Consider the following 72,089-nt stretch of genomic DNA (forward strand, 5'->3'; position numbering starts at 1 on the left):
GGATGGAAATGTTATCTGGAATCTGATAGTTATCTCTATATGTTTTGAAGTGCTTTTCTTTGATAATAGACGTGAAGTAATTCACCGTCCACTCTGGTAGCATGACAAACTCCCTGATCCCATTAGCACCGACGACGGATCTAACTATCTATTCCTCACTGTCATCGAAGCCCTCTCCTTGTTCAACCACCTCCGTGTCCTCATATGTTGAGGACGAAGAGGAGGAAGACGGACTCCTATCATCACCTGGACTCTTTTGTTCTTTGTGACCGGACGGATATACTTCCTCGTAATCCAGCCCGTCACGGACAATCGATTGATTACTGGACGCACTAGACATTTCCTACACGAAACGACAAAAACCTAAGACTCTGACGGATCTATGTATTCATGACAGGTGTGTATAGTTAGGTAAATTAAAACAAAATTGGTCTTTGGAAAAAGAGCACTTACCAAATTTGTGGGTGAAAGTAGAGAAGTACGACGCTGACGATCGAAGCAACTAGATGGTTCAGCCTCTGATAAGTATGACGGGTGAGCTCTGACAAGAATAACGGGTGAGCTCTGACAAGTGAGTTTTAGCTGAACATGGAGAAATGAGAAGGAAGACTCTCTTATTTATAAGGAAGATGCACGGAAGCCGAAGCGATGTTTTGATCCGAGATAAAACCCAATCAAATTACGACGCGTGTCATCATCATTAATGACTTTCTTACAGCCTGTTGGTAGTTGGTGTGGTCGACGGTTTCCTCGTCTGCACCGTCATCTTAACTGGCGTAAATCCGTCAATCTGTTACAGCGGTAACCTTAAAATCCTTCGCTTTAATACTCCTTGGTCTCATCCCGTCATCAAAAACTATCCGTCACGCCTTTATCCTAGGATCGTCACCCCATGGTTCCTTTGTTCTAAGATGACGGACCCATGGGGTGAAGGGGACAACTGAAGAGGATAAAATATAGCCTGACGGGCCTGTTGTAATGGGCCTGACGGATCCGATTCTTTAGGCCGATATGGAGCTGGTCCAACACTCATTAAAGCCCATCGCTGGTGGATACAGTAAGGGCCCTTGATCTAAGGTCTCTGCTGCTTGCTTCAGAATCACCCTAGAATCTAATAATGGAAATCCTAGCATAAGGGGGATTCTAGAAGATACGCACACTAAAAGAAGGTCTCCTCCACAAGGAAAGACCTTGCTCACCACGCTCGGAAATATTCAAGTAGAGTTCTATAAGGAAAAGACTTCCACAGAAAGGACGAGTAGTCGATCATCTACTACTATAAAAACCCCAAAACCCTCGCAAGAAAAGGTACGCATAATTTACTCTCTTTAGAACTCTAGAGTTGTGAGAATAATTCTAACTTGACCTTCGGAGGGTATTTGGCCAGCACCACACCGGTGCACTCTAAGGTCTTTTATTATTTTGTTGTGCAGGTTCGCTTTGAGTCACGAGTGCTGTGTGACCTATTGGTGATATTTTCGGCATCATCAAAATCCATATCTCAACTTTCCAAACGATCAAGTGGTCTTAGCCACTGAGAATCAATGGCAATGCCAAAACTACGCCGCTACTTGAAGAATGCAAAATTAAAGGCTCTCAAGTCTGAACGCCATTTTGATATGGAGGGAATTTTTTACCAAAAACATCAAAGATTTCTCATTGTCTTTGACCCAAAGGGTTGTAAAACATCTTGGCTTCTCTTCAATGTTCTATTCCAAAAGAATCTGATCTATTTTCCTGGATGACGAGTTAGACCAAAAAAAAAAAAATTTGAAATGTTGAAATTCTGATTTCTTTAAAAATTTAGAAGTTCAAGAGTATAAAAAGCTAGATAGGTTAGGGTCTGGGTTTTCTCATGGGTCTTTAGCCTTCTAAATGGGTTTGTTTTTAGTTACAAAGAGATATAAAAAAAAGAACAAAAGAAAGAAACAGAGAAATAAATAGTATTAACGGCATTAGCGAGAATTATTGAATTAGACAGGTGCCTAAGTTTTAAAAGGAGTACTTAAGAAACTGTATGTAAAGTATTGTATCTAAGTTTTGTTTATGCAATTTATCCTCTTATTTTCAACACCCTCAATGTTCTATTAAAATTCAGGATAGAGTATGAAAATCTTTCCTGAGATTTGAGCCAGGTCCAAATACTAATCAAACTTTTTTAAATATTCGATTGGCCCTTTAGGAACAAAATAGTGTTTATAAATTTTTTGAAATTTTTCATGCTCTTCCATGTCCATTTTTGTTAGATATTCATTTATTATTTATTACTGAAGCACTTCTTGTGCATATAAGTGCCGCAATACAATCGTCGTGGGAAAAAAAAATATAAATAATATTAAGTGCGGTTATTCTTTACTCTTTAGAAGGCAAATTGGATATTTGGAAAAATTTTAGTGTCTAGTATTAGTCCAAACCTATGGCCTTCGTATTTTATTCTAAAATTTATTTAAGTCTTGATAACTCTTTGATTTAGAACAAAGTTCAACTCTGAAAATCAAATGATCCTCATCCAATCAGTACGAATTTATTGAATGGTACGTAAAATATGGTTGAAAAGTCTCAGGCAGCTTTTATGCTTGAGAGAAATTGAAGGCATATAGACGTGTAGTAATTGCATATCGCAAATGGATACAAGAACTTTTTATTTGTATCTATTCCTAGTTGGAGTGCAAGTAATCATAATCTTACTTCCGATGCAAACGAACACATCTACACATCTTAATCCTTGTATTGCATGTATTAGGAGTTTAGAACGCTGAGTAAGTTTAGGATTTAACATACTATAAAACCTTCAATGAGCTTATTATAAAACACAACTTAATAGTAGTGATGTTAGCCACCAAGAAATTTAAGCTGTGGATTTAGGTCTCCATGGTCTATAGTCAAACAACATTAATTTGGCCAAAACAGCCAAATACTACTGTTTTTTAAAATGTTTTGTAATCTACCACTATTTCTGAAATATTTAGCAATCTACTACCTTTTTGAAATACTTTGCAAACAGTGGTAAATCTATACATATTTTCTTAAATAATGGTATATAACCAAAATGGCCACATTAATTCCCTATATTCTCTACCTCTATTTCTGTACCTTTTTTTTATTTTTTATTTTTTATTTTTTGTTTTTTTCATTTATTCTCGTATACTTTGTCATGATGTAAAAGATATGTTCACATTTTTACATGGTGCTTAAGTGATATTTTATCTTAATCTATTTCTTGACAAAATTAAATGGTTACATTTTAATATATTTTTAGGCGAAATAATGTTAGAAATTACAATAGGAAGAACATAGAAAAGTAGTTGATAGATTATTTTATGATTTTTATATATAATTTTACAATAAGTTTAATGACACAATGTTTTTCACAATTTTTTATTTATTTATTATTATAGCTACTAAAATCGTAGGTTGTAATTGTCATACAATAAATGAAAGCAATAATGCCCAATTATTTACATCAACCGTGTAGGCTAAGTAATGTACATATATATTATAAGAATGATCTCAAGCATATATAGGTGCGGTTTGGATTGGGTGTTTGCGTTTATAGGTTTGCGTTTTCTGGTTTTTTTTTTTTTTTTTTTTTTTTTTTTTTCACGCGTTTTAGGGAGACAAAATTTACTGTTCACAACTATAACAGCACTGTTCACGCATTGTAACAGCATTGTTCATGTACTGTTCATGGGACCACATCCATTTTAGTTAGAAAAAAAATATTAAAAATGGGTCACACGGTACTATTCACATATTTAAAAATTATTTTGTTACAATATTTTCAGTTTTCAGTTTTCAATTTCAGTAAAAATAAGTTAAATTCAAACGAACCCATAGTAATGCAATTCTAATTAGTAACGACTAATGAGAGAATAATCATGACTTCTAAAGTTGTTTTTAACGTATTTTATATATATATATACACACACTGCTTTTCAAAGTTTGAGGCATTCCACTTGATTTTAGAAGATTACTCTTTAATAGAAAAGAAGAATAAAATCTTATTTACCAGATTCTTTTGTTTTTTTCAGCAGACACATATATACTTATAGTGCATTCCACTAGTTTATTAGTGGTGATCAATTACTTTTTATTCTACTTTATGTTTTGCTAGACTAGTCATCAGGTATCGAACTCTTCCTGAATCCTTGGGTAGGATATTCTCATCTCTGCACTGATAATTATACTATATAATAATTAGTAAAAAACTGAAGATATTACACATTTGCTACTGCGTAATTAATTACCGTATACACACTGCCATATAAATGGATTGAAATCATGTTCTCAAAACATGATTTGATAGGAAGTGTAAACAGTAGCGAATGTATAATACAATAGCAAATGTGTAATATGTATATAGTTGAAGAACAAAAATCAATGTATAAATATAGGGTCCTTTTTCTATGTCCTAACTTGCAACTCTCACTCTTTGTTCGTTGCTTCCATTACTTAATAAATTCGTTTAATTGGTTATCTGCATTGCTAAGCCAAACTTAATTAATTCGTTACTAGTAGTGATGCTGAATGGTTAGTGAGGAAATAGTGGCCTAAATCAAATGCATAAACAAGGCCGTTAAGTAGACATGGAAGAGGAGCTAATAGCGTTTTCTGTTCTTGCTATAATTGATATCTGCTTTGAGGGAAGAATCTTGTCTTTTACCTTGCCTTGTATTGGTTCCTAAGTTACATATACATGCTCAGTTTATTTAGCCAAAAAAGACATTGAAGATGGGATCTTTTATTCTTTATCCTTCAGATGGCAAGGCATCTATTTCCTTTAGTATCATGATTTTGTGGCAAAAGGTGAAATAACATATACTATAACATTATGATTTCTGGTTAAGCATGGATCATTGTTTATAAAATTATTGAAAACTTTATATGCTATCCATCTATAATTAATTTATATATTACAGTCACATGGTTATGTCTCCCAGATCGTCTTTTGACGAAATAAATGCTAAGAGTAAAGGATGGAATGAATATGACACATTTGATGAAGGAAAAATGTTAAAGTTATTACAATTTTTACTATAACAAACTTACAAATTGATATGTAACAATTATTTTGTGATTGGTGCTATATTAATAAGAGATAATATTAGATTTTTTTTTTTTTTTTGAGAAAACAATAATATAATATTAGATGAATGTTTGAATGACCTTTTGTGATTGGTGATATATTTGGAGATGAACTAATACTAGTCTCCCATTATATTCTTTCCTATCATATGAAATTATTAAAAAATTCAAAGATTCAGTCGAGTGAGTCCCCCAAATATACGAATTAAAACAATGGGACTTTTTAAATAAATTATTAAAAAAAAATTTGTATGCTAGCTATAAAATCTGACTAGATTCATCATTCATCAGACACATTCTTATATCGCATTCAACTAGCTTTTCAAATTTTTTTTTTCTTTGTCCCATCTCATATAAAACTAGTTTATTAGTGGTGGTGATCAATTACTTTTTATTCTATTCAATGTTTTGCTAGACTAATAATAATAGGGTATTGAATTCTTTTTAACCCTTGGTAGGAAACTCTCATCTGTACTTCTAATTATATCTTATATTAATTAAGTAAAAACCTGAAAATATAAAAGTTTGGACAAAATTTAACTACAAACTTAGTTGTATCTTAAGGCTACAACCTTACTTAATATATTTTTATTAGATTGTAATTTTGACAAATTCAACATTGGATTACATTTTCTTCTTATATTCTCTATACTCTTGCAAAATTTCAAAAAAAAAAAACTAAAAATTAATAGGTATGTCATCAATCAATTGTTTAAATTGTAAATTTTTATAGTTTAAAATTATGCATAAAAATAATTTTATTGGTCACAGAGTAAATAACATTTGATTGACAGAACAAAATTTGACATGTGTATTAAGAGTGTAAAGAACATATAATCTAACGATTAAATTTTCAAATATGTAGCAATGCTAATTTTATTTAAAGAAGACTACAACGAAATTTGTAGACAATTTATATTCTCTATACTCTTGCAAAATTTCAAAAAAAAAAAACTAAAAATTAATAGGTATGTCATCAATCAATTGTTTAAACTGTAAATTTTTATAGTTTAAAATTATGCATAAAAATAATTTTATTGGTCATAGAGTAAATAACATTTGATTGACGGAACAAAATTTGACATGTGTATTAAGAGTGTAAAGAACATGTAATCTAACGATTAAATTTTCAAATATGTAGCAATGCTAATTTTATTTAAAGAAGACTACAACGAAATTTGTAGACAAACTTTATCCTAAAATTTATTTTTTAATTAAAAAGAGCATGGTTGGATGGGGTGTAGAAAAAAAATTCGGATTTCTACAGCTATTTGGTAGAATCATATAAACTTTCTTTAGTTGAGCAAATAATTGTTGCATATAAAAAGCTGTTCATACTATATAATTATAATTTTGTTGAACCACATTATACATGTAGCTTGAAGAAAAAAAATAAACTTATAAATAGGGGTGTTCACCAAACCACAAAAATTGCACCAAAACCGCCCGCAAGATACTATAATCACACCGCACCGCAAGTAATAGTGCACCGCATGGTGCAATGTGGTTTGTGGTTTTATAATAAGAAAACTGCATAAACCGCACCGCACCGCACCCTCTCTATATATTAATATATTTATTTATTTTTAATATATAATATATTATTAATAGTTTAATAACCCAAATGTTGACTAAAAAAGCCAACCCAAAATAAAGAAAAACTATCTCAACAATTTACAACTTGGGTCAAAAAAAGGGAAAAGTTAGTTTTGGGCTGAGTAAGAAAAGCCCAAAATTTGAAAAATATACTGACTTCAAACCGCATTTTATACATAGCATCGCACATGTGACCGCAAAAATGTGGTGCGGTGCAGTTATGGTTTTGGCTAAACTCTAAATCGCAGCACACCGCACCGCACTGCACATGTGACCGCAAAAATAAGGTGCGGTGCAATTATGATTTTAGCTAAACCACACCACAAAGTGCGGTGCTAAAAATGGCCCAAAACCATACCACAGCATACTGTGAACACCCCTACTTATAAATATATAGGCTCCTTTTCTATGTTGTATTTTTTTTTTTTTTTTTTGGGTAGAATCTGTGTTAAGTTGCATTAACTCTGACGACTTTGTTCCTTGATTCCATTACTTAACTGGCAAATTGTGTTTTCATTAATGCTTTCAGTATATATCTATTTGGAAGACAATATATATATATATATATATATATATATATATAATATTTGAGAAGCAATCGATGCAAAATAATTAGTTATTGAAAAAGGAGCTATTAAATTGAAAATTTTTCTTATTTTCAATTTCTAAAAGATAGCATTATTTTATGACCGCCTTATGGAGTTCCCACAGCTTTATCTAATTTTTCCCAGTTATGAAACTATTACAATAAGGTAGCACTGAGTTCCTGTGAAAGTTATGATTTTAAAATTATGAAACTTTTAGTTTTGATTTTATGTAAAAGATTTGATGGTTCAACAGAGATATGCTCTGGTTCATAATTTTTGACTGGGGTGTCACTACCGAATCTATTATAGATGTACGTAGAATAGTATCAGAATTTTTGAAAGACAAACCTCGCAAAGCGTGGGATGTGATGATATAATTATATACATACTATATCATTATGATTCCAGGTTAAGCATGGATCATTGTTTATTATATACCAATTGCTTACGTTATGTTATCCATCTACAATAATATATATGTTATGCTCACATGGTTACGTCTTCCATACCATAATTTGAAAAAAAAAATTTGATAAAAATTAAAGACATGTATTTAAAAAAAAAATGTGGGTTTGAGTTAGCTTAATTGGCAAAAAAATTTATAGTTAAATTTGAGTTTAAACCCTACCTATACTAAAAATAGATTGATATATTGATCCAATGATAAAGAACTATCACTATTCATAAGTTGAAATTTTCTAAAAAAAATTAAAAAAATATGACACATTTAATAAAGAAAAAGAATTCTACGTACATAATATTTTTACCATAATTTCTAAATGAGAAGATTATGCGTGCATGGTGTTACTATAAAGTATAAAAAACATACATAGGAACTTTATGTGCTCATGGTGCACAAAGCTGACCACGTGTGGACGCTACTATAAAATGAGAAATTTTGGCATTTAAAAACGTAGTGCGGTTCGCACATTGTATGGCTCCTTAAAGTCCTTTGTCTTGACTCTCGAACATAGAATGCATTATACGTAAACTGTGACGAAACCACCTTTGAGACTAAGATGATCATAATTGATAATACCCCCGAACCCACAACTCCCTTGGCTCCGTTAGAGAGGTAGAAATGTAGGAGAATAAAAAATTATGGAGAATAGAAAAGTAAGAGGATAGAAAAAATTTTAGTTTTCTTTCTTTTTGTTTGGTTGGAAGTGGAAAAGTGGAAGGATAGAAAATATGAGTTTGTATAAGTTTACACATATACCCTTATTAAAAAAATAATTGCCAATTAAACCTAAAAAAGTGATAAACAACCAAAAAAAATTAATCACCTAATTTTACTAAAAGATAAAAATTATGTCCAGAAAAAAAAAAAAAAAATCACATCTAAACAAAAAAAAAACAAACAAAAGAAACCAAAAGAATATATATATATATATGAGCACTCCGCGAAGAAGAGGCAAATCAAAAGAGGAAAAAAAAAAAAAAAAAAGAACAACGTGGGAAAAGCAAGCACTTGTGCAATTGCACATGGGCATTTTTGTCCAAAAATAATGTCCAATTTCTCCCTTAGTTTTTCTCTATTATGGAGAGAACTTTTTGGTGGGCTTAAAGAGAAAATACTTAAGCTCTATTATTTATTTTCTTTCCTTCCCATTCAGCCAAATACACTCCAAAAAAGTTTTCCTTCCCGTTTTCTCTCCAAAATTTTCCATCTACCCAATTTCACCTCCAAACAAACACACTTTTAAGAAAGTATATATATAGTTAAAAACTAGTTTCTAATATATCTAATGTAATAAAAAAACTTGATTTAAAAAATGTAGTTAATATTTAAAATTAAAAAAATACTATTTTAATCGCTAACCTTTACCAAAAGTTTTTTTTTTTTTTTGTCCTTAGATTTTAAAAAGTTTTGTTTTCATCCTTAAACTTTGTAAACAGTTTTTTTAATTGTTTAGACACAAAAAAAAAAAGGGATGGAAATAAAAAGAAAATTCATTAGTTTAAAAAAGAAAAACAAACTTTTGGTAAATTTGAAGGACAAAAAGAAAACATTTTAAATATTTTATGAACAAAAAATGAACTTTTTAAAGTTCAAAGATTAAAAAAAAAATTTGGTAAAATTCAGTAACTAAAATAGTATTTAACCCTTTAAAATTTAAACCTCAAGAAATTGCAACTAAGTGCCTGTTTGTTTCCACGTTTTGAGCCCAAAAAGGGCTTTTTGAAAAAAGCTAGGCCTAAAATTGTGTTTGGTTAAGCCCAAAATGCAACTTTTTGATAAAAGTTGCGTTTTGGGCATAGGCCAAAAATGCGGATTAAACGTGAAAATTTTATGGACCTCTGAGAGTCCATAAATGAAAACGCGCACTGCGCGTTTGATAGATTACCGTTGCTGATGATGGAATTACGAAAATACCCATAAAATTAATCAATTCTCTCAACGCCTGACTTCATGCCCCTCATCTCATCTCTCTGCTCTCCCTTTGCACGACGCCTCCCATCTCTTCTCTCTGCTCTGCTCTGCCCCCTCCGTAAGTCTCTCTGCTCTGTCTTTCTTCGTCTTCCTTTTCTTCTTCCTCTTCTTCTTCTTTCTTTCTGTCTTTCTGCGTGTTTATGCTATTTCTGCGTGTTTTGGGTATTCAAAACTCGTGGGTTTGGGTATCGCTATTTCTGTAGTTTTGGATTGTGATTTGTGTTATGGGTAATGATTTTTCTGTGTGTTCTTTGGGTTGATTTCTCATGGGTATGGGTTGGTTATGATTTTTTTGTTCATTGGGTTGATTTCTCATGGGTATGGGTTGTTAATGCCAAATACGTTTTGAAGGTAGAGATTTGATCAACAAAATACCAAGCAACACTGATCTGCTACCAAAAACCACCAGGTACCAACACTGATCTGTTTTTTTTTTTTTTTTTTTTTTTTTTTTTTTTTACCGAGTGTGGGAAATCTTTTTTCAGATCTTGCTATGAATGGGTATTGTTCCTTTACTTGTTTAGTTATTTGTTTTTGTTGATTGGAATTTACAGTGGTTTGAATTTTGCTATGAATGGTTTGTAGACTTATAGCTCATAATTCTAATAGAAAAAAGAAAAAAGTTTGGGTTTGAGGTCTGAAAATTAGAGGAGAAAATTATCATTGAAAGCTTCAGTTTTTCCATCATCATTGTGAAAATTATCTTAGCTATTATAGTATAATTTATGTATAAGCCTATCTGTTTAGGAAACTAGATACTTTTGATGTAAAAAACTAAGGTTGTGATTGTTTAGTTTAGAGCTAGAATTGTGAACCTCGTTTGATATGTTGCATCCTTGCACAGACTTAAGTGATTCACTCTTAAGAAATGTTTTGAAAGTTATGCTTGGATTTGTTTTATGTGTTATAGTAAAGCAGCACTGCTTTGAACTGTATGATATGGATGCGTGCTTGGATGACTCTTAGGCTAATTGTTGTATTGCAAGGGTTGCTTTTGTTGCAGTTGAAGTTCCAGTGGTTTTTGTTATTAAGGTTTAGAATGTGCACCATGACCCTTTTTTACTGGGGGCAGTATCATGAATGAAGCTGCCTAAAATTATTTAATACTCAGTGGATCTTTTTGGATATTTTTGGGTGTTATAAGTAAGGAATGGCAATCATGTAACTTTATTTTGTTACTAACATGCACCATGACCCTTTTTTACCAGGGGTAGTATCATGAATAAAGCTGCCTATACTTATTTAATAATAGGTGGATCTATTTGGACAATGTTGGGTGTTATATGCAAGGAAAGGAAATCATGTAACTTTATTTTGTTACTAACATGAATAAATAGTGAAGCCAGCCATTTAGGATTGAGCTCTTTACAGTCTTTTCATATCTTTTTTCTCCTTATCTTGTCAACAATTTATGTTTGGAATTTGCATTTTGTATGAGCCCTGAAGTTTATAAGATCTATTAATTTATATTTTCTAGTTTGTCATAACCTGAATTTCCATAGTTTTCTTATTTTTCAAGTTTTATGGCTCTCTAAGTGTGCTGCTATTTGTCATGGTGCTTGAGTACAAGAGTTCATCATGTATGTGGCTGCTTTTGCTAGTTTCGCAATTCTAGGTTCACAATTCTAGCTCTAAACTAGATACTTTTGCTAAAAAAATGTGTCCTTGGCCCTGTTCTAGTGTTTCTCAGCAACCAAACAATGGCTGTGATTGGTTAGGATTGTAGAGACAAAGTTTAATAATGATTAGTTTTTTTGTTTGCTTGATTTTGTTCAATATTGGCTTTGTTTCGAGTCTCATTTTGTTTGGTTTATTTTTTTGGCATCTGTCTGATTGCTGAAAAAATGGAAAGAAAATGATTGTTAAGTCAGAGTTAATATTAGTTTCTGCACTACTAGTTAATCAAATTATAACATCAGTAGGGACTAGAGAGAAGGTGGAGGTTTCAAATATTAATAGTATTGTAGTGTTTTTGTACTGTATATAGGCAGGAGGATTGTTTAGTTGTTTTTGCCTGTGGATGACAATGTGTATTGAGAGATTTGGGGAAATTATTGAGTACCGTCTACTTATTTTTGTTTAGATTTTGTTATCATTTCCAGGAATGTTTAGTTATTTCTGAAAAGCCTTTTTCTATTGTAACTACTCATTGGCTTGTTTTTATGGTTTTGCTAATATGCTTCAACCTCACTGGTTAACTTTATAGATGGGTAAAAACACAACTTCCAACCCCGAGGCAAAAAAGGCTAGAGCATTATGGGATAATAATTCAAGCTAGACAACTACTTTTTGTAACCTTTGTGTGGAACAGATTCAACTCGGGAATAGAAATAGAGGTGCTGCCTTTAGTATCGAAGGTTGGACCAATCTAGTGACCAAATTTTATGATGAGACCGGTCAAAATTATGATAGGGACCAATTAAAAAGTAGGTGGGATGTATTAAAAGGTGATTGGAGAGTGTGGGAACAATTGAGGAATCTTGACACAGGTTTAGGTTGGGATGCGGTGAAGGGAACGATTTGTGCTACTGATGATTGGTGGGACCGAAAGTTGAAGGTGAGTTGAGTATTTTATTAATATGTAGTTAGTTGGAGATAGTTTTTTTATATTATTGTTATATGAGTGAAATTACAATTACATTTTGTAGGAATTACCCAAAGCTAAAAAATTTCAAGAGAAAGGTCTACAGAATCTAGAACAACTTGATATAATGTTTAGGGATGTTGCAGCAACTGGAGTAGCTGCATGGACCCCTTCTTCAAATACACTCCCTCCAACAATGCCACAAGAGGGTGCTGGTGATTCAGATGGTAGCTCCGAATTTAAGGATAATCAATGTGACATGAGTTTAGACATTGATAGTTTGCAGCAAGGACATACTAGTCAATCACGTAGTTCAGGACAAAAGCGAACTAGTGAATCAATACCCTCACAGAAGAAAAAGAAGAAGATAGGAGGAGCTGCAATGTTGGACAATCTTATTAGTCAATTAATAACTGTATGTCAGAATAAGTCTGAAGGTACTTCTCGAGAGTTACCAAGTTCAATTGATAATGTCATGACAACTATGAGAGCACTTCCTGGAGTGGATAGTAAGTTCGTGGTTCAAGCTTCCTTTATCTTACTAAAAAGGTCATGTAGGGAGATGTTCCTAACTTTCAAGGAGCTAGAGTCACAGCTGGAGTGGCTACAAGGAATGATTTGTTTGAACCAAAAGAAGTGACCAACTTTATGTGGTACTCTGTATTAGCTTAGGACTAATATTAACTCTATGTTGTATTAGCTTACGACTAATATTAGCTTTATGTTGTATTAGCTATGTTGTATTAATTTTAAACTAAGTTATGTAATATTTAGTATTAGCTTTGGACTAATATATGTGTAATGTAAACACATTTGAAGCAACTGTTACAGTGTTATATACTTGGTGTTCTGAATTGTGTTGGTATGCAACGTGTTTCTAGTCAACTGTTACACCTTTGTTACTTTGTTGATTATTATGTTGATTTATATTAAGTATTAGCAATGGTTGATTATTTGTTACTTTGTTGTGTAGCCTAAACCAATATGGATGATTATAATGGTACTCATGAGAGTGGCAATTTTATGGAACTATTAATGGATGGGGATTATAGAAATTATTGTGATTATCATGATGGTGGTGATTATAATAATGCTGACAATAATAATGATGGTGATAACAATGATGATGACGATGGTGATAACAATGATGATGATGATGATGATGATGGTGAGAGTAGTGACAGTGATGATGACAGTGACAGTGATTCTGATGATGATGATAGTAACGACGATCTAATGAGGAGTTTTACCAGCTTGTGGCAGTTACCTGTGAAACAGTTGTGACATAGTTCAATAAGTACATTAATAAGACTACTTGTTATGATTCTGAACAAATAGGGTGGATTTGGGTGAGACGTTGTATAGAAGGTAATGAGAAATTGTGTTACAACATGTTTAGAATGAAAAAGGAGGAGTTTCTTAATTTGTGTCAAGTTTTACAACATGACTTTGGATTTCAACATTCAAGGAATATAAGGTTAGAAGAGTCAGTGGCAATCTGTTTACTGATACTTGGTCATGGAACATGTAACCGAATGGTTCAAGAAATATTTTAGCATTCGGGTGAAACCATAAGTAGACATTTTGAGAAGATGATCACTCTGTTGGATGCTCGCTTTGTAGCTGCATATGTAAAGCCTTTGGATCTAACTTTTAGTGAAGTTCCAACCAAAATACAAGACCATCCAATTTATTGGCCACATTTCAAAGTATGTGTACTATTGTATATTTGAATAAATGTTATTGTCTATAAGATAATACAATGCATGTGGAACTGAAAACTATTAATGTTTTTATTAGGATTACATCGGTGCGATTGATGACACACATGTGATAGCGGTTGTACCTACTAAGAAGTCCATTCCATACTTTGGAAGAAAGGGATATCCAACCTAAAATGTGATCGCTGTATGTGACTTTGATATGTTATTCACATTTGTTTTGCCTGGATGGGAAGGTGCAGCACACGACACTCACATTTTTCTTGATACTATTCGTAAACAGAGTAACAACTTTCCGCACCCACCACCAAGTTTGTAATTGGTTAATCAATTGTTCATTATAATGACATATTGTATGAGTGTGTTAATACAATTGAATTTTTTTTCTAGGGAAATATTATGTGGTTGATTTCGGATACCCAATGATGAAAGGCTATTTGGCACCATACAAGGGGATATCATACCATCTTCAAGACTTTCAAAGGAGAGGTGGAAGCCCTAGAACTAGACATGAAAAATTTAATCATGCTCACTCATCTCTTCGATGTACGATTGAGAGTACTTTTGGTGTGTGGAAGAATAAATGAAGAATTATCAGAAACATGCCATCTTTTCCATTCCATATCCAAATACTTATTGTATCTGCTACTATAACTCTTCATAATTTTGTTAGACTAAATGATAGGGATGATAGGGGCTTCATAAACGTCAATCAAGATTCAATTTCTAGAAGAGAACATAATAGTGAAGCAGATAGCAGTTATTAGCAAAACTCGGGATCTTTAACAGACCCTGCGATGGTGGTTCTTCATGATTCCATTGCTAATTCCATTTGGGGGGATAATAATTAGTAGTTGTCTTTTTTCTTTTTTTTATTTTTTTTATTTTTATAATATCATGTAGTACAATTTAAACTAGGGTTATTGGTATGTATTTTATCATCTTTTTTACATTTTTGTGTTGTACAATTTAAACTTGGGTTATTGATATGTATTTTATATGTTTTTACATTTTTATGTAGTACAATTTAAACTTAGATTATTGGTGTATATTTTATCATCTTTTTACATTTTTATATTGTGCTTCATGATGATGGAAATTATTTAGATTTAATTAATATTAATAAGAAGTCATTAATAGTAATAACAAATAATTATGACACTAAAAAAGAAAAATTGCCCAAACATTATTAAAATAATACCAATAATATATTATTATTATTATTATTATTATTATTTAGTAAGTATATGAAATAGATGATTTAATAAGTATGAAATAAACTCACATCCAAAAAAAAAAAAAGTATGAAATAAATTCCCTTATATATACATTGTCTTTTTTAGTAATTTATCCCTCAAACTACCACTTTTATAAGTGCTAGCCAAACACTCAGCTTTTTCATTATGCACTTTTTAACAGCTTTTAGCAAACACTCATCTTTTTTAAACTCCACTTTTTCATTATGCACTTTTAACAAAACTCCACATTTTCATTATGCACTTTTACAAAAAGCTGAACCAAACTCACCCTAATTCACACTCGAGAATTAAGTTAGCTTAAAGAGAACCCAAAATGGAAATGGCCAATTGGTTAATTTACGCCTATGGTCACCTTATAAAACATAAAATAAAAGACTTATTATATGTTTGGCAACTGTTGTTTTTTTTTTCCCCCAATTTTTAGTTCTCAAAAACTAATTTCTATTTTGTATTAAAAAAAAAAAAAAAAAAAAAAAACCTTGTTTGGTAACTTAAAATAGACACAAATCAAAAAGGGTTTCTTAATCTCAATTTTCAAATGAAATTGAGAGTAGCTAGTGACCTATTTTCAATTTTGAAAACACAGAGAAGCCAAGTGCACTTAATGACGTATAGGCTTAGAATCCCCTGGCTGAAACAAAAGCCACAATAACAAAGGAATTAAATGGGTTAGACTTTTTTTTTTTTTTTGAGAGAGTTTCAACCTATGGTGTCCACTTCTGATGATAACTCTTTATTATCAAATCAAGACACCAATCGGTTTTTGATGTAGTCGGAGATTGAATCTCAGATATCTTATTTAACCATCAGAGATTTTACCAGTTGACTTAACTGGAACCCACAAATGGGTTAGACTTTGTTAATGTATTTGGTTAAAAACCTAGAGTTAAATGAGATTTCATGTTCAGCTTGTGGTCTTTTGTTTTTAAAAGATACGATGCTTATGTGTTTAGTGAGCTTGTTTTAGCAGGTCTGGCAACAAATGCATGTACCTTAAAAGCTATTATGCTGGCATGGGATTTATTAGACACATCTATTTGCTTTTAATTAATTAATAAATAAAAATTTTAAATTAGCCTAAAATCTATAATAAATTGGTTCATCACTTACTAGGCTCACTCTCCTCTAAAACCTTTTATATATATATATATATATATATATATATAATTGCTGTATTTGTGTTTCACGAAACGTTTGAGAGGCATTATTTTGTAAAACCTCAAAGGACACTGATGTAAGTTATCCTTTTTATCTATATAAAGAGAATTTACGTAGCCTTTGGCTTTAGAGTCTAGGGAAATTGTTTTGAATTTTAGTACACCTTGATAGATGATTAACATCAAATATATTAGAATAAGTTATTATGATTTCTTAATTTTATATTGTGTCAATCCTGGATTGATGCAGGATTTATTTTTCATATATTTTTATTTTTCATATAATTCTCATTATTACATGGTGATTTCTGTCTTTTTCATACTCTGACCCCTTAAAGATGAAATCCTAATTTTGTTCCTTCATTTAAATAATTATTTATTATAAATAAAAAAAATTTATGGAAAATACACAATTTTTATAATCAACATATAAAACAAGTATTAAAAATTTTCTATTTTTCTAAAAAATGATCCAATTTGCCTAAAGTATAGTAATTTTATGGCGAAAATACCATTTTAGTCCCTATATTTTGAGGTTATAGTCAATTTGGTCTATATTATTTTCAAGTGGTAGTTAATTTAGTTCCTACCATCAACTCATTGATGGAAAATACTCACATTGCTAACAGATTGCACAATTAGCACCCTTGAAGTTGATGTAACTAATAATAATAATAATAATAATAATAATAATAGTTATATTTTATTTTAAAATGCCACATTAGCATTTAAATTGGAAAAAAAAAATTAAACCAAAAAAATATTAATTTTTTAATTTAAAATATTGAAGAAAAAAAAAATTGTAGTAACCCAGATTTTCTTGCACATTTTCATGGCAGACAAACACAAATACGCAAAGAAAATCTCTCTACATTTTTCTCGATCTAACCCAATATCTAGTTTTTTTTTTGTGTTCTCTCTCTCTCTCTCTCTCTCTCTCTCTCTCTCAACAACTATGGCCATCGCTCATACCCACCATCACTTAAGGCAGTTGTTCTCTCGTTTCTCAAGGCAAAACCCTAGTCTCTCTAAAACATGATTTATCCCCTTTCTCACTCACTTTTCAATCTAGACATGGAAAAGCCTCCATGCTCCACCTAGACACTTGCGGACTACCACCATCACAGTGGTGGTCTTTGCCTCTCTACCTAAATCTCTTCACCTCAGTGAAGATGATGATGAATCCTTAGGAGGATGGAGGGCTTTGATGGTTTATGGGTTGGTTAGGTGAAAAAGTTTTAAATGTTTACGTACTCTGTTTCATAAAATTGAATTAGACCTGATGATGCTTAAAATCGTCAGTAGGTCTATTCCTCAAACCCGTAGTCTTCCGTAAAATAAAGAGTCAAAAACCTAAAGAATGAAAATACCTTCAGAGTGCATCAATGTGGTGCCAACCTAAAAATCTCCAAAGATTAAGTCAGAAACTTACAGTAATCTCAATGAACTCAAAAAAAAGAGCTTAAAAATTTTGTTTTTCACCTACATTGAAATTGGGGTGTCTTGGTGTTTATATAGGGGGTCTGTGGATGACCAACTTAGCTAAATTTTAGGGACTTGGGTTATCAGTTGACTAGTAGGAGGCAGGAGTTATCCCACAACTGATTTGTAGGAGATGTGAGTTATCCCTTTTCCAGCTGTTGCGTGAATGTAAGAGAGCCTTAGGTGATAGCTTCTATGCAAATGTTGTAGTGTAGGCTTCGTATGCCTATCTTCACTTGTTTATGGGGGTGATGGATGGATGTCAAGCTGAGGCTCACAAGTGCTTGCTTGTCCGCTCTTGTATGTGATGAATGACTTATTAGAGTAGACATGATAAGTTGCATTTGTTGCATTGAGTCTTCCAATTCTGACAAGTCAAAATTTTCAAAAGATGTAGCTTACATTCAGAAGGTTGACTGTGGAGTTAGCTAAAAAGTTCCCCATCAAGACCCATGATAATTTTAGATTTGGTCTGATTTGTGAAAGTCTAGAAGTTTTTTGTAAATTTGGTCACTATTTTGGGAACTTAGCCGACCCATATAACTTTTTGGCTTGAAATTGAGGATTTTGGTATTTTTTTTTTTAACTTTATCAAGCCCATGATAGTTCTTAGAAGAAAGTTGTTGAATTTTTTATCCATTTTGTTGAACGAGATCAGACACAAAAAAACTTTTGAAGTTTGAAGGTTAAAAAGTTGCTGAGTTTAGGATGACTGATTTAGATAACAAGTTAGGACAATCAAAAGAGATTGCAAACGTGACCAGAATCACTAGAGAAAATGCAATCACAAGCCCATTTGGTAGCCAAGCAAGTGCAATAAAATTTGGGTTTTTTTTTTCCTTTTTTTTTTTTTTAAATTGAAAAAAAAAATCCAATTTAAATGCTGGCGTGGCATTTTTTCATAGCAATTAATTTTTTATTATTAGCTATGTTAGCTTCAAATGTGGTAATTGTGTAATCCATTAGCCATGTAGATCTTTTTTTGTTAGTAAGTTGAAGGAGACCAAAACAAGTTCAACTTGAAAATAACATGGACCAAATTGACCGTGACCCCAAAATATATGGACCAAAATAATATTTTCACATACTTTTTTTGACAGTATAATTGTGTATTATGACAATGAATGTTAATTCCAATAACAATAAAATTATTAAAATCAATCTTTTTATTCCATTTAATTATATGCTTTACTATTAATATTAGCAAACACACCTTATCCCCGATCTCACACACAATAGATATTCCATATGGGACAAAAATGATCACACACACCCTTTTACAAACACAATGTTACACACATTTTTTGAACTAAATCGCGAGTTAAATTTGAAATCACATTTTCAACTCATGATTTTAGTTCATGATTTTAGTTTGAGGTATTTCTGTTATTTTTTTAAGTTCTAAGGTATTTGGGTCAATTTTTTTAGCTTTCAAGGGCATTTCAATTACTTTTTAGGTGCTAAGCATATATGGGTCTTTTTTTTTTTTTTTAGCTATCGAGGGTATTTCAATCACTTTTGAGGTTATAAAGATATTTTGATCAACTTCTAGGCTTCAAGGTCATTTCGTTCAAATTTTAGGTTAATAGGTATTTTGGAGGCCTCGGGTGTATTTCGGTCATTTTTTAGCTTTTGGTAGTATTTTGGTCATTTTTAGGTTTTAGGGTATCAGACACTTTTTAGGTTCTAAGGGAATTTCAATCAATTTTTTAGGTTTCAGGGGCATTTTGGTCATTTTATAGGTTTCAGGGATATTTTGGTAATTTTTTTTAGGTTTAGGGGTATTTTGGTTATTTTTGAGGTCCTAAGGGTATTTCAGTTATTTTTTAGGTTTTCAGTGATATTTTGGTCATTTTTTTCTGTTTATGGGTATTTTGGTTTTATTTTGGAGGACTCAGGGGTAATTCAATCATTTTAATTTTTAGGTTTCAAGGGTATTTTTGTCATTTTTTAGGTTCTAAGGGTATATCGGTCAATTTTATAGATTTAAGTCATTTTTTAGATTTAGGGGTTGGTGATTTTGGAGGTCTCAAGGGTATTTCGATAATTTTTATATTTTGGAGGTATTTTGGTCATTTTCTAGGTTGAGGTCATTTGATCACTTTTTTAAGTTTTAAAGGTATTTTAATTATTTTTTAGGTTCTATAGGTATTTGGTAATTTTAAAGGATTTTGGAGGGCATTTTGGTCATTTTGAACATTTATGTGCATTTTAATAATTTTTAGATTTGAGTATTTTGGCCATTTTAGAGGCTTTAGTGGTATTTTTGTTATATATAATCATTGATTATTGGGTAATTGGGTAGGTTGGGATTTACCTATAATAATTGGGTTGAGTTGGGTTGGATTGGGTTTAGATTATAATTAATTAGTTCAATGTTATAATGGATAAATGGGTTTTATACTTTTATGTAGCAATCAATTTATGCATTAATAGCCCAAACTCACCCACCAGACAACCTAGTTTTAGCGCCCAAGTTTTGTAAATCTCATCTTGGCAGAGGCTTCCCAGGCTGCATTGTAATCCTTGATAAGCAAAAAATATAAGAGGAATAATAGATAATTTTCCAACATCGACAAGAGTTGGTGAAGACTAAAGAATCTTACACCATCAGTCATCAGAAGAGAAAATTGTGGGTCATTCAAATGAAATAAAATTTCCAACTAATTTAATTTTAACAGGTCAAATAACGGCTGCTAAACTTTTGTAGACATCGATATGGACTTCCCTCTTCTATGGGATTTCCAAGAATGATCATAAAAAGTGAGGGCTTGGCCTTGCTATTTCACACTGACATTCATCAGAGAGAGGTCTGTGAGAGAGAGTGAGAGAAATCAGAAATGGCAGTGAGAATGGTGGTGTTTCAAATAATTGTCTTATTGGGATCAATGAATGCATTTGTAAAAGCAGTGGGTTTGGTGAACAGTTCAAAATGTAGTGAAGCAACCTGTGGGAACGTTAGCATTCCATACACTTTTAGAATAGATACCGATTGCAACATGACCAACTTGTATTGGATAAATTGCAGTCACAGTTTCAGTCCTCCCAAGCCTTTCTTGGCGTCCATAAACCTGGAGGTTTTGGACATTTCATTAGACGACGGCACACTTCGCGTCAACTATCCAATGTTTTGGGGTTGTTCTAATGCTACAAGGATAAAATTTGACAGCTATTATTCAAGAAGTCTTGTCTTCTCCCAATCAAGAAACAAATTCATTGCCATAGGTTGCAACAATTTTGCTTCATTGATAGATGCAGAAAGTGCTATTCTTTGTGGGTGCATGTCCGTTTGTGATAACAAAAACAGAGAGATGAATATCAGCAATAGTTGCAATGGCATCAACTGCTTCCAAACTACGATCCCTTCAGTTCTCCAGGACTTCTCTGTATCTCTGAAGTCAATAGACACCGAATCTGACAGAATTAACCCATCTTGCAAGTATGCATTCATTGTAGAACAGAAGTGGTTTGAGACCAATTTAACAAACCCGTTTGAAGTCCAAAATATGTCCCACGTTCCTGTGGTATTGGAATGGCTCATCGATCCAACATTATTTCCTCTTGTAACTGGAAATAGACTGTCATCTGAAGAAACCTCAACCTATGTTTGTGCTAATCGTTCTTCAACTCTTACATGTTCTTGCAAACGAGGCTTTAAAGGGTATCCCTATCTGCCTCATCCTGAACGATGTGCAGGTAAACTACTTCTCACCTCCGTCTATTAATTTTACCCCTGTAAATTAAATATTCATCACATCACATGTTATTGTTTTCTTAGATAACTTTCATGCCCTGCCCAAATTAGTTTTAGAGCTGGATCGACCACAACAACAGTGTGGGGGAGAAAAAATACATTTCATGTTGTCATCTGATTCAAATTCCTTTCCCCTAGCTATATTAATTATCTAAAAATAAATAGAATAAGGTGGCTAAAGCATATATTTTGATTTGGGAGTATCATTTTAAAATGAAAAAAAAATATATTTATTTTTCTACAAATATTTTACGTTGAAACAAACGGAGCATTATGTGAATATATTTATTTTTTCTTTCTTTTTACTTCATTTTTTCCATTCTCTTGGCTTTCACACTTATAGTATCCTTTTGAGTCCTAAATTTATCCTTGAATTTCAACTCCATTAATATTCTCCCCTAAAATTTTCTCTATTCTATAGTATTATGTCCGTCAATAATTACTTCTTTAAATTTAAGTGAAGGGGAGTATATCCTTCTCAAAAAAAAAAAAAAAAAAGAAGTGAAAGGAAGTATATGTAAGACTTAGGTGAGAGACATGAACGGTGCACTTGACTACTATAAGAAAATTAAATTGTTAAGGGTAATTTTCAATAACAAACCTTGAGATTTGAAATAATACTAATCAGGTTGAAGACTTTCAAAACTGACCAATTTTGTCCATAAAGCTAACTTAGTCCCTAAACACTATTAGGCCAATTAGTCAATTTTCTCAACTATCTTTGGGACTAACTTGGCTTTAGGGAACAAATTGATTAGTTTAGAAAATTTTTGGACATAGTTGGCATTAGCCCAAACCTCATAATATTTTAATTAATGGAATTTACCTAATTATTTAATACATACCACCAAATCAAAATATGAATTTTATTCTTGATACTCTAGGTTGTAAAGGTTGAAAATTTCAAAGGATTGTAAAGATTGGCCAAAGAGTGTTAGCTCCGATGGTAATGAACTAGGAATGATATTCTTCAATTAGATACTTTAAAATTATTCATCTTAACAATTTAGAAAACGATATCTCTCTCACAAGCTTATATCCAATCTAAGGGGACTTTTGGTTCACATGATGTTAGATAGATTTCTAAAATCTTAATCTATGGAATTACATTTTAAGTTTTTAACAATATAAGATAATAGTGTTTGAGTCATTATTAACATTCCCATCATATTTCAAGGATTTAACATTCCTATAATTGGAGAGTTCCAGTTAACTTAACTTGTAATATCTTTTATAGTCAAATAATAGATCTGGGATTTGATCCCCACCTACATAGAAAAACCAATTGCTATTTTGGTCTGTGGATAAAGAGTTATCATCAAAAGTGGACACTATAGATTAAAACTAAAGTTATTAAACCCAAGCCAACTTGGCCAATCACACCAAAAACCTGATTACCTGGCACCTAGATCGATTCAGGTGTTAAAATGGACCGTTTATGCATAAAACCTTGTCAAACCCAGTCAATCCCTGCAGGTTTCTGCCGACATGAGTAACCTGGATGGGGTTTATTGCTCGATTGGGTTTGTGAAATTTGTAAAATTACATTAATAGGTCCACTTTATTGACTTCTTTACTATTTAATATGTAATAATATGGTAATTTAAAGAGGAAAAAACCTAAATAATTTTTTTTTTAAATGCACTTATCTATCTATCTACCTATCTCCAAGACTCTCATCCTATTAAGTCTACTCTGTTATTGTGAAATCTTGATTTTGAATTATGATTACCAGTATAATTTAGGATATGGCTATTTTTTTAATTTACATGTTTATGTTAAGATTTCTCAAACTTTTATACATATATATATATATATATATATATATTAAAAAGAAGGATAAATTTCACTAACTACCCCTGAGGTTTGGACAAATACCAAGAAAGTCTAGAAGATTAAAAAACTGACCATTTCAGTCCTTAAGTCCAAACAGACTCTAAAATTGTTAACCTCAATCCTCTAATTCCTTTCTCTTTGCTCTCTCTTCTTCACTCCAGAAGCTCTCTCTGTGTCAAGCTGAAGCCCGCCATAAGGTTTCAAACTCAACAAATGACCAATAAGACAATCAAAGACAAATCAACCCAAACAAACAACCATCCAACATCAAACCTCATTCATACCTAGATCAAAACATTTCAAAACAAAACCAAGACCCATAACAAAACCAAACCCAAACAAACCCAAATCAACAAATTTTTTTAAAAACTTATACCCATGACAGCAAGCCCTGGCAAATTGGGATCTTACAACCGCTGGCCACCACTCATCGTGACCCACAAATCCTTTGCTCAAACCAAAGCAAACCCACCTCCCCGATCCAAACCAAAATCCACCGCCAACCCACCACTAATCAAAACCAAAATCACAAACCACCACCGCCAACCCATAACCGATCCAAACCAAAATCACAAACCTCCACCACCGAGCCACACCAAAACCCACGACATTGCCACCCAAAGACCACAAGAACCAACACCGATCCACACTAAAACCCACCAACACTGATCCACACCGATCCACACCAAAAGTCACCAAAACTGCTTACCCATACCACCACACTGTCACAAAGACCACAATAGAGAGAAGAAAGGAACGTGAGAGTCAAAGAGAGGTTTGAGAGTGGAAAGGATGAGGGAGCCAGAGAGAGTGATGAGAAGAAAATGTGAGAAGAAAAGGTGAGAAGAAAGAGAGTCAGAAGAAAGAAGGACCCGTGTGAGGGTGAGAGAGAGAAACCAAAAATAAATAATGGCGATAGAGTCCGTTTGGACTTAAGGACTGAAAATGGTCAGTTTTTTAATCTTCTGGACCTCCTTGGTATTTGTTCAAACCTCAGGGGTAGTTAGTGAAATTTACCCAAAAAAAAAAATTTATTTGACCCTACAATTTGATCGATAACCTACTAGTTGAATCGATGACCCAATGACCCGACTCAGACTAGGTCAATATCCAAGTTGGATTTGATAAATAAAGTTGAAAGTTGAAATTGTCTCTCAAGAAAATCCTATAATTGGTTAATAACATTTTCATGAATGGTTTCAATTTTTAAGGGTGGTTTGGTGATTTTAGAGGTTTTGTGATTTTTTTTTATTTTTTATTTTTTGTCATTCTAGGCTTCTAGCACTTTAGGGATATTTTGGTTATATTAGACATTTTTCTGCAATTATTTTAAAGATTTGGAGTATAGCTTGGTCATTTGGGTGGTTTTAATGGTATTTTGATTATTTTAGAGGTTTTTTTTGGTTATTTAAGTCATTCCATTAGTAAAAAATATAAGATTTTCATCATCTAATAATATAATCCATTACAATGATATATACATAATCCATATTACTATAATATTGAATTGTAATGTTTGTCACGTTACAATGAATCAAACACCCTGTAATATTAACATGAGCTTGGGCTGGACTGCCATTATAAATAATTAACCAATTTTTGTTTCAAATTCTTTGTTACACAATATCCACACTTTCATACCAAATGTCCGCATTTTACACATAATGTGAAAGAGTGTGAAGACCATTACTATTACAATACATAGAAAATCATTGTTTTTGGATGATTGTCAGCGTGGCTTTGAGTTTTATTTCTCAATGTTCTAATGCGCTATGTTTCATGTTTGTCATTACAATTTACATGATAGATATTAACGAATGCATAGATAATTCCACACCGTGTTTGGATTTCTGGAATAGCTCTTCGAGGGACTGGAATAAGAATAACTATTCGAACCTCCGCTGCGTAAATACTTATGGGTCATACTATTTTGTAGAAGATGATCCAATCATCGAGCCTTCTCCTCCTTCGACCAAAGCAATCACAATAGGTATGTATTTTTAGTTTTTACACTAAGAGATCTACAATAATAACTACAAGAAAGATTTTTGCCTTTAAAATTATATATAAAAAAAAAAAAAGGCTTTCTAAAATATCTTAAACGTGACTCACTGCTTCATTTATACTATTTTGGACTACTACTTCTTATTGGATTTTTGTCTTGAGAGGATTCATGTCTGAATTAAGGGAACTTTACCAAATTGCACTTGATAAAACAAATAAACACAAGTCTAAAAATAAAAAAGATCATGAGAAAATTACTAGTTTAAATGTTCCAATAAGTGCAATGGGAATCCATGGTTGTCCTCAATTGAACTACAAACAGATAATAATAAAGAGACAACTACTGAATAAAACTACTGTCACGTTATGCCCACTCTAAATCCTATCATTTATTCCCACGTTTGGGAGATTATGAAAGAATGAAACAAAATGTAATAGAGAGAATGAGAGACCATAATGGAATAAAATATGATGTATTTTTTCTTAGTGCATTTGAGAGTTTTTAAAAGAAGAAATAAAATAGAAAGAAATATACGATTTTATCTCCTTAAAGCAGATCAAGTCTTGTGTTTGACATAATCTTCTTAAAGCAAATTTCGCCCCTCACACAATTTATGGTGCTTTGAGACTCACGGACATCTGCCTCCCAGGATAAAATGATATACAACACGGAGAAGAAGTACACAAAGTCTGTGCTCTGTGAACTACACTATGTCTCTTTCTCTCTCTTTGACTCAAATGAATGCAAAATATATATATATATATATATATATATATATTCTAGAAGAGATTCTAAAAAAGTTGTTTTTCATGAATGAGGAACTATGAAAATATACGTTATTGAATAGACTCACTGTTTCAGAAAAAACTGTTGTATACAAACTTACTAACTCAAAAAATAAAATATTATTATTAATTGGATAAGTGGGCACAATCCACACATGCCTAAAGCCCAACCCAATATCCAACCCAAAACTCATATTCTCTATCATTTCTTATGTGGGACTCAAGGATTTTCGCCATTTTAATATTATGTTCAAACGGACACATTAGGACTCAATTTCTTATTCACTCCATACTATTATTCCAACAATTCCCCACATGAATAGAAATTGATAAAACACAATGCAAATAATAATGCAGACATAGAGAGAGTAAAAGAAAAGTTACTATATCAAGAGAGGTGGCTTTTGGCTTTGAACCTTCCTTTGTGAAAAACTATCGGTGAACACAATATTTTTGAACTGTCAGTCGTTTGTGTATACCAAGACAATAGAATTCACACAGCTCCTTTTCGAACATATTTTGTTCTTATAGTTGTGTTCATTTCGGCCCTGAACATATCTTGGTAAATTCATGAAGTGCTTTAGAGAATTTAGCCTTAAAACTCTTATTAAGAATATCCTGCTATACCCCACTTGGTTTTCCAAAATATAAGAATCATTAAAAGCAAATCTTACCCTAAACATCGCTTACAGGCATCACTATTTCATTATAGGAATAGGTGAGAGATGCTATCTCCATAGTGATAAAACTAGTCTCCACGATTCAATTATCCCTTTGAACTTAGATTTTGGGATCTCCAGTTAGTTAGGTTGGGTTGCCATCCCAGAGACTTTTAGGTCATAGGCTTTAACCCCATTCCCCTTGATGACCCTCGATGAACGCACAATTTATTTGCTCTCCACTCAAAAAATTGATTATGGATCCGTTTTATAAGCTGTAAGTAATTCCATTTGAGAGCAACTACCTCAAGGTATTTTCTCCAACAAATATGTAGAGACCTACTATAACTCTATGCCTTACCATTATATATAAATAGGAGGCACAAGTATCCAACAATGCATGTTTGTTTAGATTTTTAAAGACTTCCCCAAAAATACATATCCTCTTCGCATAAGGTGTTCTCATTAGACCGTCTTCACATCTCTCATGTGATTGAGACAAGACAAGTCCATCAAATGTATTAGAAAATTTTATTTCTAGTATCATATCTACAACACCTACATCATCTTTCGAGTTGAAATCATTGGTTAACATCATCTTTGTAGCTTTTATTATTGCTACATACACGAGCATGTCCCACAATGACATAGCCTCTTGTGATATATTTCACATCACACACTAGTCACATTAAATCTAAACTCATTTGACATCATCTTATTGTCAAATTTCTCATGTGGAGGAGAAAAAATACATTTCATGTTGTCATCTTTGATTCAAATTCCTTCACTATATTAAATTATCCAAAAATAAATAAAATAAGGTGGCTAAAACATACATTTTCATTTGGGTGTATTATTTATATGAATATATTTATTTGGGTAAATTACGGTAAACTACCTAGAGGTTTGAGGAAATATCAAACACATCCATAACTTGTTAAAAATGTCAATTTAGTCATTCAATACAAACGATGTTAACATCTGTTGTTAATAAGAAAGATTTTTATAAAATAAAAAAATTAAAAAAAAAATTAAAACTCAAATCTGACTCTCTCTCCCTCTCTTCTTTTCTATTTCCAAATATCACTATCTCTTTCACAAGTCACAATTTTTTTTTTCTTTGCTTATCCAAATCTTAAAATTTTGAATGGTCCGTTTATGGACCAAAGAATCATTCTCTGAAATTTCCTTCATTTTTCTTCTTAAAATCAACAACAAAGTAGTGCCTTTTTTTTTTTTTTGGGTTCTTTTTTCTTAAAAAAATAATTAACAAAAAAGGTAATTATTTTGCTACTTTGTGTTTGGTAGCCGAGAAAATCAAATAGAAAAGTTGAAAAAATCAAAAGGAAAAGCCACAGAAAAAGACTCATCTCCTCCCATATAGTGTTTGGAAGCCAAGAAAATCAAAAGAAAAAGAAAAAGCTCCTTAAAAAACAAGCCCTTTTCTCCTCCACAAAGAAACTCAGGAAAACCCATTCACACTAGCCAAGGTCCTAACTCCACCACAAAATTGTCATTAACTACCAAGCAAATATCAAAACTGCTGATACCCATGTCAGTCAAACCCAAATTCAATCCCACCACCGCAAGATCTCCACACCAAAATAGAGAGATGAGAGAGAAAGTGGATCCATCATCCATCATCAACAGGATTTAGACAACCAAAGGCAAAGAAAATTGAGAGAGAGAGAGAGAGAGAGTGTGTGTTAGATGAGATTGTGAAAAAGAAGAGAGAGAGAGAGAGAGAGAGAGAGAGTCAGATTTGGAAAGAACAAAAATTGAGAGAGAAAGAGAGAGTATGGTGAAATTAAGAAAAAGAAAAGAGGAGAGAGAGAGAGTCAGAGTTTGTTATTAACGGCAGATGCTAACACTATTCGTGTTAAAGGATTAAATTGGCCATTTTTAACAAGTTGTGGATGTATCTGGTATTTTCTCAAACCTCAGGGTAGTTTACTGTAACTTACCCTATTTATTTCTTCTTTCTTTTTTCTTCATTTTTTTCCATTCTCTTGGCTTTCACACTTATGGTATCCTTTTGAGTCCTAAATTTCTCCTTGAATTTTCAACTTTATTAATATTCTCCCTAAAACTTTCTCTATTCTATAGTACTCCGTCCGTCAATAATTACTTTAAATTTAAGTGAAGTGAAGTATATGTTAGACTTAAGTGAGAGTCATGAATAGTGCACTTGACTACTATAAGAAAATTAAATTGTTAAGGGTAATTTTCAATAACAAACCTTGAGGTTTGGGCTAATATTAATCAGGTCCAAGACTTTTCAAAGCTGACCAATTTTGTCTGTAAAGCTAACTTAGTCCCCAAACACTATTAGGCTAATTAGTCAATTTTCTCAACTGTTTTTGGGACTAAGTTGGTTTTAGGGACCAAATTGATTAGTTTTCAAAAATTTTTGACATGGTTGACATTAGCCCAAACCTCAGAGTGTGTTAATGGAATTTACCTAATAAATATATGAATTTTATTCTTGATACTCAGTTGGTTATAAACGTTGAAACTTTCAAAGGATTGTTAAGACTGGCCAAAGAGTGTTAGCTTCGATGGTAATGAACTTTCAAATTCATTAATTAGATATTTTTAAAATATTCATGTTAAGTTATGATTTTTCTCATAACATTAGTGTTGGCTTATTCCATGACAAAAAGTGTTGTAATTGCTTAAATTTGTTTCCTTGTATTTTTGTGAGATTTTATTGAATTGGGCTTAGTATTAAGTTGGTAAAGACTCAAGCTTAATTGAAGATCAAGTGGATTTTGTGAGAAGCTTGCAAGAAGCTAACCCGCAAAAGAGCCATGTGAGAAGCACATACTAGAAGCTACAGAGTCATGCCAGGCTGTCAGTTTCACGAGTGTCTCGCAGGTAAGGCCTTCCCGCGAGGTACTCGTGAAACACTATGTCTGGAGGATTTTTAAATGTGACTTTCTTACCCTTCACCCATATTATATATATCCTCATTACTCACAGAAATTATAAGGAGGCCATTCAGAGAGAAAAACCCTAGATAGGTTTACCTACACACCCATCTTTTTGAGAGAGAGTTACTCATCCTTAGTGAGAAATCATTCTAACATCTTCTCCATCCCTCTCCCATTGTCATACTTTGAGAGGAGATTTGTAACCAAATACAACCCACACCTATTCAGAGTGTAGAGAATGTTTTGGAGCTTGGGAAGTTTTAGGGATTTGCCACAAGAAGCCGGTAAGGCTATGCAATCTAGCGTATTGCGGGATCTAGAAAGCTAGAGAAGACATGAATCCGAGAAGTTCATTGGTAGCAGGAGCTTGGAGGGCTCAAGTACATTGGGTAGGAGGGTCTTTTGTTATTCGTGTACTTCAACTTTATTCTCTAGTGGATCGATTTACCGCTTGGAGGATAGCGGAGAGGTTTTTCGCCGAGTTCTTCGTTTTCCTCTTCGATAACACGTCTTGGTGTTATCTGTGTTTGCATCCTTCTTCCCTACTCTTTTAGCTTTCATTTTATCGTTGATATTTGATGAATATGACTTAGAGTAGTTTATTGTTTGTTCGCTTGCATTTACTCTATTCCGCACTTAATCTAAGTTAGAGTAAAATCAACTGAGCCATAATCTTAATTTGGGGGTTTAAACAACTCTTGTGCTTTCACACAAGTCCGAGCTTTTAATTCATCTTAACAATTTTGAAAATGATATCTCTCTCACAAGTGTACGTCCATTCTAAGGGGACTTTTGGTTCAAGTGATGTTAGATTTCTAGAATCTTAATCTATGGAATTACATTTTAAGTTTTTAACAATATAAGATTATAGTGTTTGAGTCATTAGTAACATTCCCATCATATTTCAAGGATTTAACATTACTATAATAGGTGAGTTCCAGTTAGCTCAACTGGTAAAATCTCTTGTAGTCAAATAAGAGATCTGGAATTTGATCCCCGCCTATATGAAAAAACAAATTGATGTCTTAGCCTGTTGATAAAAAGTTATCTATTTATATTTAAAAAAAAAAAAAACGCACTTAGCTGTCTATCAACCTACGTCCAAGACTCATCCTATTAAAAAATCTACTCTGTTATTGTGGAATCTTGATTTTGAATTATAATTTCCAGTTTAAAGGATATGCCTATTTTTTTAATTTACATATTTATGTTATGATTTTCAAACTTATATATATATATATATATATATATATATAAAATTAATTATTTGACACTATGATTTGATTGATAACCCACTAGTTGAACTAATGACCCAGTGACCTAACTCATAGGCTAGGTCAATGTCCGAACTAGGTTTAATAAATAAGGTTGAAACTGTCTCTCAAAAAAAAAAAAAAAAAAATCCTATAATTGGTTAATAACATTTTCATGAATAATTTCAAATTTTAAGGGTGGTTTGGTCATTTTAGAGGTTTTGTAATATTTTGATTTTGATTTTGATTTTTTTTTTTTTTTTTGGGATCATTCTAGGCTTCTTTCTAGCGCTTTAGGGATATTTTGGTTGTATTAGATGCTTTGTTGCAATTATTTTAAAGATTTGAGGTGTAATTTGGTCATTTGGGTAGTTTTAATGGTGTTTTAATTACTTTAGAGGTTTTCTAGTTATTTAAGTCATTCCATTCGTAAAGAAAATATAAGATTTTCATCATGATGAAAATCTTATATTTTCTTTATGAATGGATTATAGCCCATATTACTGTAATATTGTTGTAAATTGTAATGTTTGTCACATTACAATGAACCAACCACCCCGCAATGTTTACATGAGCTTGGCGTTGGACTACCGTTATAAATAATTTGCCAATTCTTATTTCAAATTCCTAGAAATAAATGGTTACACAGTATCTACACTTTCATACCAAATGTCAATATTTAACACAATGTGAAAGAGTGTGAAGACAATTACTATTAGAATACATAGAAAATCGTTGTTGTTGGATGAATGTCAACGTGGCTTTTTGAGTTTTGTTCCTCAATGTTCTAATGCCATGTTTCATGTTTGCCATTACAATTTACATCTCAGATATTAACGAATGCATAGAAAATTCCACACCATGTTTGGATTTCTGGAATAGCTCTTCGAGGGACTGAAATAAGAATAATGATTCGAGCCTCTGCTGCGTAAATACTTAGTGTAGAAGATGATCCAATCATCAAGCCTTCTCCTCCTCTGACCAAAGCGATCACAATAGGTACGTCTTTTTAGTTTTTACACTCAAAGATCTACAATAATAATTGCAAGAAGGATTTTTGTTAGCCCGCAAGTATTATTATTGCATTGGTACAAGATTTTTGCCTTTTTTATTATATAAAAAAATAAAAAATAAAAAACTTTCTAAAATATCTTAAACCGTTAAACATGACTCACTGCTTCATTTTTACTATTCTGGACTTCTTCTTCTTAATGGATTTTTGTCTTGAGAGGATTCATGTCTGAATTAAGGGAACTTTATCAAATTGCACTTGATAAACAAATAAAAACAAGTCTAAAAATAAAAAAGATCATGAGAAAATTACTAGTTTAAATGTTCTAATCAGTACAATGGGAATCTATGATTTTTCTCAATTGAACTACAAACAAATAATAAAGAGACAACTACTGAATAAAACTACCATCATGTTATGCCCACTCTGAATCCTATCATTTATTCCCATGTTTGGGAGATTATGAAAGAATGAAATGAAAAGTAATAGAGAGAATGAGAGATCATAATGGAATAAAATATGATGTATTTTTTCTTAGTGTATTTGAGAGTTTAAAAAAAGAAGAAATAAAATGAAATATACAATTTTATCAATATCTCATTTACAATATATTTGCATTTTCTTTTAATTAGGGATAAAATTGGTAATTCATTTCAGTTCATTAAAAGAATAAGTATTATTTACAATTTTGGGAGGAATAGTGTTTCCTGATAATCATTTCAAATAAGGAAATATTTAGGAAAATTACACTTTCCCCCCATAAACTATACCCCATTTTACACTTACCCTCTTCATCAACCTAAATTAGTATAAAAGGAGGTATAGTTTAGGAAATAAAGTGTAATTTTCCATAATCTTTTCCCTTCATCAACCTGAGTTAGTGTTTCCTTCTCTCCTATAGTTTGCCTAGTTTTTCTTTTTTTAGCATTAAGAGAAGATGTGTCTCTACTATACACAAAATTGTTATAACCTTTACTACAATGAGTAATCCTTTTCCATTTAATTGTGTTATGCAGCTATTAGCACAAGCCTCGGGCTACTATTTTTGCTAATTGGTGGATGGTGGTCCTACAAAGCAATAAAGAAAAGGAAGAACATTAAACGTAAGGAGAAGTTCTTCAAATGAAATGGTGGCTTATTGTGACAACAACAATTATCTTCAAGTGAAGCCAATGTTGAGAAAACCAAATTGTTTATTTCAAAGGATTTGGAAAAGGCCACTGACCATTCTAATGTGAATAGAATACTTGGTCAAGGAGGACAAGGCACTGTTTACAAAGGAATGTTGGTAGATGGGAAAATCATTGTAGTAAAGAAGTCCAAGGTAATTGATGAAGAAAAACAACTTGAATAATTCATTAATGAGGTTGTCATTCTTTCACAAATTAATCATAGGCATGTGGTTAAACTACTTGGTTGTTGTTTGGAGACAGAAGTTCCTTTGCTAGTTTATGAATTAATTCCTAATGGAACTCTATCCCAATATCTTCATGTCCAAATGAGGAGTTTCTGGCAACATGGGATATGCATTTACAAATTGCCACAGAAGTCACAGGAGCCCTTTTCTACTTACACTCAACAGCTTCCTCACCCATTTACCACCAAGACATTAAGAGTACAAACATACTCTTAGATGATAAGTATAGAGCAAAAGTAGCAGACTTTGGGACTTCAAGATCCATTGCTATTGATCAAACTCACTTAACCATAATAGTACAGGGAACTTTTGGATACTTGGACCCTGAGTATTTCCAGTCAAGTCAATTTACAGAAAAAAGTGATGTTTATAGTTTTGATGTTGTTCTTGTTTAGCTTTTAAACGGAGAAAAAGCGACCTCTTCTACAAGGATACCAGAAAGTAAAAGTTTAGCCACATATTTCATTCACTCTATGGAGGAGAACAATTTGTTTGATATTATCGATGATCAAGTTATGAAGGATTCTAAAAAAGAAGAGATCATAGCAGTTGCTGAAAGTTCAATAAGTGTATAAAACACCTTGAACGATTAGACCCCAATTTACAAATTACCAATTCAAGTTTAATATCAAACAATTAATGTGCGGAATATGAACATAAGCTTAATACAGAATTGATAAACAATCTAAACCAAATAAAATCACATCCATAGCAGAAATTAAATAGCAAAGATTAAGGGAAGAGAGATGCAAACACAAGGACAACACACGATGTGTTATCCAAGAGGAAATCGAAGCCCTCGGCGTAAAACCTCTCCGCCGCCCTCCAAGCAGTAAATAATCCACTAAAGAATGTAGTTGGGATAGATGAACAATAGAAGACCTTCCAAGCCTAATCTACCCAATGTACCTAAGCCCTCCAAGTTCCTACTCCAACGAGGTTACGCTGAACCTATTTCTTCTTTAGCTTACCGGATTCTGCTACTTGACCATAGCATCAACTAATATGAAATTGGTCCCTTCTTAACTACTTCCCAAAGCACCAAACAGCCTTCTCACAGATATGGGTATGGTGAGAAAAGATTTTGGTAATGTACCTCTCAAGGATGTAACACTAGAGAGGAAGAGAGTAGAGGAATTTGAAGAGTCTCTATGTGAAGATTGTAGATGAATCAATCTTGTTTTTCTCTACGGTTTTTCTCTCAAAATTCTCTCTGGAAGCTCTCTACATTTCGTGAGTATAAGGATTATTTATACTAGGGTGAGAGTAGAATGCGAAGAGTAAGATTTTTCAAAATAGAGCTGGCTGGCGGCTTGGCCTCGCGACTTGACTGAGTCGTAAGTTCAAGCTGCGAGTTAACAAAATGGTCAGGCTGGACTTTTTGTCCTGTAGTGCTCCAGCTGGTATGATTGTTCATCTTATCTGCACGCTTCCCTTGTGTGCTGCAGTTGACAGCTTGCCAGTCGTGAGTCACCCGTGAGACCAGCTGCGAGTCTCTGCATCCTCGCACAATCTTGAGCATTTCTTCACACTCTCTCACTCACTACCCTTACATGATTCCCACCTAAATAGAGGGTTACTAATTGCTAAAATACAAGCAAATTTGACACGGAATAAAGCTAACAAGATGGTTGATAAAATTCAACCTTACAATTGCAAACCTTGCGAAAATGTGCCTAAACTTGAATGGGAAGAAAAGACCTACAATGAAAGAAGTTGCGATGCAATTAGAAGCAATTCAAACGTTGCGGAAAGCTTCTAATGTTAAACAAAACCATGAAAAGGTTGAATGTGTTAGAAGTGAAATGTATGAGCAATGGGATGTCATTTCTACATCAACAGTGTTAGGTGTAGACAATAGTGTAGCCTCATCTTCAGACACTCACCCGTTTTTATTTTTTTAACTAGTTGATGTTTTGCATGATGCGTGTGTATGCTATAAGTTTATTTTTAAATATTTGATAAAAAAATATTTTTATGACCAATTTATAATACTCATTAATTTGTATAATATTTGATAAATAAACTTCAATTTTTTACATGTTATTAGGAAAAGAGAAAATGTCTATTTTTGAGATTAATATAATTTATAATATGAACTTATTGTAAGATTATTCATATAAATCGGAAAATATTTAATTACTTTTCCAACTTAAGAACATGATTATTCTTTTTTATTATTTTGGTTGTATGTTAATTTGATTTTGTTTAATTTTTTTTTTTTCTAAGATTTAGTCACATGATATAACCTTAGGCTACTAAGGTGTTAAACAAACTAAAATAACAAATCTAAACTTATTGGGTATAAATGTATTTTTGCAATGTAGGCAAAGTATACATAAGGTGATATGTATATATGCAATTAAAAACAAAACGAAAAATTCTCCACTATCAAAATGGAAAAAAAAAAAAAAAAAAAAATCAAAAATCAAAAATCAAACTTTCTCAAGAACTTTTTCTTTTAAGAGAAAAGATAGAAAACTTTCTCAAGAACTCAAAAGGTAAGATGAGGGAAAATTTCATTCATAAAATAATATTGCAAAATGTTGTGCATCATCAAAGTAAATTATAATGTTACAATTAATCCTAAAAACAAACTTTTTTAAAATCTAAACTCTATCCAAGAATCATAAAAATGAGTAAAAAAATGTATAATTAAAGAAAAAAGAAAAAGAAATTGAAATAAGTACTTTTAGGACCTAAAACCCATAAATATCTACCTCCAACCCCCCAATTTGAAGTTTGAACTATATGCTAGGCCCCGATATAACTGTTAAGCCTATGGAATTAGGAAGGCAATGGAAAAACCGGTTTTATTCTTATCTTTCAATCACATTGCTCAAGACTTCCAACAACTAATCAAAGAATTCGAAAATGATGATATCGACCTATGTTTCAAATTTGGAGCCAAATCCCTTTTCCCATCCAGGTTCTATTTCAATGCAAATAGGCATAACTGGACAACGATTTTAGCTTGAAACCCTTTTTGACATCTAGTTTCCATTTGGAATGTGTAAAAATATACCATTTAAATTTAGAATGACAACTAGGGTATAAGTATCTTATTTTAGAAGTAGATTCAAAGCTTGTGATTAATGGATAACAACCTGGTGAATTGGCACGGAATATTTCTGTTTTAATTTAACAATTTGTTAGCACACAATTGGATTGTCCATCCAACTCTAAAGCCAACGAATGTACAAATGGATTAGCAAAGAGGGGACAAGGCCAAATGAGCAGCATAGAAAAATTTGATAGGTGCCCAATTTTTGTTTAACTGTTTTTATGGGATTTGATGAAAATGAGCAAAGAGGGGACAAGGGCAAATGAGCAGCGTAGAAGAATTTGATAAATGCCCATCTTCTTCTTTTTTTTTTTTATAGGAATAGATGCCCAACTTTTGTTTAATTGTTTTGTATGAGATTTGATGAAAATGAGAACACTTAGGGTGTGTTTGGTTGGGTGGATTTTAAGGGGGATGAAAAAAAAAAAAAAAAAGAGAAAATGAGAGAGAAAACATTTTTGTAGGTGTGGTCCACCAAAATATTTTCTCGAGAAGAAAACTAGGTGGGGATGCACATGGGCAGTAATGTTTGTTTGTTTGGTTTTTTTTTTTTTTTTTTTTTTTTTTCTCCTTTGGGTAGTAACGTTGCCTCTTTTTTCTTTTCTTTCTTTTTTTTTTCTTTTGATTTTCTAGGGCCTGGGCGTGATAGTTGCCTCTTTTTTTCTTTTGATTTTGTAGGGCTTGGGCATGATAGTTGCTTTTTTTTTTTTTTTTTTTTTTTTTTTTACAACTAGACGTGATTTCTTTTTTTTTTTTTTTTTTTTTGGGACATGATTTTTATTTTACTAATATATTTGGGTGATTGCTTTTTTTTTATATAGTTATTTGTCACTTTTTAGTATCAATTGAGCATCATTCTTTAACAAAGGTATATCATTAAATTTATTCAAACTTATTTTTTCCATCCCTCCATTTTTCCACTCTCAACCAAACAAAAATGAGAGAAATTAAAATATTTTCTACCTTTCCACTTTTCCACCCCTCCGACCAACGAACTCTTAGGTTATAATATTTCATGGTGGGTTCCAGTTAACTCAATTGGTAAAATCTCTGATAGTTAAATAAAAGAACTAGGGTTCAATTTTTACCTATACCAAAAATTGATTGATATCTTAGTATGATGATAAAGAGTTATCATATAAAACAAACGCCATAAGTTAAAACTCTATAAAATAAAATAAAATAATTTAAATTACGTTCCTTGGACTGGTAATTTTGTATAGAAGCTCTTATAAATATAAATAATACCCCCTTTTCTACCCCCATAAATAAATAAATAATTCTTCGTGTATGGGATTGAGCCTTGAGGGCTTAGGCTTAGTGATCGAAAAGTACATAGAGTCTGCACTCTGCAGAAACTAGCATTTCTGTGAAGAAGATAAGGTGGAATGGAGTGTATGGTTAACAGTTTAATTGAAGAAGAGAAAACGTGTGACTAAGAGGGTGTAACTGTGGGAATTCATAACGGCAACCAAGCTGTTTCAAAGAAAAAAAGAAAAAAGAAATAAATAAAGTGCATGAGTAATCCTCCGTTTTTATATGTAGTAATAGATTTTGATGAGCAGAGTGGAGCAAATGTCATTGCTTGGTAAGTTTTGGAAATGGGCTGCTAAATTCAATTCTTATCACAAAATCTTTGACAAACTCAATTTATTCTCTATGGACCTTCTTGTTTTCGACAAATAACTCACACTCCATGTTATGGTTACCATCTTTACCATACATATGCTATAGACATTATCTTCCCAGCCATCTGATCCATTACCTTAATCTGGAAAACCACTATTTTAGGGAAGAAAAAGTTGAAGTGGAAAAATCTGATATAAATTACCACAAGGCATGACAAATCAGATACTTTATTTAGTTACAAGTCATAATAGCACATAGATTCTTCTGTTTTACATGAAGCTAGATGATTTTCGTCATTGTCAGGCAGCCACAGTCTATTTCTGCTGAGACTTGAGCTCCTTCACCCTCTCTTCAGTAGCCTTAAATGCTTTCCCGTGAATGCTTATTAACTGAAAATGATTGAAATTTAGAACTTAAGGATTTAATGAACAAGGGGCTCCAAACCCCCCGTCATAGTGGATAGCGGTAAAATTAGCATTTCACCAAAAATAATGATGCACTTTATACAAACTCTCAAGAAGAAGAATTTGCAATAATGCTACAAACCAAACAAATTTCACAATGTTGTTCACAACATTTGATACAATAGATTGTGATTAGTGCTACATCACTTTCACATTGATATCATTTTTATTGTACACCAATCACAACCTACCTTAACATTTATGAAGAAAAAAGTATTGTGAAATTTGTTGAGTATATAAACTTGTTATTGAATATGCCTTTTACATAATCCATAGATGAATTTTACTCTTTTTTTTTCATCTATGGAAATCTTTATTAATCGCCAATTTCTACATGTCTTATGTAAGAAAAGAGACAATGTGTGTCGCAATGCAATGTCTACTCAACAATTGCAAAATATATATACATATATATAAATTAAAAAGTGAAAAGTACAGTTGTTTAGCAAAACTTTAACAATATTATTGGAATTCCTAGATGTACTAGAAGCATGGCTCATAACCTAGCTTAGTGCGCTTCCGAGTGTTAAGGTTGTGTTTGGCATTGGCTTAAAAAACCTTTTTTTTTTACTAATATCTTATTTTTGCTACTATTCATGAATCCCATTACACTTTTTGGTACTATTCATGAATCTCACTATACTATTTCAGATACATTTTAGCTTTATTTACAGTACTGTGGATGACTAAATTTATAGTTCAAAATAAATCAAACAAGTAAAATAGATTCACAAATATGAATTTGTATTGATCAATGAAATTACAAAAGAGTGATCTTCTAATTCAATCTCCTTGAAAGATTTGTTGATTAGAATTGTGGTGATGTGATTTTGATTTGAACACTAAATATACTTCAATTTGGTTGAAGGATGGATCAAAGACCCTTGAAATGGAATTAAAACGAATCTCTAGCTATGAGCTTGTTAGAAATTCTTTGTTCTTCGTGCATTATTCGTCTTTGTGGAAATTCTTCAGGGCTTTGGAGGCTTGAATTTGTAGAGCTTCACTAATTTGTGGTTTCTTGGAGTTTCTAGAAGCTTTTGAGCTTGATTCTAGTGAACTTTGAAATCTAGGAAGATAATTTGGAAGATTTCTCTTTGAATGTTCTTTGTATTCGAAGGTTTGTGGTAGAAGTTCTTCGAAGCTTTTGGGGCTTTCGCTGATTTGTGGTTTCTTGAAGTTTCTCAAGGCTTGATTTTAGTAAACCTTAAGATCTAGACAGGTAGTTTGGATGATTCTACATTGAATGTTCTTCGTATTTGAGTTTGAAGTTCTTGGAGGCTTCAGGGCTTGATGACAACATAGCTTCTGTACTTTAGAATCTTCTTTGAGGCTGCTTGTGGCATGGATGCCTTGGTGTGTTGGTGTCTTCCAAGATCTCTTACAAGATTTCCTGGTGTCCAGAAGTGCCTTAGGAAGGCTTCTATTTATTAGAGATTTGGGGTAGGGTGAGCAACATGTGACTGAGTTTGATTGGTGACAATTGTCACAACTTGATTGGACTGCTTATGTCATTGCTTACACACGCTGGATTGCTTATGTCATTGCTTACATACACCAATGTGTGATTGGTTTTTTTTTTTTTTTTTGCATGTTTTTTATGCTTTTTTTTCAACAACACTTGGAAAATTTCTATTGGATTAAGCATAATGATAGTAGATTCGAGAAGCAGTAACTGGCACTTTGAATTGGTTGTACTTTGTGGATTTGGTAGTGTGATGTGTAAGCATGTGATAGGTCAAGAATTTTTCCTCTCTACAAATGTCCCATCGAGACTCGTACAGGCACACAATTTTAGACTGTGGTAAGGGAATGGGTCTCAAAAATGGATTTTAACACTTGACTCTTAGAGTGAAGTAGTTGAAGGTGGGGAAGCTTTCAATAGGATGAGATAATTTCAGAAGAGTAGACCCACCCATATGAAAGGTTTTGATGAGATCGAAAGGTAGCCAGCAAGTGGTCAAATGTACCTGCGTGACTAGGCCATGTCAACAGAGATTAAGTTGAAGTGATTTCAAAAGAGTGTTCCATGGTATTTGGAATGGGTTAGTAAGGTTGAAAGTTATTTGCAAGTAGTTAGATGTACTTGCGTGATTGAATCATATCAGCAAAGGTTAAGTTGAGGTAATTTCAGCAAAGTATTTTGGATTGTAGGTTGCAATCACAAGGTATATAATATGGCGATGAAGTGAGGATGTTGGCTGGGTACAACATTCAAAGTCATTGAGCTGGCCTTGCACTTCTGAGAATCCTAGGTGAAATAATTTCAGAAAAATATACTTCAGATTATGGAAGGGATGTGTGGGAAAATGGTTGAGTGTGCATGCGTTATTGTATCTCCTAAGTTAAGTTGAGGTAATTTCAAAAGAGTATGGGTGTTCATTGTGAAGGGAAGAAGATGGAGATGAAGCGTAGATGGTGACCATGTGAAACATACGAAACGATGGAGTTGGCCTTGTATGTCGGGGGGTTTTTGGTAAAGAAGTTTCTGAGGAGTATATTTTAGAGTATGGGACTAATTGCATGTTGAGCGGAGTCCAGCAGCAAGTCATAGAATGTGTATGCATGATGGGACCATGCTGACGGAGGTTAAATAGAAGTAATTTTAGAAACATACTTCCTGAAATACTTCAAGCAGAATTTAAGTTGGAGTAATTCCAGAAAAATGTGTTCTAAAGTACTAGCAACGATGACCTTTGTGTCCTAAGTTGGTGGCAACATGGAATGAGGCTTTGGTGGCAAAACATCTTTGATTGACCAACACCAGAGGCTAATAATTGTGTAGGATCCAGACTGAACCATGTTGCTGATTTCTAATGAGCTGAGACCTTGGAAGTCGCTGTGAGTGTTGGATGAGAGAAAAATTTGTAGGATACCCTTACATATTTACAACCACTACCTAATGAGACCTATTGCAAGATATGAACAAAGTTGGGAGGTTAGTTGAGACAAATGAAGTAATGGTTTTGTGGTATGTTAGGAAAGCCCAGAAAATGAAGGATGGAGCGAACTTGTGATTTTGGTTTTAGAAACCAGCCAATTTGCTGTTTGTTTTGAACCGTTGCTTCTACTAGAAGATTAAACAATCTCAAAGCAATTAGGAGGCCCCTAGAGTTTAGAAATAGGTGTCTCTGCTGGACATAGATCTCTTGGCTAGGTAATTCAAGGCTACACGAGATTATGATATGTGCTAGGTAATGTGAAATTTTATGAACAAATGGGGTCATTAAGTGGGGAAATGAAATTTTCTTGGATCTTAAAACTGCAATGGTGTTGTGAGAAGGGTTTCTATTGAACCATAAGAAGATTTGGTTTAAGCTGATTATGAAGCAATAGTGGTTACTAGGTGTTGGGAATGATGAAGCTACAGTGAGAAATGGTTATGAGAAGGAGGATCTGAAAATTTGAAAGAAGTAGATCTTCATTTCATGATTCAGTGTGTTTTTCTTGATGAGCTTCAATGAATCTGAACCTTCTATTTATAACGGAGAGACGAAGAATGGTAGATGGGTATGTTAGATAAGAATGGTGGATGGGAATATTTGGGTGGGAACGGTAGATGAAAATGTTTGGCACCGAATAGGAATGGTAGGCACCGAATGGGAATGGTAGGTTGAATTGGTAACTCAATGTAACTTCAAGTTTAGGATACACTTGTGAGGATTCATATGTTCTTTGAAATGAAAGAATTGATGAAGTTCGGAGGATAACCTTGAAGGAATCCAAACTATCTGGATGAATCTCAAACTTTAATTTTAAGAGCTCAAGTTTTGGACTGTACTAGTACTTCGAAGAAGTGGATCAAATAGGCGGTCTTCAAGTCGTGAAAAACTAAGCAGGACAAATTTAGCTTGAAAACTTTGACTTTTGGTCAACTAAACACAAAAGTCACCTATCTTGGAATTGAGCCATTTGCACACTTTCAAAGTCTCAAATGCAAGAACAGACTCCAAAATTAGAATCTTCACGAAAACCAAGTGGGAAAAGCATTGCTCAAAAATCTTAATTCTTGGTCAAAGTTTACATCAAAGTCAACAGTTGTAGAATCACAATATTTAAGCAATTCTAGATTCTCAAATGAATAAAAAGAACCCACAATCAAAATGTACGCCAAAAATTGAGCAAGACAAGTCTTCTATGAAAATGTTGACTTTTTGTCAAGATTTATGTATAAGTCAATTTTCTAGAAATCGGACCATTTGCGCAAATTTTGAGTCTCGAATGATGAAATGGATCTCAAAATTGGAATTTACATGAAAAAAAAATGAGCAAGACAGGTCACTTCTGAAATTTTTGACTTTTGGTCAAAGTCAAAGCGTTAGCCTTAGTCAAATCTCTTTCAAGTTATTCCCAACTGTCAATTAACTCAGGTTCTAAGTTTGTATACCAATCAAAGACATTCCCTTGAGTGAACAGACAAACTACTTTACAAGGAGGCCTCCTTGAGTCCCTGCATTCTCACAAGTTTCTACAAAGTGAGCAATGTGTTGCTTAGGATTTCATTTGCCATCGAATTGCAAGAACTTAGGAGGTTGATACCCATTTGGCATTCTCATGTTGTTGATGCATTTTGTGTAGGGCTTTGAATATATGAGATAACTTGTAAAAGAACCTCTATATTGTGCTCAAATGGTATTTGTTATCATGTCTTGCAATTGCTGGACTAACAACAAAGCACCAAAGTATATTATTCTTGTCCAGGGAGTGTTTTCAATTTCTCCCACTTTGTCATCCTTCATTGATGTGAAGCTGGATGGGAACTTATGACCATGGCTTAATTCACCAAGATCTAGTATTTCGAGTTTATTCATTAGAGTTGCATTTTGGAGGTCCTTATCTTCAAGTGTTTTTGTGAGAAGGACAACCCTTTGTTCCATTTCAACCATCTTTTCTTCCGTGGTAAAGGTGTTTGTCATCATGAGTGACATAACTTCCCAAGATGATGAAGAAGAAAGTGATTTCAAGTGAACAAATGAAATATCATCTTTTAGGTTCCCTACTGTGGGAGAGAAATCATGTGACCAACTTCTTTTGGAGGAAGAAGGGGATTTGCCCCTATACTTGAGGAGTTCCAAGGTGTGAATGTCCTTGTTGATGACCTTATTTCTTGCAAGAGGATCTAAGGAGACGATTGTTTGGACCTTGGGTTCCTTGGTTATTGAGATTGAAGTTGATTGTGAGCTTTATGTTGGTTATGATTGATTGCACCAATGCAGTTGTTGATGGAAGCCGTACCAAGTCTAACTAAAGTAGCTAATGTTGAAGCTAGAATGTTCTTGCTAGAGGCCATTGAAGTTGGTAGCAAGATGATGAAGATTTCTTTCTTTGAAGGGGAATGAGATGAAATGCAGAAATGTCCCACAGGGCATGCCAAAATTTATGGACAACTAAATTTCTAGTTCGAAATAAATCAAACAAGTGAAATAGTTTCACAAATGTGAATTTGTATTGATCAATGTGTGGGACAATTCTCTGAAATTACAAAAAAAAAAAAAAAAAAAAAAAAAAAAAACCTAATCCACTAATTCAATCTCCTCTAAAGACTTGTTGATTGGAATTATGATAATGTGATTTTGATTTGAACGCCAAATATCCTTTAATTTAACTGAAGGATGGATCGAAGACCTTTGAAACGGAATTACAACAAATCTCTAGCTATGAGCTTGTTAGAAATTCTTTGTTCATCATGTTCTTCATGCGTTATTCATCTTCAGGGTTTGTGGTGGAAATTCTTAGTAGCTTTTGGAGCTTGAATCTGTAGAGCTTCGTTGATTTGTGGTTTCCTAAAGTTTTTGAAGGCTTTTGGGATTGATTTTAGCAAACTTTAAGATCTAGGCAGATAGTTTGAATGATTCTGCATTGAATGTTCTTCGTATTTGAGGTTAAAGTTCTTGAAGTTCTTGGAGGCTTTAGGTCTTGATTCCAGCTGAGCTTCTGTAATTCTGAATCTTCTTTGATGCTGCTTGTGGCATGGATGCCTTGTTGTGTTAATGGCTTCTAAGATCTCTTCCAAGATATCTTGGTATGTGTTCCAAGATCTGTTGGTTTCTTCCAAGATGTCCTAGTGTCTAGAAATGCCTTAGGAAGGCTTCTATTTATAGGAGTTTAGGGGTCGGTGGGTGACACGTGGTGGAGACTGATTAGTGACACATGTCACAACCTAATTGGACTGCTTATGCCATTACATACACATGCCAGATTGCTTATATCATTGCTTAAACGCGCCGATGTGTGATTGGTTTTTTTTTTTTTTTTTTGCATGTTTTTTATGCTTTCATTTCAACGACACTTGGCAAATTTATGTTGGTTTCTGAACAGTGATAGAAGAACCTAGTAGTAGTATGTGTCGCCCTATAATTAGCCGTACTTTGTGGATTTGGTAGTATGACGTGTCAGCTTGTGATAGGTCGTGAAATTTCCCTCTCTACAAATGCCACCTCAAGACTCGATCACGCACACAGTTTTGGAGTGTGGTGAAGGAATGGGTCTCGAAAATGGATTTTGACACTTGACTCTTCAAGTGAAGTAGTTGAAGGTAGTGAAGCTTTCAGTAGGATGAGATAATTTCAAAAGAGTAGACCCACCCATATTGTAGACACTTAATTTTGCACCCATAATTTAATGAAGGAAGATAGCTAGAATGACCATTCATACACCCAAAATTCATGATTGCATTACATGCATTAATTCATTCATTGCTTACCATAAAAATGATCTTGAGATTCTCACGATCACAACGGTGTACCCGATTTCCAAGTTGGACCGTTAGATTGAAAGATATCGCATGATCAGGTTTGCACGGTCCGCATGCATTTTTTTTGGGTTAAACCAACCACACATGATTAGTTTAAATTAATTTTGATTGGCTAAACAATTAAAATTAATTAAATAATTTTGTGATTGGTTGTTAGTTAGAGTTAAAAATTGGCTTGCTTGCATGGGAATAAAAGAGGATAATCAGATAACTACAAAATTGCGGATAATCAAGGCTTTTTGGAGAATTTAAAAATGACAAAAATGACCAAAACGCAACAAGTCAAACCCTACACCGGAGCACTCAAAGTGCCTCTTTCAACCAAAATGACCAAAACGGCCGTAGTCAACCCTAGGTTGGTTGAAAGTCAAACAAAATCAAAATCCCCTCAAAATATCACTTTTCATAGTTTTACATCAAACCCGAGCTTCTCGGAAATTTTTGGCAACTTTGACCAAGTTTAACTAAGTTTGACCCAAAGTTGACTCTTAGTGGGCCCCAAAAACCCTTATTTTGATCTAGCTGTCAGAACGGGTTGAATCCAATGCCATTGCAAAGATTATCAAATTCTCATTCCAACGACTACTCATGGGTTGAAATCAGAATTAGAACGGCCGAGATATCATGAAAACCAGGTTAGCGCACCAATCGATGCACCATTAACTTCCTGGAGCCATAACTTTTGATCCGACCATTGGATTTTTGAACTCCATACCTTTTTAGATATTGGAAGTCAAGATCTTTTCAAGGGTGTCAAGATCAACCCCATCCAAGAACAAGGGCCACCACCTCGTAATTCGTGTCAGGGCTATAAATGGCCCCAAACACCTCTAGACAAAAATAAAAAAAAAAAAAAAAAAAAAAAAAAAAGGAGACTTCCTGGCTGCCTACTTTTTTCCTGGACAAATTCTGAGCTTTTCTCCTCTCTCCCAAACACAAAAAACAAATCAAAGCCTCTTAATTCTTCTCTTCACCAAAAATACAAGGTAGTGTTCATACCTTCTATCTTCCTCTCCTTGGTTCCATACCTTGGATTTGAGGTTTAAGGGGCATGGATGTAGCTTTTTAGCTACTATCCATACCCCTTTTTCTTTAAAGCTTCATCTAGCTTTTATCTTGCTTTCTCTTGCCATAATAACATGATTTATTGCTTTATCTAGCATGCTCTTTGCTTTATTTTGCTTCTAACATGTTTTTTGGTTTATTTCCATATGCTTCCATAATTGTTCATGTGCTAATTGCCTTTTCTTTATGCTTTATGCTTTATGCCATGTTTAGATCCTTCTTTCTTATGTGTTGATGTTTGGGTCTACATGCCCACATGCTTGATATCATGTCTACGGCTATGCCTTGCTTAGATCTACATGTTTGTATTTACATCCACATGCTTAGATGTACATTCACATGCCTACATGCATATCTCCATGCTTATATGTGTAGATCGGTGTATTTACATGCTTAGATTGATGCATTCTACATGCTTTATGCCATCATCTATGTGCTTGCGTGCTTCACGCCATGTTTATGTGCTTAGGCCTAGACCTTGTTTGTCATGCCATGTGCTATTGTAGCCTTTTTGTTCGTTTTATCACTTTTTTTTTTTTTTTTGGCCTAATGGTTAAAACCCGATCTAGTCCCTATGGTCTTTGTCATTGTCCATACACTAAGGTCCAGATCAAAGGGTTTGGATCATACCTATTTGCATGCCTATGCTTACTTGCTTCTATGTTTTATGCTTGTGTTAGCCTCTCTAGTTCTACACTTTGCCATGTTTGGCGCCCTTCGCAGGATTGACCTTGTGCAGTTACATCCAACGCCCATAAGGCCTTGTTCGGATGTAACCATTTGGGAGGCATCTTCGGATGTTGGGTTACTCTGTGTGTACGCTTCCCTTTTCTAATCCGCATGATGCTATGCTTACCATGCTTGTTTGTGCCATCCGTTGGCTTTCTATGCATCTTTACACACTTGCTCACATGTCCATGCATCAATCATTCTTGCTAGTATGTCTTTCATGCTTCAACACAATGAAGTTATGGATATTCGATCCAAACCTACACTTGTCCTTCGTGGACACCGCTTTTTGTTTGCCTTCTTGCTTGTTTATATGCTTTCTTGTTTCTTTGCTTACCATGTCTATCATGCTTATCTGTTTTATGCCTCTTTCATATGTTCTTTGCATCTTTTCCTTCCATTGCTTGTCTGCTGGTTTCTTGTCTTTGCTTTTACATGTACACAAATGGAGCGAGGACGCGTGGTGCTAGGGCACGGTCTCCCAAGCGCAAGCAAAAGGGGCAAGGATGCGAGCATGTGGATATAAGCCAAACGGCTATGTTCAGTAGATTTAGGGGTCTAGCCTCCCCCATTTGGTTATGTACTCTTTTAAACCCCTTTCCTTCCTCCCTCCTTTCTCTCTTAGATGGGTTGTATTAGGTATATCATGCCATATTGCCATGTACCCCTGTTTACTTTCCTGTACCTATATTTTGGGTCATGCTCTAGGGATGTAGGCATTTACTTTCCTGCTCTGTGTGCTTGCATTGTGCATGATGTATGTATATATATACCTACTCGCCCCTTCTGGTGTGATTGTCACAGTCCATGTCACCTAAGGCAAAGAAATGCCAAATTTCCTCCGCGAAAGTAAGGTGACATGTCACCAGAGTTTCACCATGGAAATCTAGTACTTTGCCCGAATGCCTTAGGAAAGCATAGAGTAGGACCACATCCATTCAAAAGCCAAACCTTAAAACTCCCCCATGCATGCAAATCCTTGAAAGCCAATGCCAAAATCATTTTTTTTTTTTTTTTTTTTTTTTTTTTTTTTTACTACTAATCTTTGAAAATTAAGGTTTTATCAAAACAAAGGATTGTCCTTGGACAGGCATTGCAGGGTGCCTAACACCTTCCCCACACGTATCCAAACTTCCAAATTCAAGAATCAAGATTTTTTGCCATCCACATTAGATTAGGAAAATTGCCCTTTTTCTTAGCCTAGGGTTGGTAATAAAATTAACTAGAAAGAGGTGACCAATCACACCTTAGAAAAACCCAATAATTGGTGGCGACTTCACTTACCTTTGGTAATCACCTAAAATTTAGCCAAGATTCCTACCACACCTCCAAAGGTAGACCTACCTTCCTCCCCCGAGTGAGAGAGAGAGCACCTAATGCTCCGCACGAACCACACCATTATCGAGAGGGGCCTCCAACGGGCCTCGTGCACACCAGAGCGTCACCACGGCAGGTGGTCTAATGAAGACCTAGCAATTCTCCAGCCATTCAAGGTCGGGTGTCAACAGGCCCAAAGGCACTTGGATCAAGATAAAACTCATCCTTTTTCAATTTTTTAGAGATAAGGACGTGTCCCAGTTCGTATTCTGATCATTTAGCTAATTTTTCAAACATCCCAGCCTCCATAAATAGAGGCTGCATCTTAGAATTCAGCACACTTTTTCACACTCTTTGACTTCCCTCTTTCTGACTCTTCTCTTCTTTTATTTTCCCTCTTATGTTAAAGACGTTTTAGAGGCTTTGACCTTAGGAATTTCTTTTCTGTAAGCAAAATATTTTAGATTTCAAAGAGAATTGAATAAATTTCTTTGAACCCTAAAATATTCCTTTACTACTAAGAAGAGCACACTCATGCAAGAGGAAGTACTTCTTTTCTTTTTCTGTTCCTTTTTATTAATTCTACTTGATGATGCATGAATAGGTTTAGGATGTTTTTATTATTTTGATTTATGATGTTGTTGCCATGTGTTGTTAAACTTTTCTTTAAAGCATGTTCTTGCTATATTTTGTTGTTCTGATTTTTCTTTTTAGTCTCAAAATCTACTATCAAAAATTCTTTTTTTTTTTAACACATAAAACAGATCTTAATTTTTTAGATCTGATTTTTTAACTCTAAAAACTGATTTGCATTTTCATTAAATGCATATCTGATTTTTTAAACCCATAAAACCGATCTGTATTTTCATTAAATATAGATCTGGATTTTTAAACACATAAAACTGATCTGAATTTTCATTAAATACAGATACAATTTTCTTAGAAAAAAAAGTTTTCTTTGACTCAATTGCATATTTTGGGATTTAAAAGAAGAAATTAAAAATTAGATTGAAGTCTCTTCTTTTTCATAACATGTGATGCATGTAAAATAATTTTATTTCATGATTGTGAGTCCACTTTCAAAAAGTTTTTCTATTTTATGTTCAACAACAGATCTGATTTTTTTACATATAAACCAAATTTTTTTTTTAAACTATTCAAAACATATCTGATTTTTCTTAATAAAATCACATTTTTAAAATTTTCCCAAAAACAGATCTGATATTTTTTACAAAAACTTTGTTCTTTCTTTTTATAAAAACAAATCTGATTTTCTTTTACAAAACTATTTCTTATCCACACAAAAACAGATCTATCTTCTTTTCTAAATAAATCCAATCAATTATATTTCTTCATAAAAATAGATTTGAATTTTTCTAAAAAGAGGATACATTCATAAGATAGATTTATGTGAGTCAATTTTGGTTGAGTGTGTTATGTTCAACATATCATTCACATCATGCAAAAAGGGTATATTGGTCATTCAAGTCTAGAAGACCAGACTTTGTCTGGGCAAAATGGGTGCCTAACACTTTCCATTCTATAACCTAGCCTCCAAATTTAGTTCTCTTGGATAGGTAGATCTATGCCTTGTCTTTCTTTTATTTTTGGGTAGATTGTAACTAGGACTCAAATCCTTGTAAGATTCAATTTATCAAGCTTGTATTTATTTTTATTTAATCAATGATAGTGTAGCATTTCAATCATGTAAATTTGTATTTTTTTTTTTTGTATAAATAAAATAAGTGGTGACTCCACATCACTTACCCAAAAAGAGAGGTGCCTTAAAGCACCCAAATCTTTTTTTTGAGAACACCTGATTTTCGCAGTCTCTCACACATATGAAAGGTTTTGATGAGACCAAAAGGTGGTTAGCAAGTGGTCGAATGTACCTGTGTGACTAGGCCATGTCAATAGAGGTTAAGTTGAAGTAATTTCAAAAGAGTGTTACATGATATTTGGAATGGGTTGGTGAGGTTGAAAGTTATTTGCAAGTAGCTAGATGTACTTGTGTGATTGAATCATATCAGCATAGGTTAAGTTGAGGTAAATTTAGTAGAATATTTTGGATTGTTGGCGGCGATCAAATGGTGTAGAAGATGGCGATGAAGTGAGGATGTTGGCTAGGTACAGCATGCAGAGTTATGGGGCAGACCTTGTACTTTTGAGAATCCCAGGCAAAGTAATTTCTGAAAAATATACTTCGGATTATGGAAGGGATGTGTGGGAAAGTAGTTGAGTGCGCATGCGTTATTGTATCTCTCAAGTTTTGAGGTACTTTCAGAAGAGCACGGGTTGGTGGTGATTGGTGATTGTGAAGGGAGAGGATGGAGATGAAACGGAGATAGTGATTGTGTGAAATATACGAAACCATGGAGATGGCTCTTGAAAGTTCAAATATGTGTATAAACACCCTTGAACGTTTAGACCCCTAATTTACAAATTAACCAATTCAAGCTTTATGTTAAACAACTAGTGTGCGGAAAATGAACATAAGCTATAATATAGAATTGGATAAACTATCTAAGCCAAATTAAAATCACAACCCCCAGCAGATAATAAAAGGTAAAGATAAAAGGGAAGGAAGATGCAAACACAAAGACAACACGCGAGGGAAAACTGAAAAATATTTAAAAATTGCCCCTATTTTTGCCAAACTCGCATTTTTCGCGACTTAAGTGAGGCGCCACCGAGTCGCCAAGTCAAGCCGCCAAAACACTCAAAGACAAAAATTTGAAAAATTTCTCTAAGTGTTTTTTGCGACTGGAAGGTTTACCCGCAAGAGAGTCGCGAGCTGAGCCGCGAAAATCTCTGAGTAACCCTCGCGACTGGACCTTCCACTCGTGAACAAGTCGCCAAAAATGACCCGCGAGCACGCGACTGAGGCTCACGACTTGACTTACTCGCGACTGAGTCGCCAAAATAGGGCAAAAATGGATTTTTGAAATTTTCAAATTTTGATAACAAAATACTATCCAAAAACACCTAAAACTCTCAAAAATCTTTTTGTGCTTGAATTAACAAAGATTGAGCATGTGAAAACACATTTCATGAAGTACAATCACACAAATGATTATGGCATTTATTAAACATAAACTTGTGTGTTGTGTGTGGATATCAATAATGAGATAGTCCTTAGTCTAATGTGAAGCTTCAATGATCAATTCAACCAAGGCATACACAATTAGCACTAGATCATGTGATCTATCTCAATTATAGAAATATGTATATATGACCTCCCACAAAACTTGATAACATATCTTGGAGTTTTACATTTGACTCCACTTTCAATTATAACATTTGATCTTTTTGATCATTTTTGAGACAATCACCTCTCATTGTGAGAGTGATATTAGATATTTCACCTTGATGAGATAGCCTTTGGCTTTTTGAATAAACATTCACTTTAATTTTAGGTCGCTTACCTTTTTTCCTAGTCGAATACTAGAATGTGCGACAGGCTTTTGCAACTCGATATCTCTTTTCATTTGGAGATTTACATTTGGTGAGCTCTTTTTAGCAAAAAAAATAAAGAGTGGGAAGATATATAAACACAAGTCTATGCATGTCTCAAGATCATCATAACCATTCACTGATCATTCATGACAAGTTTGAAGATCTATTTACAACAATCACATAGATTTCAAGATTTCTTCCACAGTGATATGAGTGCAATGAAACAAGCTATGCTCGAAAATGCATAAAGCCATTAGCACAAAGGTACAAGGAAAAACAAGTTTTGAGACAAAAACAAAACAATGTCAATCAAACATTTTGATTTTATGATTTTTAAGTAATTTTTGGATTTTTGACACAATAAGAAAAGGATTGATCAAAAACAAAAACAAAAACCAAAAATATGCACAAATAGACAAACAAACAACCATCAACATAAACAACAAGCAATCAATCAAACATCGTCACAAAGCATAGGAAGTATTAATGTATGGACATGTTGTAATGCTTATGCATGAGTACCCTTTTTCACCCACACGTCACTTGCGTTTGGGGTGATTTCCTTATAGGATTGGGTACGGGAGTTAGGGCTTTCAAACTTTCGTGAGAAGCTTTCCAAGCAGTTGGTGAATGCACCAATCATCTTCATCACGTTCATCATTCCGGGATCACCATTTTGATCTCTCGATTGTTCACCTGCCCAATTTCTTCTATCATTTCTAGGTCCTCGTGACCTTTGAGGAGTTGCACTATTCTTTGCTCTCAGCATTTGGCAATTTGGTCGAGTATGCCCTTGAAGTCCGCAATGGTGACACACATAAATTGATCTAGGACCTCTTTGTGGTCGTGGATGAGACTTGGCACGAGATTCAGACCTACCCACAAATTGATTACGGGAATTCAATAACCGTTTGTTCCTCACATTTCTTTTCTCCTCTATCTTGGGCTTCTCAACAGTAGGACCAACATCAGCTAATTCTTTGGTCTTTATAAACTTCACTTCTTTAGTGAAATTTCCAGATGAGCTACTTCCTCCGGTATATCCCAACCCGGATTTGTTTGAAAAGCTCTTTTGAGATGAAATAACATCATCTAGCTTCTTGGTAGTGACCCTCTCTATTTTAGCATTTGCTTACACAACCTCTTGCTCAAGAAATCTCACTTTTGTGTAAGTTTCTGATAGCTCACCATTCAGTGTCTCTATCTCACATTTGGCCTCCCTATATCGGATTAGGAGACTTTTATAGTCCTCCTTGCCTTCTTCATTTTTCTCACAGCAGCCTTGGCCACCCTTGTGTACTCACCCAACTTCTCCAGTAGTGAGTTATAATTCTCTTGAAGGTTGGCTGTGCTTTCATCTTCTTCAGCATCTGATTCTTCAACAATTCCCATTGATTCTTCATCACTATGTTCTCCAAGGTCTCGTACAAGCAAATTCAACTCGTTTGAAGACTCAACATGAGCAATAGTCATAAAAGCTGAGTAGTTCCCCTCTCCATCACAACTTTCTTTAGATTCTGAGTCAGATGAATCCGAGTCACTCAATGTCATGGCATACACTTTGCCTTTCGGTTTCAAATAATTCGGACATTCTTTCTTAAAGTGTCCATGCCCATTACATTCGAAACAAGTGACACCTTGTGTAGGTTGGGATTCTTTTCCATCTTTCTTTTTGAATTCCCTCTTCTCCCTTCCTGAACTTTAGAATTTTCCTTTATCACCAAATTTGCCATTATTTTTGAATTTCAAGAATTTTCTAAAATTTTTTTACAAGGTAAGCAACATCTTTGTCAACCACATCTTCTCCCAATGAGTCATGATCTTACACCTTCTCATTAATGGTCTTAAGAGCAAGTGATTTACTCTTCTGTTAATTGGGCAGTAACATCTCATAGGTCTGAAGAGAACCAACTAGCTCCTGGACTTTGATGTCATCAAGATCCTTGCTCTCTTCAATCGCTGTCACTTTAGCAATAAAACTTTCTGGCAATGATCGAAGGATCTTCCTTACAATTTTAGAGTCCTCTGTTTTCTCTCCCAAATTGAACTTGCTGACAATTACCTCATTCAGCTTGCTATAGAAAGAGTCAAAGGACTCATCCTCACTCATTTTTAATTCCTCAAACCAAGTGGTTAGCATCTGCAGCTTGGTGTCTTTTACCTTCTTCGTGCCTTCGTAAGTGGTCTCCAATATCTCCCATGCTTCTTTAGCAACGATAATGTGAGAGATCTTGTAAAATTCATCGGAGACACACCGCAAAAAATAGCATTGAGTGCTTTACTGTTAGCATTAAATGCAGCAAGTGTTGCCTTGTCCCATGTAGATTTAGCTTCCTCAGGCCTGGTCCAACCTATCTCAATAGTATCCCAAATGAATTCATCAATAGAACACAGAAAAGCTCTCATGCGAACCTTCCAAAAAGCATAATTACTACCATCAAAACATGGAGGTGCATTTAGGGATTGAGACCGATCCATCTCAAAAGGGAGTCAAGGATCACACAATGGTAATGAAACCACTAGAAGTGTACCTGCTCTGATACCAAATGAAACTTCAAATATGTGTATAAACACCCTTAAACGTTTAGACCCCCAATTTACAAATTAACCAATTCAAGCTTTATGTCAAACAACTAGTGTGCAGAAAATGAACATAAGCTATAATATAGAATTGGATAAACTATCTAAGCCAAATTAAAATCACAACCCACAGCAGATAATAAAAGGCAAAGATAAAAGGGAAGGAAGATGCAAACACAAAGACAACACGCGATGTGTTATCGAAGAGGAAACCGAAGCTCTCGGCGTAAAACCTCTCTGCCGTCCTTCAAGCGGTAAACAATCCACTAGAAAATGTAATTAGGATACATGGACAGCAATAAACCCTCCAAGCCTAATATACCCAGTGCACCTAAGCCCTCCAAACTTCTTGTTCCAACGAGGTTGTGCCGAACCTTTTTTCTTTTCTAGCTTCCCGGATTCCGCTACTAGACCATAGTATCAACCAATGAAGATTGGTTCCTTCCTAACTGCTTCTTAGAAATCCAAACAGCCCTCTCACAGTGATGAATATGGTGAGAACAAGGTTTGGTAAAATGCCTCTTAAGGATTTGACAATGGAGAGAAAGAAAGTTGAGGAATTTGAAGAGACTCTAATGTATAGATTGTTGGTGAATCAATCTTGTTTTTCTTTAGGGTTTCTCTCTCAAAATTCTCTCTGAAAGCTCTCTTTCATTTGTGGGTATAAGGGGTATTTATACTGGAGTGAGAGAGGAATGTGAAACGTCAAGATTTACAAAACAGGGGTGGCTCGCGGCTTGACCTCGTGACTTGACTTAGTCGTGAGATCCAGTCGCGAGATAACCGTATGGCCAGTTGTCATGTTTTGTCCTGTAGTGCTCCAGCTAGCATGACTGTTCACCTTCTGGCACGCTTGGCACGTGTGCTGCGTCTGGCGGCTTGAAGCTAAGAGCCACCCACAAGAACAAGCCGCGAGTCTCTGTTTTCTTGCACACTCTTGAGCAATCAACATTCTATCTCACTCACTACCCCTACAACAAACCCACCTAAATACAGGGTTACTAAACGCTGAAATACAAGCAAATTTGGAACGGAATAAAGCCAATAAAATGGTTGATTAAATTCAACCTTACAGCCCTGTATGTCGAGGGGTTTCTGGTAAAGAGGTTTCTAGGGCATATATTTTGGAGTATAGGACTAATTGCATGCTGAGCGGAGTCTAGCAACAAGTCATAGAATGTGCATGCATGATGGGACCATGCCAACGGAGGTTAAGTTTATGTAATTTCGGAAGCATACTTCGTGAAATGTTTCAAGAAAAATTTAAGTTGGAGTAGTTCTAGAAAAATGTGTTCTGAAGTACCAACAATGATGACCTTTGTGTCTTGAGCTAGTGGTGACATGGAATGAGGCTTTGGTGGAAACACATCTTTCATTGACCAACACTAGAGGCTAATAATTGTGGAGGATCCAGACTGAACCATGTTGCTAATTTCTGATGAGCTAGGATCTTGGAGGTCACTGTGAGTGTTGGATGAGAGAAAAATTGTAGGATACCCTAACATATTTACAACCCCTACCTAATGATACTTGTTGAAAGATATGAACAGAGTAGAGAGGTCAGTTGAGACAAATGAAGTAATGGTTTTGCGGTATGTTGGAAAAGCCCAAAAAAATGAAAGATGGAGCTAACTTGTGATTCTGGTTTTAGAAACCAACTAAGTTGCTGTTAGTTTCGAACCGCTGCTTCTACTAGAAGACTAAACAATCTCAAAGTAGTTAGGAGGCTCCCAAACCTTAGAAACAGGTGTTTCTGTTGGACTTAGGTCTTTTAGCTAGGTAATTTGAGGCTACATGAGATTATGATGTGGGCTAGGTTATATGAAATTTTATGGACAAATGGGGTCATTAAGTGGGGAAACGAAATTTGTTTGGATCTCAAAATTACAATGATGTTATGAGAAGGGCTTCTACTAAACCATGGGAAGACAGGGTTCAAGCTGATTATGAAGCAATAGTGGATGCTAGGTGTTAAGGATGATGAAGCTATAGCGAGAAATGACTATGAGAAGGAGGATCTAAAAATTTGAAAAAAGCAGATATTCATTTCATGATTCAGTGTGTTTTTCTTGATAAGCTTCAATGAATCTGAACCTTTTATTTATAGTGGGGAGACGAAGAATGGTAGATGGGTATGTTAGATGAGAATGGTAAATAAGAATATTTTGGTGGGAATGGTAGTAGAGAATGTTTGGCACCAAATGGGAATGGTAGATGGAAGACTAGCAGGCATCAAATGGGAGTGGTAGGTTGAATTGGTAACTTAATGTAACTTCAAGATTAGGATACGCATGTGAGGACTCATTTGTTCTTTGAAAAATTGAAAGGGAAGACTTGATGAAGTCTTAAGGTTTGCAAAGATGAAATGAGGAAACAATGAGAGGAGAGGAGATATTTATAGAACGAACATACACAGGCAATGAAGCGACGCTTTTGTCCAAAAAACGAGGCCAACTAGCTTATGCCACGTATCCCAGCATTTAATGATAGCTGCTCAAGGAATCGTTAATGAATGCCACTTTTTCTGAATGAATAAATAAATAATAATAAAAAAGATGCAAATTAAACTCCATAACTCGTCAGCTAAAGCCAATGGAGCTATGGAGTAGGGGGTAGTTGATAAGGGTGATTTTTGAAGGATAAACTCGTCCATGTATGAGGAAGCCGACGGTCCCAATGATCCTGTCAGCTTTTGTTCATTCAGAGACGAAAACAACTATATCATAAGCTAACAACTCTATCTCAACGCCCAACGACATCTATATGAGACGACAAGGAATTTGATGGGGAAAAAGAGGCCTTTGATGAGTCCAACGTGGCCTTGCTTGGCCCCCATGAATATGTATATAAGGAAACATCTTGCGCTCCATGGTTAACCCTAATCAAGAGGATTCTTACAAGGAAAGGATCCCACAAGATACACGTATTGATGAGGATCTTCCCTATAAGGAAAGACCCTCTCTGCCAAGAAAATAGATGTCAACTCTACACTACTATAAAAACCCCAAAGCCCTCACAAACCAAGGTACGCATAATTTACCCCAACTCTGGCACTATAGACTTGTGAAAGTTCTCTAACTTAACCTTCAGAGAGTATTTGGCCGGTACCACACCGGTACTTTCTACAAGGTTTTCTTTGTTTTTGTTTCGTAGGTGTTGTCTAGAGTACGTGAGGACTGTGCAACTTACTAACGATTTTTGGCATCATCATTCTTAAACCACAAGAACTAATCTTCTAAACTTCTTAATTATACACTTGTTAATATGATATGTCAATATTTTGTGTCAGTTTTATTTATGGTGAATCATCTTAGAACAGGGTACCATTTAAATGTATTCTTGATCAAATTATCCATGGTGTTCATTTTGTAGTATATGAACCTAGGTTTTGGTTGTGTGTTTTTAATTTTGAGATTGCAAGGGGAGAGGTTTTGTCTTTAAGTACGATTCATGTTGGCTCTGTGTTTCATTTGAGTTTTTACCCTTTTCTTACTTATGTCAGTTGTGTGTTCTTAAATAAGATTAAGAAATAGTAATGGATAAAGATCAAAGGAGTCCAAAGTCCACCCCTTCAACAATTTCGGATCTATACACAAAATGTTGTAGAACCGTTTCAATTGGAAATGAAAAAAAAAAAATTGAGATATTAAATGAGAGAGAAAAATGAGATTAACTTCTGGTTTTTTTTTTTTTTTTTTTTTTTTTTTTTTTTTTTTTTTTTTGAGAAAGAAATGAGATTAACTTGATTAAGAACTGGAATATTGAAAAAAAAAAAATCTTTAAGAAAAATTGAGAAATTATTATTATTATTTTTAGAAATTTAGATATAACGTGGCATTTTTTTTTTTAATCATCTAGTAGCCACATAAGGTTTATGTATGCCAACTGTGCAATCTGTCAGTCACATAAATATTTTTCATCAATGAGTGTTGTAGGGATCAAATTGATCACAAGTTGAAAATAACATAGATGAAATTAATTGTTATTGACTATAACCTCAAAATGTAGAAATCCAAATGTTATTTTTGACATTTATATATTAACACACAAACACACACACACACACATATAAAATTGTGTTTTAGTTTAAAAATACATGAAAAAAATGATGTCGTTTGAGGTTTTTTTTTTTTTTTTTTTTTAATTTTTACAAAACTTAATTAGAAAACTGATTGTAGCCTAAAGTTACAATCTTACTCAATATTATTCACATTACTACATGATCTTAATACACATATCAAATTTTGTGCCAATTGGATATTATTTACTATATGATCTATAAGCTTACATTTTATGCATAATTTTAAATTACAAAAACTTGCAATTTAAACTATTTATTAATGACATAGTTATTGATCTTTAATTTTACAGAAATTTTGTAAGCATGAAGGATATTAAAAAAAAAAATGTAATCCAACGGTAAATTTGTCAAAATTCACCTCGAATAAAAAGATATTGAGTAAGGTTGTAACCTTAGGCTACAATCAATTTTGTAACTAAACTTTCTCTTTTTAAAAAGGATATATATATATATATATATATATATCTAAGAGTATTTGCATCTATCAACGCAAAATAGGAAGAAAAAAAAAGGCGAAAAGCACATTTTAGTCCCTACATTTTTAGGCGATTCCCATTTTAGTCCCTAAATTTTATTTTTACCGCTTTTAGTCCCTATCCTGAAAAAAGCTTTTTATTTTGGTCCCTGTCGTTACATCAAAAATGGAAAAGGCTGATGTGGCAAACGGTATGAATAAATAATATTAAATTAATGTCCACGTGGCCTAAATTAATAATAAAAAAAAATTTTGGCATTAAAAAATGCCACGTCAGCATTTGAATTAAAATAATTAATTTATTAATTTTAACTAAATAAAAAAATTAAAAACAAAAAATCACATTAATTAAGATTTGAGTGGATTTTGAACCTAAAAAATTTGAAACCCAAAAAATTATCATTTTTTTTTTCTCTCTTTTGGGAAGAATACAAAGAACTCTAAACAGAACATGAATTCATGTTCTTCAAGCTCTGGATAGCCCCAAATGGAAAAAATAAACAAAGCAAATATTATGTTGAAGAGCCCCATACTATCTCACCCAATTCAAACACAAACCAAATTTAAAGCCTCTCTCTCTTAGATCAAGACCCATGGCCTCCTCAAAGCCCCTCTCTCTTTAGATCAAGACCCAATCATCACCTTCATGGCCATGGTTTTCAAATCTCGTCTTTTCTTATCACAAGCTCTCTTCTCACACAAACCCTCGGCTCTCTCTCTCTCTCTCTCTCTCTCTCTCTCTCTCTCTCTCTCTCTCTCTCTCTCTCTCTCTCTCTCTCTCTCTCTCTTTAGATTGATCTAAACCCTCAGCCACTGTTGTATGGTGTTTGGATTTGAAAACCATAAACCAAACCCAGAAAGGATCCACTACCGTTTGTGGCTGTGGTGGTCAACGATGAAGGATTAAAGCTTGAGGAGCTTCGGCCTGGGTTCCTCACGGTGAAACAAAAGTAGAAGATCGGATGGTTGTGATTGGTTTGAAGATCGGTGAAGGATTAAAGCTTGTGGATGTGGATGTGGTGGGTTTGAAGATTTTGGATCATTGGTTTGAGTTTAGTTTTGGATCGTTGGGTTACAAATCGCGGATCGTTGTGATTTTGTGTTTGGATTGTTAGGTTGTTGCTGAAGATGGATTGATGGGTTTGTGTTTGTATTTGTGTTTGTTTTCTTGTTGATTTTTGGGTATGTGTTTTCTTTTTTGTGTTTGGTTGACAAGAGAGATCTACTGCTGGGTTTGTGTTTGTGTTCTTGCTTGAGACCGGTTTGTGTTTTTGTGTTTGGCTGATAAGAGAGATCTACTGCTGGGTTTGTGTTTGTGTTCTTGCTGGAGATCGGTTTGTGTTTTTGTGTTTGGTTGACAAGAAAGGGTAAGAAAATACTAGAAAATTTGGGCATGTGTTCTTCTATTTAAAATCTGGGTTTGTGGCCTTCAGTGTTCTTGTTAAAGATGAAAACAGATCTATGTTTTTTTTTTTTTTTTTTTTTTAAATTTCTGGGTTTGTGTTCTTGGATCTGGGTTTGTGTTCTTGTTGTTCTTGTTCAAGACACACTTAGATTTCAATTCATATGATTTTTAATTTTTAATTTTTTTTATTTAGTTAAAATTAATAAATTAATTTTTTTAATTTAAATGCTGACGTGGCATTTTTTAATGCCAAAAAACATTTTTTATTATTAATTTAGGCCACGTGGACATTAATTAATATTATTTATTCATACCGTTTGCCACATCAACCTTTTCCATTTCTGATGTAACGGCAGGGACCAAAATAAAAAGCGTTTTTCAGGATAGGGACTAAAAGCGGTAAAAATAAAATTCAGGAACTAAAATGGGAATCGCCTAAAAATGTAGGGACTAAAATGTGCTTTTCGCCAAAAAAAAATGTATCAATTTTAAACATTCAACCTCCAAAATCATCCATGCCAATCAAGCTTAAAATGTGTAAATCTGTAATGTTGTTATAGTAACCGTGTATATTTACACTGTCACTATCACTTTGCATATAATTTTTTATTATTTCTTAACGTATTCTGAGGCTAAAGGAAGAGAGTGGATGGTGGTTATTGTATGTGAAAAAAGAGAAACAATTATTTTTAAAAAAAATAAAGAAAAATTGAATGTTTTTATACCAACAAGCTCAAGTTCCTTTTAATAAATCTCTGTGGCATTGGATATGGAAACTCCTGTGCCCCAAGAAACTCCAGATTTTCTTCTGGAAAGCCTTGCACAATCGGTTACCTACTCACCGCTATCTAGCATTTTCCCACCCAAATATTGATGATCGATGCCCTAGGTGTAATACTCTTGTAACCACTATCCATATCTTAAGAGATTGCCCTTGGGCTAAACTAATCTGGTATCAGTCTCTAGGTGTTTTTCCTCTCTCTTTTTTTCAACTACCACTTCAAACCTGGCTTTAAACAAACGCTACTTTGGATACTTTTATCCTACATCATCAGCTTCCTTGGAAGATTTACTATCCCTTTCTCTGTTGGAATCTATGGCTATCTAGGTTTAAGCATATATTTAACAACCAATCTAGCTCCCAACCTCAAATTGTCCACAAAACAGTTCAATTAGCTACAAAATATTATTATTTAGCTTGCCCCACTAATACAACTAAAATTAATATTCCTACAACTATCAAGTGGATTGCCCCACTAGAGCCTTTTATAAAATTAAATATGGATGGCAGTTCTTTAGGAAATCCTAGATTGGCTGGGGCAAGAGGTTTGTTATGTAATAGTTCATATGCATGGATCTCGGGTTTTTCTTTAAACATGGGTATTGCTTTTAATAATATTGCTAAATTGGGAGTTGTTTGCTAGGGTCTTATTTTGGCATGGGATTTGGGTTTTAAGTTTATTCATCTTGAAATTGATTCCATGATAGTTCTTTCCTAGTTAACCACTAATGATAATATCTCACCAGATGCTACTCCACTAATTTGTGATTGCATGAATCTTATGGAGTGTGACTAGACCGTTCAAATGTACCACATATTCTACAAAGCTAATGGCTGTGCAAAAGCTCTAGCAAAAAGAGGGAACAACAACAGGACCTTTTGAAAATCTATGATGTCTGTCCCACTTCTATATATGTACCTTTTGTATGGGACATGGAAAAACTCGAGACAAGTAAAATATGTCCCTTGAAGGTTATAATGCCTGTTAATGTATAAACTTATATAATTAAATAATACACCCCTTTTTATCTTAAAAATTTGTTACTTCAATCATCTTCTTTCACCTCTCACATACTCAGTGAGTATTTATACTATCCATACTCTAAAATCTTATTACGTTTTCTTTATTCATTTATGTAATTATATATGTACAGAACATGCGCAGTAACAAGACTTTTTTTTTTTTTTTTGAAAACGACCTTTTCATTCATTTAGATAAATGCAAATAATTCAAATACAGGGCTTCTATAGCTAGTGGTGGGGTTTCCTCCAACCATATCATGTCCTCAACTACATTTTTGGCATGCCTAGCAAGTACATGTGCCACTGAGTTAGCACTTCCCTTCACATGACTAAAATAAGCCCATCTAAGACCTGTTACGAGCCACTGGATATCATGAACAACGTGACCAAGCCGAGACAAGTTAGGCCCACCATGTGAAAGTGAGGTCATAACTGCTACGTTGTCTCCCTCGATGACCAGCTCAGAAAAACTTGCATCAATAGCAAATTGCACTACCCTTCTACAAGCCAATGTTTCTGCCTCTTCACTGTCCTCAACTGGAGGCCTTTTTGCAGACATAGCTGCCATGACCTCGCCTTTCCCGTTTCGTATTATTGCTCCAACTCCAGAGCAGTTCAACTCCTTGAAGATTGCGGCATCAAAGTTCAGCTTGTAGGCTGGATCCGTAGGGGCAACCTAGGTGTTTGCATTCAATCTTGGCAGCTGAATATTCAACAGGTCTTGTGATTGTTGAAACTCACTGAGGTAATCCCACGCCCTCTTGTTAAGCCATCTCGGGTCTCTCATTTTCCCCCCATGAACTACAATATTTCTTTGGTTCCAAATTAGCCAAGACTGAACCAAGAAAAGCTCAAACTCAGCTGTGGTTAATCGGCTCAGCGGCTCATGAAATAATTGAAAGACATCCTATTGACCCAAGCTCCATTTTTGCAGCTGAACCAAACTACCCGCCCAGACATCCCTCGCAACGGCACAATCCCACAGTGCATGAACCCCAATTTTGGCCTCTCTTGAACAGAGGATACATGCATCTTCATCAATGACCTTCCATCACCTGAGATTAGCACGAGTTGCTAGGATATTTTGACAAGCACGCCACCCAAACACCTTAATTTTTTTCTTAAGCACATTAAGCTTCCAAAGTTTTGATCACACCTGAACACCAATCGGACCAGCTGATGTTTCTGCCTACGACTCCATTTTCTTAAGTTGTCTTGCCACATGGTAGCCCGATTTGACCGAATAAACTCCCTTTTTTGTATGTAACCACATTATTACATTTGAGGTTTGTCTGTGGCTTAGGGGAATTCTGAGAATAGCATCAGTGTCCTCCTTATGGAAATTTGCTCGTATGATTTCACTATACCACACTTTCTGCTCTTGGTTAATGAGATCCGAAACAAGCCAACCACCCCCCTCCATGCTTGGTGGATGCAAAACTCCATTCGTTGGGTGATTCGGAATCCATTTATCCATGGAAACTCTAATATTAGAGCCATCTCCCACCCTCCAACAACATCCAAATTTTAGGATTGGACTAGCTGCCATTATACTCTTCCACACATAAGAACAATTAGGAGAAGCAGAGGCATCCAAAAAATGACTATGTGGGAAATACTTAGCTTTGAAGCACTTGACCATTAGACAGTCTTGTTGCTATATTAGCCTCTAGCCCTGTTTTGCCAACATGGCAAGATTAAAGGATGTTAGGTCTCTAAAGCCCAAACCTCCCATCTTGGCTTCGGTCAGTTTATCCCAGCTTTTCCAGTGGATTTTCCTTACCTCTCCTTCCTGCCCCCACCAAAACTTGGCACACATGGCGTTGAGTTCGTCACAAAGTTTCTTGAGTAATTGGAATACCCCAATGGAATACGTGGGGATAGATTGAGCTACTACCTTTATTAATACCTCCTTCCTAGCTCTAGATAGCATCTTTTCCTTCCACCCTTGGAGCTTCTTCCATTCCCTATCTTTCAGGTAAGCAAATGAGTGGTATTTTGCTCACCCCACCAACGTGGGCAAGTTGAAATATGTCTCAAACCGATCCACCTCCTTTACTCCCAAAGAGTCTTTGATCCATCTCTTCTGCTCTAATGGTGTGTTACCACTAAAGTAAACAGAAGATTTCTCCAAATTAATACATTGACCCGATGCACCAGCATACACCTGTAGGATCTTTGAAATCACCTAGACTTCATTTTGAGTAGCTTGACAAAAAATCAATGAGTCATCTGCAAACAATAGATTAGTAATTCTTGGGGCCCTCCTGCAAATGGAGACACCTCAGATTTGTCCCTCCATTTCTGCTTTATGAAGTAATGATGTGAATCATTCTGTACATAAGAGAAAAAGATATGGTGAAAGAGGGTCTCCAAAGGAGTGATATGGCCATATGTTTTCCAATTTATTAGGACAGAATAAGATGGTGTAGTAACACAACACATGACTCTATCCACCCAAACATCAGGAAATCCCAATTTAACCATAATACCCTTTAGAAAGCTCCACTCAACCCGGTCATAAGCCTTACTAACATCCAGTTTAAGTGCAAGAGACCCCTTTTTTCCTGTTTTCCTACCATGCATAGTATGTAAAGTCTCATATGCAACCGACACATTATCAGTTATCAGACAGCCTGGGACAAAGGCACTTTGTATTGGAGATATAATTTGGGGTAGAATTTGTTTCAGTCTATTGGCAAGGACTTTGGATATTATTTTATATAAGACATTGCAAAGGCTAATTGGTCAGAAATCAGACATTTTTTCAAGAGATTTCACCTTGGGTATAAGAACAATATAAGTAGAATTTATCTTAGACACCATGTGACCAGAATTTAAAAAATCTAACACTGCTTTAACCACCAAATCACCAACAACATGCCAAATTTTTTGATAAAAAAGAGCATTCATACCATTGGGTCCTGGAGCTTTTGTTGGTCCCATTTGGAACAACGCTGTTTTGACCTCGTCTGCACTGAATGTACTAGACAAATCATATTGCATGTCTGGAGTGATTTTTGGATTGACAGTGTTCAGACACTCCTCTACCCTCTCACATGTACCTACGTTGAACAAATTCTCAAAATACTCCACCGCCACCCCAGCTATACCATCTTCCTCTTCAACCCACATATCCTCTACATTTTTAATGCTTTGGATATGGTTTCTCCGCCTTCTTTGCAATGCTTTTGAATGGAAAAACTTCGTATTCTTATCTCCATGTTTCAACCAAGAAATTATGGACCTTTGTGCCCAGTAAATCTCTTGCTTAAGCAATAGAGCATCAAGATTTTTGCTGGCCACCAAGAACTCTACTTTGCTTTCCTCCGTTAGCTCTGCCTCATTTAGCTGTTCAATCTGCCTTTGAAGCATCTTTATTTCCTCAGATTGGGGATGAGTTTTAGAAGATCCCCATGCATTAAGGTCTATTGCACAAGCAGCCACTTTTTGCTTCACCAAATCCAATAGTGATGAGTCAACCCCAACAATTTCCCATGCCTGCTTTATCACATCTTCACAATCCTCATGCAAGAGCCAATTTTCCTCAAATTGAAACCTTCTCCCTTCATGCCGTACCTTCTTTGAACCAAGAACCTGCAAAATAATGGGAAGGTGGTCTGAGGCGTGAGAAGATAGGTGGGTCACTGTGCTTCTTGGAAACTTTACTCTCCAATCTGTAGTTGCCGTGGCTCAGTCCAATCTCTGTCTAGTGTTCGCATTTCCAGGCTGTTTATTATTCCACGTATATTGATAACCCCGAAACCCCAGGTCCTCTAATTGACAGTTATCCAATGCCTCTCGAAATGCATCCATTTGGTAATGGTCTAGTGGTCTCTTGCTTAGCTTCTCTGTGGAATTAAGAATTGCGTTAAAATCTCCAATACACACCCACGGTCCTTCAACAATCTGCCTAAGCTGCCTTAGAAGTGCCCAAGACTTAACTTTCTCTCTTGCCTCCGACCATCTGTAGAAGCTTGAAAGGAACCACCAAATCCATCCTTCTCAACCACCTTGGCCAGAATGTGGTTAGCCATGTAGTTCACAATATCCAGTTGAATTTCCCTCTTCCATATTAATGCAAGTCCACCCCCTGTATTAGGATACGTGGTATAAAAGTAACATGACATTAAACACAAGCAAATCGTATAAATTCAACAAAACAAATAAAAGACAAATCTCAATCATAAATTAAAAATTCCATATTCTTGAGCACCAAATGTGGTGATTTCATAAAATATGGACACTATACCCAACAATGACATGATCGAACACTTCCCTTCCCATAAAAATTGATTTCAATTCTAATGATATCAAAGAATTTCTTCGCCTAACATGTTCTATTTCGTGCAGCACTCTTTTTCACCTTCTTTCACATTGAATGTTGTAATATATGGTAGTCAGTTTGAAAGTTCAAAAACGTATAAAAACACCTTTGAACGTTTAGACCCTCAGAATACAACTTAATCAATTCAAGCAATATGTCAAACAACTAGTGTGCGGAAACTTAACATATGCTATAATATGAAATTGATTAAATACTATCTAAGCCATAACAAATTAAAATCCACAGCAGATAATTAAAAGGCAAAGATAGGGAGGAAGGAAGATGTAAACACAAAGACAACACGCGATGTGTTATCGAAGAGGAAACCGAAGCCCTCGGCGTAAAACCTCTCCGCCGCCTTCCAAGCGGTAAGCAATCCACTAGAAAATACAGTTGGGATACAAGGACAGCAATAGACCCTCCAAGCCTAATCTACCCAGTGCACCTAAGCCCTCCAAGCTTCTTGCTCCAATGAGGTTGCGCCGAACTTTTTTCTTTTCTAGCTTCCTGGATTCCGCTACTAGACCATAGCATCAACCAATGAAGCTTGGTTCCTTCCTAACTGCTTCCCAGAAATCCAAACAACTGTCTCACAGTGATGATGATGGTGAGAACCAGGTTTGGTATAATGCCTCTCAAGGATTTGACAATGGAGAGGAAGAGAGTTGAGGAATTTGAAGAGACTCTAAGGTATAGATTGTGGGTGAATCAATCTTGTTTTTCTTTAGGGTTTCTCTCTCAAAATTCTCTCTAAAAGCTCTCTTTCAATCGTGGGTAAAAGGGGTATTTATACTGGAGTGGGAGAGGAATGTGAAACGTCAAGTTTTACAAAACAGGGGTGGCTTGCGGCTTGACCTCGCGGCTTGACCAAGTCGCGAGATCCAGTCGCGAGATAACCGTATAGCCAGTTGTCCTGTTTTGTCCTGTAGTGCTCCAGCTAGCATGACTGTTCATCTTCCAGAATGCTTGGCATGTGTGCTGCTTCTGGCGGCTTGGAGCCGCTAGTCACCCGCGAGTCTCTGTTTCCTTGCACACTCTTGAGCAATCTTCACTCTATCTCACTCACTACCCTTACATCAAACCCACCTAAATACAGGGTTACTAAATGCTGAATTACAAGCAAATTTGGCACAGAATAAAGCCAATTAGATGGTTTAATAAATTCAACCTTACAATCTCCCCCTTTGGCTATTCCGTGACAAAACCCTAAAACAGACTCTAGACTTAACATGTGAGTTGGGAACAGTTGAACAAAACTCACTCACACCTAACTCTAGAAGCTGTGAAGCACTTGAATCATATGAACATAATACTCCTGAAACACAACAATACACCATGATCATTGTAAGCAGAAAATTATAAAATGCATATGAAACAGGCAATATGTGATCAAGCAAAGATGGAGTTATGAAACAAACCATGGCTTGATCAACCAAGTGAACACCACAAGGTAGTGATCACAGTGCTCATTCACACTTGGAATGAACACAAGGACATACAAGTTAACAAGCACAAGGCAATACACTTGTATGTTCAACACTCAACCAATGCATAACACACAAGGTATATGCATCTAGGAACAATCCTACAAGGGCACAAGAGTGACAGTACAAAAACCAAAATGCAGAACATTTAGATTAAAGTACTGATTTCAACAAAGCATAAAGGCTGCATTAAGCAAGGTACATACCATAAAGCCTACAAACTATGCATAAAACAAAAACCCTAATAGCTTACAAAAGCACATGGGTACAAACCACAACATCCTGAATAACAGTTTACAAAACATAATATAACAACTAAGTGAAAACTTAAACTGAAGAAGAATGTAAAGACACTCCCCCTTAGGTAATATTCTCCCCCTCTGATCATGCCTAACACTCCCCCTTTTTGTCATAGAATAGGCTAGTCATCCTCTTCCAGCTTTCTCTGAATTTGATCCAATTGAGTTTGAAGAGAAGTAAACTTCATATCCCATCTAGTACTTTGATGGTGTAGAGAAGTTGTGAGTCCAGACATCTTTGTATTCAACTCGTGGACAGAGGATACAATGCGATCAAGTTTCTCATCTAGGGAGAGAGTGCTGAAATGAGAGCCACTGTAAGATGTAGAGGTTTCTGGTTTGGCTCTCTTCCGACTATGTCCAATGCTTGCATTGAATGTACGCATGTTGATTGGACTTGGTTTTGGGATAGGAGATTCATCTGCAGCTGGATAAATACCCTTGAGCTTCAAGATCTGTGAAATGAGACTGCAGAAAGGAACGCATATCCGTGACTCAATTCGAAGAACCGTTTTGCGCAGAACATGAAAGATATGAGCACAGATGTCTATTTCCACATCAGAGATTAGATCATGAAGAAACAAAGCACGTCCGAGGTTCATATACCCAGTGCTTGATAAAGGGTACAAATTGTGAAACATCACAATTGTAAGCACTCTCAGTTTTGGAGAAAGAGAGGAAACACTGACGGATTTGCCATTGGGTGAGAACTCCAAGTCTTGACCAAGACTTTCTTTGAGAAGCTCCTCATCAGGACAGAGATCATCATAAACCGGTGAATGTCGGAAAATTGGTCTGTTGATGTGAAGAATTTCTGCCAGATATGCAGGAGAGACAGAAAAGCTCTTTTTCCGAACCCAGCACTTAAGTTCATCTCCTTCCACAATTGTGTTAGCATAAAATTCTTTTACTAGCTCTTCATACGCGTCATCCGGATCAGAGAGAAGGTAATTCCAATCCTTGTGAGCAAACCATTTCGGAATGTCAATGTCATGAAGTGAGGGCTGATCCAAAGCTCTTTCTAGTAATGGTTTGGCATGTAGAAAGAAATTTTCATAAGACTGATAGGCTGCATATGATCTGAACTTGTTGGGATCGAAACTCTTTGATGAAGAGCGAGTCCCTTTTGTTTGAGGCGGGTAATCATCAACATCAATTACTGGTTCCTTCCCTTTGGAACTACCTCCTTTCACAGTAGCTTTCTTGAATGGTGACATGACTAGTCTGTATTATGAACAAGAGAAATGATAGAACACAATCCAACAAACTTTATTAGCAGTGGGTTAGTGGAAATTTAGGGACAATGAAGAAACCCTAATAGCTGGATGACAATGGCCCAAAAAAAAATAGCAAAGAGGGACACAAATGGCCCAAATTGAACTACACAGTAGAGGGAGACAAAATAAACCACACAAGCAGTTGAAAAAGAACCCACATACAACACCACATCAAATGGATACCACACAGGATGATTTTGAAACACCACAACAACAGCAGATCAGACAAAAATAGCTAATCCCTAGCTAAGCTCATGATGAAGAACAAAACCAACACTATAAAATAGCTCAAAACAGAGACAGAAGCTACCATAAGCTAAGCATGGATAAAGAGTAATAGTTGAGCTAAAAACCCATCTCAAAATCACAAACAAATGCGAAAAATCCAGAGGGAAAACCATAACAACAAGTAGAAAAGAGTTCAAGACAGAAAAACCATACCTGTTACCTGATGATTTTGAGCTGAAAAGAGGCAAACAATGGAGATCGAAAATGGAGGCACGGTGTGAAAGGGTAAGAGCAGATGAGAAAGACAATGAACAGTCACAAAAAGATCGAGGGAAAAACAAAAAATTTAAAAAACTACCCCTGTATTTCTAAAACACGCGATTTTCGCGACTGAAACGAGTCGCCAAAGAGTCGCCAGATCAAGCCGCCAAAACACTCAAGGACAAAAATTTGAAAAAATGTTTCTAAGTGTTTTTCGCGACTGGAAGGTCTACCCACGCATGAGTCGCAAGCTGAGCCGCAAAAATCTCTGAGTGAACCTCGCGACTGGACCTTCCACTCGCGAACAAGTCGCCAAAAATGACCTGCGACTACGCGACTGAGGCACGCGACTTGACATACCCGCGACTAAGCCGCCAAAACAGGGCAAAACTGGGTTTTTGAAATTTTCAGATTTTTCAAACAAAATACTTTCCAAAAACACCTAAAACACTCAAAAATATTTTTGTGCTTGATTTAACAAAGATTGAGCATGTGAAAACACATATTTATCAAGTACAATCACACAAATGAATATGGCATTTATTGAACATAAACTTGTGTGTTGTGTATGGATATCAACAATGAGATAGTCCTTAGTCTAATGTGAAGTTTCAATGATCAATTCAACCAAGACATACACAATTAGTACTAGATCATGTGACCCATCTCAATTATAGAAGTATGTATATATGACCTCCCACAAAACTTGATAACATGACTTGGAGCTTTACATTTGACTCCACTTTTAATCAACATTTGATCTTTTTGATCTTTTGAGGCAATCACCTCTCATTGTGAGAGTGATATTTGATATTTCACTTTAAAGAATAAGCCTTTGGCTTTTTGAATAAAGATTCACTTTAATATAAGGTCGCTTACCCTTTTTCCTAGTCAAATACTAGAATGTGCGACAAGCTTTTGCAGCTCAATATCTCTTTTCATTTGGAGATTTACATTTGGTGAGCTCTTTTTAGCAAAGTAAAAATAAAAAGTGGGAAGATATATAGACACAACTCTATGCTTGTCTCAAGATCAACAAAACCATTCACCAATCATTCATGACAAGTTTGAAGATCTATTTACAACAATCACAACGATTTCAAGATTTCTCCCACATAGATATGAGTGCATGAAAACAAGCAATGCTCGAAAATGCACAAAGCCATTAGCACAAAGGTACAAGGCAAAACAAGTTTTGAGACAAGAAACTCAACAGTGTCAATCAAGCTTTTTGATTTTCTAATTTTTTATGTGATTTTTGGATTTTTGACATAAAAGAAGAAAATGATTGAACAAACAAAGAAAGAACCAACAGAATTCACAGATGGACAAACAAACAATAAACATGTTGCACAAAGAGCTAACAAAGAAGTGTGTGCCCCATCACAAACAAACTTATCATATTATAAGTATGTGAAGCACACAACACACAAGATAGTCAAGGAATTGTACCAACACCAATGGTCTTACGGAGTGATTCAAACCGTGGACCATCGAGAGGCTTGGTGAAGATGTCCGCCTTTTGATTGTCGGTGTGTATGAACTCAAGACACACAACTCTTTCCTCGACCAAATCCCGAATGAAATGGTAACGTATCTCTATGTGTTTAGATTTTGAATGCTGGACATGATTCTTGGAAAGATTAATGGCACTGGTGTTGTCACAGAAGACACACATCGTTTCTTGAGGAATTCCATAGTCATGAAGTAATTTCTTCATCCAAAGAAGCTGAGTGCAGCAACTTCCAGCAGCGATGTATTCTGCTTCTGCAGTAGATAGAGACACTGAATTCTGCTTCTTGCTCATCCACGAGACAAGATTGTTACCAAG

The 72,089-nt window shown here is 34.6% G+C and overlaps 2 protein-coding genes and 1 pseudogene across 2 annotated transcripts; all 3 read left to right on the forward strand.

Annotated features, from left to right (window-relative positions):
* Positions 1–11,402: 11,402 nt before the first annotated feature.
* On the forward strand, positions 11,403–12,926 carry LOC115985535 (L10-interacting MYB domain-containing protein-like). The gene is made up of 3 exons (XM_031108476.1): positions 11,403–11,408; positions 12,014–12,259; positions 12,351–12,926. The coding sequence occupies exons 1-3, from the start codon at positions 11,403–11,405 to the stop codon at positions 12,924–12,926; spliced, it is 828 nt and encodes a 275-aa protein (XP_030964336.1).
* Positions 12,927–20,745: 7,819 nt separating this feature from the next.
* LOC115985536 (wall-associated receptor kinase-like 10) lies at positions 20,746–21,630 on the forward strand. Its single transcript, XM_031108477.1, has one exon. It carries the CDS (start codon positions 20,746–20,748, stop codon positions 21,628–21,630), a length of 885 nt encoding a protein of 294 aa, XP_030964337.1.
* A 10,313-nt stretch (positions 21,631–31,943) lies between these two features.
* On the forward strand, positions 31,944–33,971 carry LOC115983156 (annotated as a pseudogene).
* The last annotated feature ends 38,118 nt before the right edge of the window (positions 33,972–72,089 follow it).

Source organism: Quercus lobata, chromosome 4 (genome assembly GCF_001633185.2).
Source record: "Quercus lobata isolate SW786 chromosome 4, ValleyOak3.0 Primary Assembly, whole genome shotgun sequence".
Taxonomy (NCBI): Eukaryota; Viridiplantae; Streptophyta; class Magnoliopsida; order Fagales; family Fagaceae; genus Quercus; species Quercus lobata.

Bases quoted from the DNA above. Each gene is read 5' to 3' on its own strand.
- LOC115985535 (XM_031108476.1), top strand. The intron at 12,260-12,350 runs GTGAGTTGAGTA...TACATTTTGTAG, and splicing joins GGTGGGACCGAAAGTTGAAG to GAATTACCCAAAGCTAAAAA.
- LOC115985536 (XM_031108477.1), top strand. From the start codon at position 20,746: ATGGCAGTGAGAATGGTGGTGTTTCAAATAATTGTCTTATTGGGATCA.